The 72089-nt window shown below is 37.0% G+C and overlaps 5 protein-coding genes across 5 annotated transcripts; 2 read left to right on the top strand and 3 right to left on the bottom strand.

Annotated features, from left to right (window-relative positions):
* Positions 1-4059: 4059 nt before the first annotated feature.
* On the bottom strand, positions 4060-4797 carry LOC121990463 (RING-H2 finger protein ATL80-like). The gene has a single exon (XM_042544591.1). It carries the CDS (start codon positions 4751-4753, stop codon positions 4190-4192), a length of 564 nt encoding a protein of 187 aa, XP_042400525.1. The 5' UTR covers positions 4754-4797; the 3' UTR covers positions 4060-4189.
* Positions 4798-10678: 5881 nt separating this feature from the next.
* Positions 10679-11422, top strand: LOC121990464 (gibberellin-regulated protein 2-like). Its single transcript, XM_042544592.1, has 3 exons — positions 10679-10852; positions 10929-10986; positions 11102-11422. Exons 1-3 carry the CDS (start codon positions 10781-10783, stop codon positions 11284-11286), a joined length of 315 nt encoding a protein of 104 aa, XP_042400526.1. The 5' UTR covers positions 10679-10780; the 3' UTR covers positions 11287-11422.
* Positions 11423-23955: 12533 nt separating this feature from the next.
* On the bottom strand, positions 23956-31982 carry LOC121988386 (exocyst complex component EXO84A-like). The gene is made up of 7 exons (XM_042541772.1): positions 31724-31982; positions 31157-31254; positions 28992-30036; positions 27435-27908; positions 25881-26066; positions 25492-25625; positions 23956-24800 (listed from the first exon to the last, which is right to left on the bottom strand). The coding sequence occupies exons 1-7, from the start codon at positions 31826-31828 to the stop codon at positions 24158-24160; spliced, it is 2685 nt and encodes an 894-aa protein (XP_042397706.1). The 5' UTR covers positions 31829-31982; the 3' UTR covers positions 23956-24157.
* A 4500-nt stretch (positions 31983-36482) lies between these two features.
* On the bottom strand, positions 36483-37205 carry LOC121990465. Its single transcript, XM_042544593.1, has 2 exons — positions 36905-37205; positions 36483-36830 (listed from the first exon to the last, which is right to left on the bottom strand). Exons 1-2 carry the CDS (start codon positions 37162-37164, stop codon positions 36557-36559), a joined length of 534 nt encoding a protein of 177 aa, XP_042400527.1. The 5' UTR covers positions 37165-37205; the 3' UTR covers positions 36483-36556.
* A 17367-nt stretch (positions 37206-54572) lies between these two features.
* LOC121991277 (B3 domain-containing protein At1g05920-like) lies at positions 54573-55139 on the top strand. The gene has a single exon (XM_042545287.1). The coding sequence runs from the start codon at positions 54573-54575 to the stop codon at positions 55137-55139; it is 567 nt and encodes a 188-aa protein (XP_042401221.1).
* The last annotated feature ends 16950 nt before the right edge of the window (positions 55140-72089 follow it).

The following is a 72089-nucleotide window of genomic DNA, read 5'->3' on the forward strand; positions in this document are numbered from 1 at the left end:
AGGTTTAACATGTTTCCTCGATATCTATATACAAGTCGATAGTTCGGAGGAATTTTATTAATATATCATTGATGTATACCTCCATATTTCTGTCAATCTGTCGTCAGAACACCATGTTCATAAGTCTTTAATATGTGGTCTCAACATTCTTCAAATCGAACAACATGAACTTGTAACAGTAAGTCCCATCTATCATGATGAAGTTGATTTTTTCTTGGTCCTCCTTGGCGAGTGGGACTTGGTGATATCCTTGTTATGCGTCCAACATATATATCAACTCACATCCAGCTGTAAAGTCCACCACTTAGTCGATGCGCAGTAGAGGATAATAATCTTTTGGCCAGACTTTGTTCAGGTATCTGAAATCGACGCAGATCCGCCACTTGTTTCCTGATTTGGATACCAACACCATGTTGGTAAGCTAGGTCGAGAACTGTATTTCTCGAATATGTCCTGCCTCAAGCAGCTTCTCTACCTTTACTCAGATGATTTTATTTTGCTCTGAACTGAAGTCCCTTTTCTTTTATTTTACCGGTTGAGCGTCCAGTAGGACGTGCAATTGGTGTTGCATTATTGCTGGAGAAATGTCCGGGAGCTCGTATGTTACCCATGCAAAGACATCATAATTTTGTTGTAAGCAGGCAACCAACGTTGTTTTCTTCTCAGGGCTCAAATCGACAGTGATGAATGTGGTGGCCTCTGGTCGGCTAGGGTGGACTTAGACTTCCTTTTTTTCTTCATAAACCAAAGTGGGAAGTGCCTCCTGAATTACGTTGACCTCGAGTCGTTGAACCTTCCGAGCGGCTAGAGACTTGGCTCTGACCACTTCCACGTAGCATTTGTGTGCCACAAGCTGATCACCTTTAACTTCGGTGACTGAGTCATCTACCAAAAACTTGATCATTTGGAAGAATGTTGAGACGACGGCTCGAAACTCATTCAGCACTGGTCGACCAAGTATCACGTTGTAGGTCGAAGGCACGTCCACCACGATGAAATTTGTGCGGCGAGTCCTCATGAGCGGCTCCTCTCCAAGAGATATGGCCAACCGAACTTGATCGATCGATAGAACCTCGTTGCCAGTGAAACTGTATAATGGAATCATCATGGGTTGGAACTCACTTTTTTCTATTTGTAGTTGGTCAAACATCTTCTTGAATATAATGTTAACCTAGCTGTCTATGTCAACAAAAATTTGGTGAATATTATAGTTAGTGATTACTGTCTTAATGATTAAGACGTCATCATGAGGGATTTCTATTCCCTCCAAGTCTCGAGGACCGAAACTAATTTTTGGTCTGTGTACCTTCTCCTTGTTGCATCTGACTGCATGTAAATCTCCGCACGTGCGATTTCCTAGTTCGGTTGGAGTCACCGTCAGTCGGGCACCTGCTATCATTCTGATGTCTCCCTGAGCAGCATTACCACAATTCTCCTCCTTCCGGTCTGACCGACGTGTTGGCTGCTCTGTTGATGCCGAGCGACCCTTTCGTTATCTCTTTGCTAGAGATGTTGTTGGTTTCGTTCGGCCAATATGTTGTCTTGACCTTGGGCTCCTAGTCGGCGGTGATGTTAATGGGTTAGAGAGGATGATCGTTGACGATATCTTTAAGGGGTCGGTCGGCGGGGCCTCAGACTAAAATGGTAGCGGTCCTTTGTGTTGTGAGACGTCGAGTAGTGGTAGGAGCAGAACATTAGGGTCCACGATCGGGGCTCGATGGGTCTCGTCTGTTCAACTTCCAGATGCTGGACTACATACGATCGAGACACCTGATGTTGTTGTTGAGGGCCCGCTTGGGGCCCCTTTGGGGGCACATTGCTGTTGGTCGATCGGTGCTTATGAACAGCAACTGGCTCGGGGATAACTTCTTTCTTTCGAGCTGTCTGGGCCTCCTCCATGTTGATGCATTTTGTAACCCATCCGTGTAGATGATTGAAGTCCCTCGGAGGCTTCCTAATGTGGGATAGAAAGAAATCATTATCTATAAGTCCTTGTGAAAGACACTTACCAAAATTTCCTGAGTGGCTGACGGGATGTTCATGACCACTTGAATTGAATCTTTTGATGAAGGCCCGCAGTGTCTTCTTGGGTCCTTGTTTGAGTGAGAACAAATTTACAGTCGTCTTCTAAGAGTGGCGACTGCTGGTGAAGTGTTGGAGGAATGTCGCTCGAAAATCTTTGAAGCTACGGATGGATTCGATCGGCTGCCTTTTGAACCATCTTTGCGCTGAACCGGACAACATAGTGAGAAACACTTGGCATTTGACTCCATCGGTGTACTGGTGGAGTGGGGCCATGTTGTCAAACGTCAGTAAATGATTCTCGGGATCAGTCAATTCTTCATACTCCCCAATTGACAAGGGTCGAAAGTGAGCAGCATCTGGTCATTAGGATTTCTTGGGAAAATTGTAGATTTACCCGCTCAAGAGAATCATCGGTTTGGGGTGTTTTGCCCTTACGAACATCTCAAGAGGGTGCATTCTCAGAGGACAATCCTTGTGCCCTTTCTGCCCGTCCATGCTCTTCTGAAGGTGTTCTGAATAACGCTTTGTGGTATGAGATTGACACATTGGGCGCTGGTGGTAAGTTGGTCGGCGAAATAGGTGCCTAGTGGAAAGAGTCTGTTGGCTGGTGGTTCGACTGGCACCCAGCCCACATTGAGTGTGTTGGCCAGTAGTGGACAAGACTGGGTCGTTCAACGGTCGACTACTATTTCCTATTGTTGCACCATCTTTGCAGCTCGAGCATTTATGAGCATCTCTAACTCTTTGGGGTTAATGGCACTATAGTGAGTCGTCTAACGTCCTTCATCTTCATATCTCGAATGCAGGTGAGATTCTCATAGATTCCGCCAAATATGATCCTTTCCAAAATTGGTGAAGGCGGTGAGCTGAGAATGTGGCTCTGTGGTTGACTTGGTGAAGACTCCGCCCTGTCCTACAATACAAAAAATGTTAGTGTCGAGCCAGGGAATGGGTCCTCGGCGTTAGTCCTTCGACGCTCAAGTCAATGCTCAATTTTAGAGAAGAAAGTAGTGAGCTGTAGCAAATAACGTATGCAAATAAGAAGCATCACAATGCTCAGCGAGGGAATGATCCTGTAGATGGAGATCCTCTTTTATAGTGTCGATATTGCGTTGTGCATGTATCTCAAGGTATTAGCACATTTCTCAAAGGTTTCCTAAAAAAGGATAGACCATAAAATGCCCCTGACATCTTTCCTTAAACGAGCCCGTCAATCTCTATGACTTAACAGGCCGGAAGCTTCTAAAGGATGATTTACCGGCGAGATATTCTCTGTCCTTTCCGACACAAACTTCCAAAAGAGTATGATATGACAGGTAGTTGGGTCCCACTATAAGTTGACTGGCATCCGTTCGGCCGGTATACCGCCAGCTCGGCCATGCAGAATGTAGCTACCAACCTATTCTTCACTCGGCCTTCATGTTGTCGGAGAGGCGTGCTGTGTCTGATCGGCTCTTAGGTCCGATCAGCAAGGACAGTGGACCAGTTAAATTATAGTACTTAACTCCAAACTTCGTTTGTAAGTTGCGGAGGATGGTCGTTCGGACGATCTGGCCAGCACTTCACGTTTGACCGACACTGCGAGGTCGCTCGGCCAACGTTGCCTGGTTAGTAGTCTCCAGGTCTGTCTAACTATGCGACTTTGACCCTTTAACTTTTACCTCTACGTCAGTTGATTTTTGCTGCTTTGACCTATTTTTCAGAGGACACATCTTTATTATCGTACCATGGAGGTATAACTATCAATTATTTATATTTATTTCTTATCCTAACGAAATACCTAATTAATTAGATAATGATAGATATATTATAATAAAATAAGGGATCAATAGTTAACAAAAGCATACTCTCGTAGCAAAAAAAACGCCCACCCCTAACTGCTTAACAATTGACTATGAACTAACCTTATGAATTTATCTCGAAATATGATGAGCGTGTGGGTGAAACCTTCTACTTTTTCTGAATTCATCACTTATTAGTTATCACTAGCTAGATATACTGATCGTCTATTTATGAACAGAACTACCATTGTTTTTTTTTTTTTCAGTTCAGTCATTAATGATCACTAGATATACTGATCGTCTATTTTAAACAGGAATCTATAGATTTTGTTGCTCAATTTCTCCCTTTAAAGTATTTGGTCTTCTTTCAGTGACATGCTCGCTTACGGGACGCCGGGACTGTACTCGCCGGCGGAGCTCGGCTCGCCGTCGTCGCAGTCCCTATTTGAGGGGGGCACGACCAGGATCCGGCGGCAAGAGGGGCAGGACTGGTGAGACCCCAGCCACATGTCGACGCACACCGCGTGGAAGCCGTGGCCGCACTGCGGGAGCACCCTCACCCGGTCCCCGTCCATGAACTCCGCGAGGCAGATGGCGCAGAGCTCCGCCAGCTTCTTCGCGGCGGCGGCGCCGGCGGAGGAGGAAGAGCCGAACGAGAGCGTGGGCAGCGAGCGGAGGATGCTCTGCGTGATCCCGGGATTGACGGTCCCCGCCCCCGCCAACGGCGCTTGGACGAGCAGGGCGGAGGATTCGGGGGCGGCGACGGCGGGGGATGGCCGAAGGAGTGAGGCGAAGCGGGCGACGAGGGCGAGGCCGACGACGCAGACGAGGGCGCAGAGGAGGGAAGTGATGATCACGATCAGGTCGGTGTCGACGGCGACGGAAGCAGGCGGCTCTGCCGCGGTGAGGTCGCCGGTGTACTGGATAATCCTCAACGGAGATGTCATCGACAGATAAGAAGAAGAGAAGGAGAAAGGAGAGTTCAGTTTATTGGCTTGAAAGGAGGGGAATTGCGTAATTAATATAAGACGGTTGGTAGTGCTGTAGTGCAAATGCACTATTATTAAAGGTTAAAACAAAATGATAATCTTAAAATTATCAACTTGGGTTGGAAAGCTTGTAATGCTCCCTCTTTTGATGGACCAAATCAAGCTTGATTATTATAAGTTAAAGTAATAATATGCAGCCAAATGTGATAGATAGTTTCCCATTATATGTGTAATGGGCATTTTTCATGCAAGGGAATGGCTGGTTGATCAAGAATCGGACAAAAAAATGTATATTATGTGATTTCCTTTTCTCCATGACATAAATAAATAAAAGAAATAATGACTTTCAATTTTAAGTCTGAAATTTGTTTTTAAAATTTATTTTTAATTTCTCTTGCGTGGCATAATGTTTTATGTTTGATTTTTCTATCAGAGCAATCTATTCTATGATTTCAGAAGAAGAAGAAACAAAATATTAAAATGAAATCTTTCATTTTAAAACTTCTTTCATCTTGCATTTATATATAGCTTCTGATTGAGATTATCAGATGTGATGCATGGGTCCTCAGTCTCCAGCTATTCATGGTATTTGAATTTTCACTCAGAATAAAAGTGAAAAATTAGTTCAGCAAGATTTTATCATTGGATTAAAATATTATTAATTTTTCCACTGTCATTTTTTATCAAACATGTGTGGATGTATGCTGATAAAAGATAGGTAAATTGTTCCTTACCTTGAGACTACCCAAAGGTAGGCACTTGAAGATTTATATATTATTTTGAAACTTAATCTTACCAATTCATTGGGTTCTCTTTTTCCATTTTAAGAAAATCTTTTGTAGTTGTTATATCGTGCATTTTCTGATGAAAAATTTTAGCCTAAAACTTCATCTTTACTTCATTTATCTTTGTTTTTTCCTCCAGTAACAATAAATTGTCTTTCTTTTAACTACTTTAATTTCCAAGGTGGTGCCTTTTGTTTGCATGTTTCAAGGGTCCTTTCTGGCCCTGCCTTGTTTTAAAATTGTTGTTTGTTTTTGCATTTTCAATATTTTTTTATAAGATTGTAAATAAGCTAAATATCTATAAATAAATTTGATATTTGATTTAATAAAAATTTATTTATGTTCGTTTAATATAAATAAAATTAATTAAATGAAAAATAATTCATTTAACTAAATAAACAAACTAGAATATATATATATATATATATATTCAACTCGTTAACGTTTGTGAATAATGTTCATGAACATATTCGTAAAGAACATCCATGAATAATATTCATAAATAATATTTATGAATAATATCCATGAATAATATTATCAATAAAACTTTTATCAACTTATTAAATAAATAAAATAACTTTTAAAATAAATAAATAAATTTGTATTATCAAATCTAATAATTAATCAAATAAATTTAAAATATAAAAATTTTAAATAATGAAACAATCTTTAATTCAAACTTAATAACAACTAAACGAATTAAATTTAAATTAAGTTTAAACTAAGCTCAAATTTATAAAAAAAAATAAATTAAACTTGAATAATTATTTTAATGATTTAATTCATTTTACCTTAATTATTAAATAAATTTAAACATTGTAAAACTTGAAATGGCTCGATTGATTTACGACCCTAGCTAGCTTTTTTTTGAAACAGGTGAGGTGGGAGATTTATTTAAAAGTTGATTATTGAATGTGTATAAATTATATTTTAAGTTTATTTTAAAAATGAAATAGAGAAAAAAAGTGTTTATTTTTAAAATGACATTTTACTAAACCACATCAGGATTCAAAATTACCACTCCGCGTATGTAAACTTTAAAATTCCAAAAACACATTGGTTTTACCATTATACCCCTCATGTTTTATTTTTTTCTCTATTCATTAAAAAAAACTGTTCTCAACTACATTATCGAATTCAGATTAAAGACCATAGATATATTAAAAAAAAGTTTAAAAGCACATTAATTTTCATTTAAAATGATTTAAAATTTCCTAACTTCATCAGTCAATTTCTAACAAAAATAACTAATAGACATAGAGAATTTTAAACCATTTCAAATTAAAACCAATGTACTCTACTTAATGTATTTATGTCCTTATATTTAAATTTGACTATGTAAATTAAGAACTGTAGATTTTTAAATTTACAAAAACTTGATAAAAATTATTATAAATTTATTAGAGCATTCACAACTCATTTTCATTATAACACCCATCATCTCATTAAAAAAAAATATAAGGTTCATTGTCACATACTCATTATAATAACATATCTCTTTCACTCACGTTCCTTTTAATATTAACCTTCATTATTTATTATTTATTGGTCTCACACTCCACTCAATTATCTTAAAATTATATCCTATTAAATAAATATATTTTTAAAATATTTAAATTATTATTATTTTAATAATAATCGTACTTTTAAAAATTACTATTTTTTAAAAAATATATTAAAATTATTTTAATATATTTATTACTATTAAAAAAATGAAAATACGAGAGAGGGAAGAATGCTTAACATGTTCCCCGTCTCTCTCCTATGGAGAGGGTTGTTAAATGGATATTATAATACCCATTTAATATTTTATTATGGATGTCTTTATAAGTCTTAAGGGTGCGTTTGGTTCAGGGTTATTCTTGATAACCTTGGTTATCCATCCAAGGTTATCAACAAAAACCTTGTTTGATTTAGGTATTCGATGATTCCCAAGTAATGTTCCATGCCCGACACGTCAGCAAAAGGGTCATACAACTCGGAATCGGAAAACTTCAGAAAACTAAGGTTTTTCTTGATTCCGGGGTTAACGATTTTTTTTTACCAAAAATACCTTCCAATAAGAAAAAACATGAAAAACAAAGAGAAAAAATGTAAAAAATTATTAAAAAAATGTAAAAAAATAAAAAAAAAATGTTTTAAAAAATTTTAAATTTTATTTTTTTTTAAATAAATAATTTTAAAAAATTTAAAAAATATATTTTTTAAAAATAAAAAATAAAAATTTAAAAAATAAAAAATAAAAATTTAAAAAATGTTAAAAAAAATTTTTTAAAAAATAAATTTTTTAAAATTTTTAAAATAAAAAAAGTAAAAATAAAATAAATAAATAAAAATTAAAATTTAAAAAATGTAAAAAAATAAAAAATATAAATATAAATAATATAAAAATATAAAAACATTAAAAAATAAAAAAAAACACATAAAAAAGTAAAAAAAATATACCAGAAAAAGAAAAGTAAAAAAACATTAAAAAATAAATAATAATAATAATAATATTATGTATAGTTGGTTTTGTAACTGAGGGTAATACGGTAAAATATTAAACTAGGGTATTCATTAAAACCTTCAAACAAACAAGTTTTTGTTGCATTAACTAAGTTGAATCAAACAACATTTGGTTATGTTTTATTCCCTATAACCTTGGTTATGTGATTACCAGGTAATCACATAACCAAGGTTATACATGATGACTTGAACCAAACACACCCTAAGAGTTTTTCCTCTAAATGAGAGGCGTAACTAAAAGATATTGGGTTTTTGGGTTGGCCATCGTATGCGCTTTTCAATTTATCCTGATGGCTAGTGGGAAATATCCGTGGACCGAGTCGGTCACTCTTAGGGATAATCAATGAACTTAACTGGGATTATCGTTTCCTTATAAATCCTAGGAGAATGATAGTCACTAATCAATACCATCAATGAGTTCACATGACACCCTTGATTTGAAAAATATCAACATTTTAAAACTTTTAAATTTTTGAATGGTGTAGTAGTTCATTGTTCAATTTTGTTTGAAATTAACTCACGGATATAGAGAACTCTGAATCACTTCAAATTAAAATCAATGTACTCTTGAAAACCTCCTTAATTATCTAAATTCGACAACACAAATTAAGAGTAGTAAATTTTTGAACCGGTTGAGAAAAATTTGAGCATGAGAAGAAAAAATTTCAACGTTGAAAGAGAAGCGAGGGGTATAATGTTCATGAGGTGTGTGGGATAAGGTGGGTGCGACAACAAAAACTCTATCTTATCCCATATGCCTTGTGCACACCCAACATATTTTTTCAATTGTGCTTAATATTATAATTTAACCCTTAAATCCTAAAAATAAAATCTTATTGACACAACCTAATTTTTTTAAAAAAAAATCACCATTTTTTTACGTGAAGGTGTATATATATATTGATGCAGCGATAAGGAAGAGTTTACCTGGTACGAGTCAATTGTCATGGTGTAGGTCAAAATCAAGACGGTCAACATCGGAGTTTAAGCAAGGATCGGCGACATCAGAGCGGAAAGAGGTTCATAGGCTAATCGGAGGAATCGTTGTCCGATCGATCATCTGAGTAAACAAGTACAATTAGTCTGATTGGCCAAAGAATAAGCTACACGGGCCGAAATCTCAAGCCGATCTGGCCACCCATCCAACTTGGAGAATGACGTTGGCATTAAACTCTTAATGAAGCAATAAATTGATAAAAGAGGAAAAGATGGATAATTAATAAAGGAAAAAGAAAATCAAATAGTACATTTCATCTATCATTAAATAAGAAGAAGTCAAGATAAAGATATCCTATATCGGTAATCAATATCATTAAACAGGGAAAGATGGAGGGTCACTAGAAAAGGTATAAAATGGACACGCCGGGTATGAAGAAAAGCAAGAAAAATCTTTATCCTTAGTATTCACTTTTTTCCTCTCCTGTTTCTAATTTGAACGTCGGAGGATCAACGCCAAAGACCCCTTTCCTGATTTTAGTTTTGTTTTGCAAAGAGATCTTCATCCAGTCAACGGAACTACCAACTCTCCGATTTTCCAGCTTCGCTCTTTCGGACATAATCATATATAGTTTTAATATATTGCTCATTTTACACTGCACATCTTGTGAGGACCTAGTGTAATTGATTTATTTTATTTTTTTAAGCTTTGTATTATTTCAATCAGATAGTGTTTAAGATTTAGGGGTTGAGTTATAAGATTAAATATAAAAACAAAATTTTAAAAAAAAAATAGATGCACATAGATGTGCCGTGTAAAATGAACAGTATATATATATATATATATAAATTGAACACTCAGAATATCATTTTGACTGTGAGTTATATATATACAGTGGGGACATCCAGAATATAATTATTCCGAGTGCACCCAGCTATGAAAGTCGCCCGTACTGGACGTTCAAATTGGGCGTCCAGCATGTTTTTTTTCCTATATATATATATATATATATATATATATAATATATATATAACACCGAGTTTTAGTCACTTCACAATTCTTTTTTTTTTCACATCTCTTGCATCATATTTACCCTCTTGTCCCATCAAGGAATTCTCTTCAATAATTGGCGCTTGTGGAAGTTTTAAAAACACATCTAATTTTCATATTTCTCAAAGTAGTATTAATTTTAATTTTATCGCTCTCGTGAATCAGTATTAAATTTAAATAATAACATCACTAGCAGTGGATTTCAAATATCAACACCGAAATGATCCTGATTTAGGATTTGACCTGAAATCCTCTCCAGTTCCGGAAGCTCATGATACATTAATGGATTCATGGTCAATTATCGTAATCAAGGTTCCGAAGCCAGCTGCAGTTCTTGCAACTTGCAGTCCTCTTCTCCAGTCCCAACCTCCCGCTCGTCCTCCCACCTCCCTCTTCCTCACTGCCCAACAATAATGCTTGTGTACTGCCATGGCGCAGCGGGCAAGCACACACGCCCAGTCTGGCAGCGGGTGACTGCCCGAGGAAAGCAAGTTGAGCACAGCTGGTCACTTAGCTGGATCCTCCAATGCCACCTCGATCTACCTACCCTTGTCTCTCACTCCTTAAATTCCCTGCAGTTCCGGCCTTCCCCTCAATGCCCTGCCTCACTAACTCACTCTGCTCACTGCTCTCTATAACTTGACCTCCTCGCACTCGCACTCTCATCACTCAAGCACATCCCTTAGCAGCTCGAGTACTAGCTCCATGGCCCTCGCTAAGCTCTCGCAGTGCCTCGCTCTTCTCTTTCTTCTGCTCGCACTTCGTCATCTCGTTGAGGCATGCACGAACGAAAATTAATTTCGTTCATGAAAATTAATTACTGAATCTTTGTGTGGATTGATTTAATTCGTAGGCGGAGAGCACAGAGACGGCATCCCTGGCTGCGGCGCCATCTCCTGCGACTAAAATTGGTGAGTAGTACAGTGGAAATGTATATATTTGACCTCATTCAGTCCGCAATCATATCGATCAGTTCAGTTGGATGGTCACTGAGCAGAGCTAGTGTCTGTATGTATGTGGGTTTAGACTGTGGAGCAGCGTGCGCTGTGAGGTGCAGCAAGACGTGGAAGCAAAAGATGTGCAAGAAGGTGTGCAGGACCTGCTGCAGCAGGTGCAACTGCGTCCCGCCGGGCACTTCCGTGTACACGCGCCCCGCGTGCCCTTGCTACGCCACCATGACCACACACGGAGGCCGTCTCAAATGCCCATGATTTTGTTTAATTAGTTTCGAATTCTTAATGACTCACGTGGAGTCATCGGATAGTGGTAGAAGTCGAATTGTTATGGGTTTTTGTACGTTCGATGTTATATTTTTTTTCAATAATAAGGTGTCAATTTATTGCAGCACTTAGAGGTGACTTTTCAAATATTTATTCCTAATTCTAACGTCGTCTCAAAAGTCAAAATGATGCATGGTAAACCACTTGAAGGGTTGCATGAGCAAATTTAATATTTTATTCGATAAGAGTTTATTAAAATAAATAAATTTGAATATAATATTAAATTAGATATTTGAGAGGATTTAGGGAGGATTGAGGGGCATTTTCATCATTTTTGACTACTTAGGATTGGCACCGTTTATGTGAAGGAAAAGAAGACTTTCTTTGGCTGGGTTCGTCCGCCGCCACCACAGCCACGCGCCGATGTCACCTTCGCTCTTCGCTCCTCCTCGTAGACGCCGCCGCTTCTTCTCTCTTTTCCAAACAACCACGCTACCGCCTGCACCTCCTCTCACGCACGCCACCACGTGACGGCAGCCCCTCTTCCTCTCCTCTCGTCGACAGCTCCTCTCATCGACAACCCTATCGAGGAGCCCATGCGCCGCCTCTCTTCCACTCCACAGCCCCGGTAGCATCTCTAGCGGCCAGCGCTCTCTAGGACACCGGCTCCAGTGGCCGCCACCTCCAGCGCTCGTTGGCAGCCAAGCGTCATCTCCATCTTTTCCAGCATCTACAACTGTCTACCAGCGGTTTGTTGGAAATAGAAATTACAGGAAAAGAAAAAAAGAATTATAGAAGGAAAAATATGGAAGAGGAGAAATAATTCTATGTGAAAGAGGAATAGAAGAAAATAAAAAATTTAACTTGTTCATTCATGAAAAAGTACATATTTATAGGCTTATTGGATAAGCACTAATATGAGATAATCATGATATTTTTTTTTTAAATTCTATCTCCACGAACTCTTATCAAAATTATCAATTCATCAAGTTCTATCTCTATCCTATCTCTAGTCAAGACTTGTCACCTCACCATTCTATCTCCATAAAATTTTATCAACAACTTTTATCTAGAAATCAAGTTTAATTTCCAACACCCCCTCTTAAACTTGATTTTATGACTCCAAACAAATATCGCATTTTGATGAAGTCTTCAAATTTGAGTGGCTTGGTAAAAATATCAGCAACTTGATCTTGAGACTTTATGTATTCCATTTGCACCTCTTTTCTTGTAATACATTCTCTGATATAGTGAAAGCACGTATCAATGTGCTTGCTTCTATCATGGAAGACTGGATTTTTTGCTAGTGCTATTGTAGACTTGTTATCAACTCGAATCTTGGTTGCCTCTTCTTGTGGTAACCTTAACTCATTCAATAAATTTCTGAGCCAAACAACATGACAAACACATGAAGTTGCAGCCACATACTCCTCTTCACAAGTAGAAAGTGTGACAATAGGCTATTTCTTTGACATTCAAGTGAAAGCTGTATCTCCCATAAAGAATACAAATCCTGTAGTGCTCTTTCTATCATCTATCTCTCCACCCCAATCACTGTCGTTATATCCTTCAAGTTTGAAGTTGTTAGATGTTGAATAAAGTAGTCCAAAATTTATTGTACCTTTAATATAGCGCAAAATTCTCTTAGCGATCTTAAGGTGGGTAGTAGTTGGATCTTCCATGTAGCGACTAACAAGTCCAACAGCATAAAGAATATCAGGCCTTGTGCACGTCAAGTATCGTAAACTTCCAACTGAACTCTTAACAAATGTTGGATCAACTTTTTCTTCTTCATCATATGGCAAAAGGCGATTCGCTCGCCCCCAGCGCCTCCGCCAACCCGTCCCTAGGTCAACACGGAGGAGGTAAATCACGGGTGGCTACTAGCCATTAGTGCAAATGGCCAAGACATGGGGGAGGTTATGCTCAGTCATGCCGAGTTTCGACCCCAAGACCTCATATGGCAACACTTTTCTACTGGGGTATTTATAGACTTACTGTTATCCATCCTTAACTTCTTTAATATCTCTCTTACATAACCTGCTTGTGAGATGAAGCTTCCATCTTCCCTTTGGTTCACTTCAATGCCCAGATAGTATGCCATGAGCCCAATATCAATCATTTCAAACTCTTTAGTCATCGCTTCTTTAAATTCTCCAAACATACTTGGATTGCTTCCTGTGAAGATCAAGTCATCGACATATAAGCATACAATCAAAACATCTTTATCCTTACTCTGAATGTATAATGCATGTTCATAAGGACATTTGATGAAGCCTTTCTCTTGCATGTGCTTGTCTATTCGGCTATTCCATGCCCTTGGTGCTTGCTTTAGCCCATAGAGAGTCTTCTTCAATTTTAGAACTCTGTCTACTTGTCCTTTAACTTCATAACCTGATGATTGCTGAATATAGATTTCTTCTTCAAGAACTCCATTTAAAAAAATAGATTTTACATCCATTTGATGCATTTTCCACTTATTTTGAGCTGCTAAAGCAATGATTAGTTTGACAGTTTCTAATCGAGCAACGGGAGCGAATACCTCATCATAATCAATGCCAGATCTTTGACTGTAGCCTTTTACCACCAATCTTGCTTTATATCTTTCAACTTCTCCTTTGGTATTCTTCTTTATTTTGTACACCCACTTCACACCAATCGCCTTATGTCCTTTAGGAAGTGTCGTTAACTCCCATGTGTCATTCTTCTCTATCGCCTTGATTTCTTCATCCATTGCATCTTTCTACCTTTTGCTTTTTATAGCTTCTTGGAAATCTATAGGCTCGTAATCTGCAAAGAGACAAAATAGAGTAAGATTATCTTGATTTTCAGTTACCTCATAAATTTTCCATAAGCTTCTAAAGCGTGGTACTCTTTCACTTAAAGTTGATGCAGATAAATTCTCTTGAGTACTTGATGTTGGTGTTACTAGTGGAGTAGAGTAGGCTCCTCTCTTGTTTGCTCTACCCTTGGTTGCTCCACATTTTCTTCTTCAAAGTATGGGAAGAAGTTGTAATCTTTATTTTGAGATTCCCAATTCCATTCTTCTTTTTCATTAAATATGACATCTCGACTGATGATTGTCTTCCCAGTATCTGGATTGTATAACTTATACCCTTTTGAGTTAATATCATAGCCAATAAAAATATATTTCTTACTTTTATCATCCAATTTGCTTCTTGCTTCATCAGACACATGAACGTGTGCTATACTCCCAAAAACTCTTAGATGAGAAATTCCAGATTTCCTTCGCTCCATGCTTCTTGTGGTGTCTTGCCCCACACACTCCTAGTTGGTGATCGGTTGGATAAGTATACTGCACATGCAACCGATTTTGCCCAAAGTTCCTTTGGTAGCCTCTTGCTTTTGAGAATGCGCCTTGTCATGTCAAGGATGGTTCGATTCTTTCTTTTTGCCACTCCATTTTGTTGAGGGGATCTTGGAATTGTCAAGGGTCGTCGTATTCCGTTGGCTTCACAAAATTCTTGAAACTCCTTTGAGGTAAATTCTCCTCCTCGATCAGAACACATAACTTTGACCTCGAGACCGCTCTCCTTTTCTATGGTAGCTTTAAATTTCTTGAATATGTCGAAGGCCTCCGATTTTTGCTTCAAGAAGTATACCCAAGTTTTCCGAGAAAAATCATCTATGAAAAGAATGAAATAATTACTCTTACCAAGTGAACTTGGCTTTATCGGACCGCAAACATCTATATGTATAAGTTCAAGAGGCTTTTGAACTCTTGAACTTGACTCCTTTGGAAAACCTCTTCTAAATTGCTTCCCACGTAGACATGCTTCACATACTTGATCAGGATGTTTGATGTAAGGTAGTCCTCTCACCATATCCTTCTTTGAAAGCAGTTCTAGTCCTCCGAAATTCAGATGTCCAAATCGAAGATGTCATAGCCAAGTGATGTCTTTGTAACAAGCTTTGAGACAGTTGACGACATCATTTTGAATATTAAGTAAGAACATTCTATTTTTTGACATAGGCACCTTAGCAATTAAGCAACCAATATGATCTTTCAAGATGAGCATACCATCTTTTAGATGAATATCATACCCTTTTGCCAAAAGTTGTCCTAAGCTTAGGATATTGCTCTTCATATTTGGCACAAAGAAAACATTTGAGATAAATTCATGTTTTCCATTCTTTAAACGGATGAGAATGTTACCTTTGCCTTTTACCTCAATCTTTGATTCATCTCCGAAGGATACAGTACCACCAACTGATTCATCAAGCTCTACGAACATGTTTCTTTTGCCGCACATATGATTGCTTGCACCAGTGTCGAGATACCAAATTGTATCTTCTTTTCTTTCATTCTCTTTATACGCTAGCAGTAGGGTGTCATCTTCTTCTTTTCTTTCTTCCATATAATTTGCTCTTTCATATACTTTATTCTTGGGCAATCTATATTCTTTTGCATAATGCCCAAATTTGTCACAATTGTAGCACTTAACTTGAGATTTATCATACATCGAGTTTGTGTACCCTCTTCCACTCCCTCTTGTTGAATGTTCTCCTCTTTCATTGTTGTTGTTGGAAACTCATCCTTGCTCATTAGAATGGCCTCGTCCATATCCACGACCTCTTCCACGTTGACTTCTATTGTTACTGGAGCTTTCATCTTTCTTTGTCGGTTGAAGAGTCGTCTTTAGGAGTTGTTGAGTAATTTCTTCATTTATCTTCTTCTTTTCTTCATGGGCTTGTAATGAACCCAGGAGTTGCTCAATCGTCATGACTTGTAGATCCTTGGTCTCTTCGATGATGGTTGTAATGCTATCAAATTTTGAATCCAATGATCGAAGAATTTTCTCAATAATAGTTACTTCTTCTAGTTTCTCACCATTTCTCTTTAGTTGATTGGAAATGGTAGAGACTCTAGAAAAATAATCTGATACTAACTCACCTTCTTTCATACGAAGAGCATCAAATTGACTTCTTAATATCTGAACTCATACATTTTTTACCTTTTCTTCTCCTTGATATGAGACTTGGAGCTTTTCCCATGCTTGCTTGGCTGAAGTAGCACTTGAAATCTTCTCAAAACCATCCTCATCTAAAGTTTGATAAATGAGGAAGAGAGTCTTCTTGTCTCTCTTTCTTAAATCTCTCAGACTGTCTTTTTCAGTTAGAGATAACGTCGAGTCATCACGAGGCTCAACGTAGCCTTTTTCTATAACTTCCCAAACATCATGAGCTCCAAGAAGCGCCTTCATCTTGATACTCCAATTGTCATAATTACTCGCTTTGAGTACTGGAACTTGGAAGGGAACCATACCTCCATTAGCCATGGCTCTGATACCATGACTTTGTTGGAAACAGAAATTATGGGAGAAGAAAAAAAGAATTATAGAAGGAAAAATGTGGAAGAGGAGAAATAACTCTATATGGAAGAAGAGTAGAAGAAAATAGAAAACTCAACTTGTTCATTCATGAAAAAAAAGTACATATTTATAGGCTTATTGGATAAACACTAATATAAGATAATCATGATATATATTTTTTTTAAATTCTATCTCCACGAACTCTTATCAAAATTATCAATTTATCAAGTTCTATCTCTATCCTATCTCTAGTCAAGACTTGTCACCTCACCGTTCTATCTCCATAAAATTTTATCAACAACTTTTATCTAAAAATCAAGTTTAATTTCCAACACGGTCTCCTCTTCCCCGTCTGCTGCCACCTCCTCCTTTCGGCCTCGGACGCCACACTACCTCCTCGACTCCGACCAATAGCACCGGACAAATTTCTAATCTCCCCCTCTTCCTCGCTACCCTTGCGACCAACAGACGTCGTCCTCCGGGTCGTCCGCACTGTAGTATGCTTTCGACGTCAATCCGACATATGATCCACTACTGTGTTCTAGCCATCGAGCTATGTTTCGCCCTTTGCACCACTATTATGACTGTGAATCCGACCTGCTTGCTACTGTTATATTCCGGCCTGCGTGCCACTGCTATATTCTGCTTGTGTGACACCTTCCGGATCCATGACATATTTAGCTTTGTGTTGTCTCTTCCGGATCCAACTCCTCAACCGACTCACATTCATCTACTCTTCTGGGTCACGATGACTTGATCAACGTCATGACCAGCTCACTGGTCTACCAGAGGGCGTCCCCCTGGGTTAGGATACGTCATCGTACTCATTCTTTACTCATTTTATTATTCTACCATTATCTTGTTCCTTATATATTCGTGGGATCTGCTTCGAGTATCAGGGTATCAAGGACTGGACAACCCGGTCGTTGTTTGCATGTAGTGTTGACCATAGGCATTCAAATGATTCGGTCAACATAGAAGACAACTTATCACGTCCTCCCTCCTCTGGGTCATGGCAATTCGGTCAACATTCTAGTTACATCATCATTCCGGGCATTTCGTCTTTTTAACTTCCGGACATTATCAAATTTAGGTAGCGACCATTAGAGGCGATGTCCCGGAGAGCGGTGGCCGCCGGAGATGCTACCGGACTGTGGAGTGGAAGAGAGGCAGCACGTGGACTGCTCGATGGGGTTGTTGATGAGAGGAGCTGTCGACAAGAGGAGAGGGAGAGGGTGTTGTCGGCGCGTGGTGGTGTGTGTGAGATGAGGTGGAGGCAGTAGCGTGGTCATTGGGAGAAGAGAGAAGAAGAGGCGGCTGCGACGGTGAGGAGACGAAGGTGGCGTCGGTGTGCGTGGTTGTGGCGGCGGCGGATGAACCTAGCCAAAGAGAGCCCTCTTTTCCTTCACATGAACAGTATCCTCTTAAAGCCTTAAGCAATCAAATGACAAAAGTGCCCCTCTCTCCCTTCCTAATTCCTCTCAGGTCCCTAAGAGACATTAGTATCACAAGCTTCCCATTCAAGTTTAGTCAAAAGAGGGGCAAGTCTGACTGACTAAATAATCCATCGCAAAGGCTAAATCACTTCCGAGTACAGAGTCAGATCGCTGGGTTCATCATGTAATGTCAAGCTCATAGCTATGACGATGTCGATTGAGCAACGAAAGCAATGTCGAGCAAGTGACAGTAACAATGTCAATCGAACGACGATAGCGATGATGAGCGAGCGATAAAAAAAAGTATTGAACGAGTGTCGAATGAGACAAGTACTAACGAAACAATGAGCAAAGCAAGTGTTGACCGAATGGTGAACGCCTGGCAGAGCGGCGAGAAAAACAAGTGCCAAACAGGCAAATGCCGAGTGGGTGAATGCCGAGCTAGTGATTGGGTAAATGCTAAGCAGGCGACTGAACGGATGCGGAGAGGATGAAGAGCAAATGACTGACCCGATGCAGAGCAGGCAACCGAGAGAGTGTCACGTGGTGTTAAGCAGGCGACCGAGCAATTCCTAGATAAGGTAGAGTAAATGATTGACCCAATGCTAAATGAATGTGGATCCCATGAATCGAGCGAGCACGGAGCTCGTGAGATCGAAGGCGGATGGGAGTGGAAATCATGAGTTGAGCAAGCATGAGCCTGAGAACTGAGCGAGAGCATAGCCCGTGAAATCGAAGGCGCACTAGAGCAAAAGCCATGAACCGAGCGGGTGCGGAGCCCAAGAACTGAGCAAGAGCATAGTCCATGAAATCGAAGGCGCACGGGAGCGGAGTCTGTGAGCTGAGCAGGTGTGAGCCCGAGAATTGAGCGGGATCGCAACCCTTTGCGATGGAATGCACACTAGAATGAAAGTCGTGAGTTGAGTGGGTGCGGAGCTCGAGAACTGAGTGGGAGCATAGCCCGTGAAATCAAAGGCGAACAAGAGCAAAACCCTTGAGTTGAGCGGGCGTGGAACGTGAGAACTGAGTGAGAGCATAGTCCATAAAATCAAAGGCATACGGGAGCAAAACCCATAAGCTGAACTCGCGTGGAACCCGAGAGATTGAAGGATATGAAGCTCATGAGTCGAGTGGGTGTGAAGCCCGTGGGATACTCTGGTCTGAACTAGTAGAGATAACTCGACCCTGAACGGGAGAGGTTGAGCCATGAAGAGGACATACTGATAGAGATACTCTAGTCCCAGTGGCGATACTCTGGTCCAAAAATAGGTTTGCTTATAACTTGATGGGCTGCTCGGGAGTCTGGGGCATGGTACGAAAGCATTCTCGCTTATAACCAGTTGGCTACTCGGGAATCTAGGACATAGCACGAGAGCATGCTAACTTATAACCCGATTGGCTACTCAGGAATTTGGGACAGGCCCGGTCTGAAATTCAGGGGCTATAATTTTAATTCACGAGAGCATGCTCACTTATAATCCCATCGGTGGCTTGGGAGTCTAGGACAAGCTCGGTCTAAAACCCGGGGGCTATGATTTTGAGACGTGAGAGCATGCTCGCTTATAACCCGACTGGTGGCTCGGGAGTCTGGGATATACCTTGTCTGAAACCCGGGGGCTATAATTTTGAGGCGCGAGAGCATGCTCATTTATATTCCTGCCTATGGCTCGGGAGTCTAGGATAGACCCAGTCTGAAACCCAGGGCTATAATTTTCAGGCGCGAGAGCATGCTCACTTATAGCCGGGCCAGTAGCTCAGAAGTTTGGGATAGGCCCGGTTTGAACCCCTGGAGCTATAATTTTAAGGCACAAGAGCATGCTCGCTTATAACCTGACCGGTGGTTCGAGAGTTTGGGACATGCCCAGTCTGAAACTCGGGGTCTATAATTTTGAGGTGCGAGAGCATGCTCACTTATAACCCAACTGGTGGCTCGGGAGTCTGGGACAAGCCTGGTCTAAAATCCGAGGGCTATAATTTTGAAACACAAGAGCATGCTTGCTTGTAACCCGACCAATGGCTCGGGAGTCTGGGACAGACCCGGTCTGAAACCTGAGAGCTTATAATTTTAAGGCGTGAGATCATGCTTGCTTCTAACACGGTCAGTGGTTCGAGAGTCTGGGATAGACCCGGTCTGAAACTCAATCGCTTATAATTTTAAGGCGCGAGAGCATGTTCGCTTATAACATGACTGGTGGCTCGGGAGTTTGGGACAAGCCCGGTCGAAACTTAGGGGCTATAACAGATCCTGTGATTGGAAGAGGAAATATAATAGACAAACTAACCTGCTGATCGGCTAAGAATCCGACTAAGTCCCTTGACTCCCGAATATTCGTAGAGTGAGGGAATATAATAGGAAAATAGCATGTTGATCGGCTTAGGATTTGACTGGGGCCCTCGACTCATGAATACCCATGGAGTAAGGGCAAATATAATATGATCGCCGAAATCTTTCGGGACCATGATGATGGCAAAGAATTTTCCGACGTCATCCATCTCCACGTTCCAGATCAGGTAGAGTTTCTCACAAACGGTATCAAATTTGATCCCGTTTGGAAGCTGAGAAGACGAAATGGCCGAAATGATGATGTGGCTGGAATGTTGACCGAATTGTGATGACTCAGAGAGGGGAGGGTGTGATGAGTTATCTTCTATGTTGACCGAGTCGTTTGAAGGCCTCCAGTCAACACTACCTACAAATAGCGACCGGGTTGCCTAGATCCCTGGCACCCCGATGTTTTAGACAGATCCCACGAATATATAAGGAACAGGAAATAGTAGAATAATGAAATAAGTACGATGATGTACCTTGGTCTAGGTGGACGCCCTCTGATAGACGGTGAACTGGTCGCGACGCTGATCGAGTCGTTGTGACTCGGAAGAGTAGATGAATGTGAGCCGGCTGAGGAGCTGGGTCTGGAGGCAACGACATTGAGCCAAATGTGGCATGGGTCTTGAAGGCGGCATGTAGATGGAATACAACAGCAACACACAGGCCGGATAATACCAGTAGTTCACAATCATGATAGTGGTGCGAAGGTGAAACACAGCAGTGGATTAGATGCCAGATTGGTGTCAAAAGCATACTACAGTGCGAACGACCCGGAGGATGGCGTCGACTGACCGCGAGGGTAGCGAGGAAGAGGGGGAGATCGAAGATATGTCCGATGCCATTGGTTAAAGTCAAGGAGGCAGTGCGGCGTCCGAGGCCAAAAGGAGGTGGTGGCAGTAGACGGGAAAGAGGAGATCACCGATAGGTCGCTGTAGATGCTGGAAAAGATGGAGATGACTCTTGGCTGTCGATGGCCACTGGAGGCGGTGTCCCGGAGAGCGGTGGCCGCCGAAGATGGTACCGGGGCTGTGGAGCGGAAGAAAGGCGGTGGGTGGGCTGCTCGCTGGGGTTGTCGATGAGAGGAGTTGTCGACGAGAGGAGAGGGAGAGGGGGCTGCCAGCGTGTGACGGCGTGAGTGAGAGGAGGTGGAGGCGATAGCGTGGTCGTCGAGAGAAGAGAGAAGAAGAGGCGGCGACAGCAAGGAGGCGAAGGTGGCGTCGGTGTGCGTGGCTGTGGTGGCAGCCGACAAACCTAGCCAAAGAGAGCCCCCTTTTCCTTTACGTGAACAGTATCCACTTAAAGCCCTAAGTAGTCAAATGATGAAAATGCCCCATTTTTGTTCCTAATTCCTCTTAGGCCCCTAAGAGACAGCCGTATCAAAATCAAATAAATAAAATTAAATATATTTGTGTTTAATTAGTTATTATTGATGAATAAAATATTATAAACTATTTAAGATTAATGTTCCTAAATAAAATTTATGTGTGCCTGGGGCATAATGTAATGGTTAAGTTCTTCAACGGATCACCAAATCGAGTCTCAGTTACGGTGTATTGTAGAGAATTTTTTCTCTAATGAGAAGCGGACCTAAGAATGCTGGCCATCTGGATGAGTCTCTATGAGCCCTTTCCGATTTATCCTAGTGACCGATGGAAAATTTTCGTGAGACTGAGTCTATCACATTCAGGTAAGGGCCTAGGGGTGGCAATTCGAGTCTGATTCGGGTTGGTGAGTTTAGGTTGGCGAGTTAACGGGTTAGAACATCAAAATCCGAACTCGACCTGATTAATATTTCGAGTCAAATTGTTCGACCCCGAACCCAACCCGTTTATTTGTATTTGACCTGAACCCGACCTGAAATGACCCACAACCCGAATCCAACTCGAACCCTACTCGAAATGACTCATTTATAAAAACATGTTCATCTTAACCCGAATCCAACTCGAAAAGACTCATTTTATTAAAATATACTTATTTTAACCCGAATTCATCCATAATCCGACTCGAATCCGACCCAAAAATACTTATAAATGGATTTACAGGTTGTAATCAGGTCATTTCAAGTTGACTCGAACCCAACCCGTTTATTAATCGTGTCAATCAGGTCGTCCCGAACCCAACCCAAATCCAATATCGGGTTCGGGACCGTGTCAATCAGGTCGTCCCGAACCTGACAATAACATGATTTTTTTCGCATTCAGTTCAGGTCGTGTTTTTGTGTTGGGTTAGAAATTGTCACCCTGTAGGTAAGGGTGTCAAAGATAAACTCGACCCGAGTCGGTCCAAAAAATATCGAGTTCGGGTTGTAAATTTTTGGATTCGGATTGGAGATTTTTATGTCAGATTCAAGTTAACCCGAATTTAGGATTTAGTGGACTTTTGAGTGTTAAATCAAATTTTATTTTTAAAATTAAGGTGTTTTTATGATAAGGATAGTGTATTGAGATAAAAGTAAATAATTATAGGAAAAATTGTAAAAAAATATTTTTAATCGAATTAATCAAGTTAATCAGGTTGGTCGGGTTCGGGTTTAGGAGTTTCAGATTATATTCGAGTTCGATTAGGATTTTTTATAAAAAAAATTTTACCCAACCTACTCGAATTGACACCACTATCTCCAAAAATTAGTCTGTTCGAAAAGATAAATATCTAAATTACTAAAATATAAAAATAGAATTTATGTGTCATATTCATCAACAAAATTCTTATAAATTTAAAAATAAATAATTTTTTTTTAAATATTGAACTCATTAATCAACTAAATAGATTTAAAAATCTAAAAAATATAAACAATTAAACAAGCTTAGTTGAAAATTTTAATAACATCTAAATAAATTAAAAATATAAACAATTAAACAAGCTTAGTTGAAAATTTTACTAACATCTAAATAATTAAATTTAAATCAAGTTTAAGTTTTTTAAAAAGAAATCAAACTAAATTTAATAATAGTTTCAATGATTAAATTTATTATACATTCAACTTACCTTTGACTATGTTTAGAGCCCTAACCACTTATACGGCACCTCCAATGCAAGGATACCACTATGAGTTCACCTATAGAGGGGTCTTATGTTATGTAGAAGCCTCTTGTTTACCCTCTAAAGGAACTTAAATGCTGCTTCAAATCAGCAGTAAAAGATAAAAGTAAAACTTTGTTTATCCACAAATGCAAGAGGCGAAAACAAATCTAATCCACATGCACCTACATCACACCATGTGAATTGTTTGTTCAACAATTCATATATGCCCCTCAAGATGTAACACTACTATCCACCCAATATAATTACTTAAGTATTCACAAATTGGTCCTCTCAGGATGATTTAGTGATTAACACATGAAATATTACTACCATAAGATCTGGGGTTCGAATCTCGACAAAGTCGAGGTAATACCTCTCTTATGTGCTAGTCGCTATTCCAAAGATTAGTAGTCGTTCGTAATTTACCTCCTATGTGTTGACCCTAAGATGGGTTGACGGAAATGTTAGGAGGGAGTGTATTCACCTTGCCACAGTGAGTATCCACAAATTAGTATATATATAACTCATACACCTCACAAATAATCCCCTGCATATCCATCATGGTGCATAGTTGATAGCAAACAACACACACACACCATATTATTAGTTGTTGATCATCCATTAATATTGATGTTTTGATCAAAAATCACTCTCTCATACACACACACATGGCTAAATGTGAACTAGAATAAACATGCCTTGTTTACTTTTACCTCTAATATTTCAATGTTGCATTGATTGCATTATACTCGGCGGTATCGATCTATAACTTTCACATCGGTCGATTTTTCCTTCTTGGAATTTTTCTCGTACTCAATTGGTTCCTCAGCATCACTTAAGCCCTCTGAAGAAGAACAAGAAACATAATCAGCCTCAACGATAGGGCTACTGATGATGCCAGTTGGAAGCCTAGAATGATTCTTCTCCAGTTTAGCCTCGACCTCTCCCTCTCCCTCTCGAGTAGAAACTTGAAGAAACTTGGCATCGCCAGCAAAATTCTCCTTGGTGGCATCTTGTTGCTTCTGTGCCAGTACATCTATTGAACTAACATCCTCATCTGAACCGCCTTGAGGCCCTCGAATATCAGTTTCTCCCTCGCTCTTGCAAACTTTATCATCCTCAATGAAAGAAGCAACTGCATTCTGTCTTTCTATTACTTTTACAAAACGAATCATGCCACTGATATGACTCTTGCTTTCAGGTTCAATATGAACAGATGATGCAGAATCCACAGAGGTTCTTCTAACATCAACTAGGACAGGTGCTTCCATCCTCTGTGATCTTGGAGGTTCTGCCTTTAGTTGTGACTCTACTGGCTCAAGTTTTTTTAATTTTTCGATAGCAAGACTGGCGATCTCTTGAACCCAACTATCATCTGGCAGAACACTGCAAATGAAGATAAAATTTATTTAAACAAATATGCTGCATGGACACTTTAGCAAAAAATAACTCAACCTCTTATCCTCAGTTAAGTCAATAACTCGCCCTCTGCTTGCTGGTTTTATTTTTGGGGGGAATTACCGAAACACACCCTTTTTGAATCAAACCGAGACCATTTTTTTTAGAAACAAAATTGAAAGAAAATAGAAATTATATGTTTGGTTTGCTTTGGTTTAGAGGTCTAACCGAATTGGCCTTTATGCATTATAATTTTTTAATTTTATGAATCAATATTATTTTATAAAATTAATAAATATGACAAATTCAGTCATCTATAATTCATAATAAATCTAAATGGCAAATGCATATTTTCATTATTTAACCAAAGATAAATTTGACATTTTATTTATTTTTGTTTACAAAAATGAAACCAAAATCCAACTAAATTTTTTATGCTTTGGTCAACTCAAACCGATTTAGATAAGAAGCCAAACTAAATCAAAACTTTACTTCGGTTCATCATGATTTTGAACTGAATAAGGAACACTTCTAGATAAAAATGTAAGATATAACCTAGCCTAATGCATACCTTAGTCTTGCGTCTGCCTAATCATGCAATATTGCAATATAATATTTTTTTTTCTAAATTCTAAATCATATAGAAATTTTCAAACTAAGAGGAAAACTCAGCTCTTACCCATCCAGATCCCAAAAAGATGTATATGTCACATCTATTTCTTTCAATGTATTCATCGTTGTAGCTAAAAGATTGTCTGAAAGATATCCTCCATTTTTTGCAATTTCAAGAAGAAAATAAATATCCATGTGAACCTGTAGAAATTGAGCAATCAAAGTTTGTACACGAAAAACAGTAGTACCAACACTCTACATAATATTTGCATTTAAGAAATGTTCGTCTCTAACAATGTCACTAAATTCTTCAAATTTGGCAACAACCGACAACAGTCTCATAACAAGCATGAATACGTAAAATTAGTACTTAACAAATTTAAGTCTTGCTGCAACAGTAATAACACATGGTAGTCACTAAAAATGTTAAATTAGAGGGCAAAGATACGGTAATACCTGCTCAAGGAAGTTATACATTCTAATTTTTGATGAATCTTCTGTGATTTTCCATAAGCTTTGGTTACTGGAAAGACAAGTAGGCAATGCTTCCATTAACTTTATCAACAATTTCACTATGCCATGCTTGCCTTCAAAGATGGATCTGGAAATATTCTCTAATTTCCTCAACCAGTAGAATAATTCCTTGACATTCAAAAAACAACCATTAGAAGAAAGAGAATGATACAAGAAGGAATTTAAACTTGCATAGGAGAGAAATATCTTGGAACTAAACCACAAAACTTCATGTTTAATAAAAACGAAATTGAAACTTAATCATTACAGTAAATCAATAATATTAACGAAATAGCTTAAAATACAACAACTCTAGAACATTCATCCATTATTATATAGATGATTATGCAATATAGAATCAGTTAAAAAAAATAATCAAAACACAAAGGAGTTTTGCTCTAAATTTTAACACATAGTTTACTCATTCTTAATTAATGATAGAAAAGTCAGAAACCTTCATAGATGAAACTAAATAATCCTCTCTAATGTATTTTTATCAAATTGTGATGACATCCTTTAATCTCATCCTCTTGACCCATCATCATCCATAAGTAGGATATCAACCTTATGTTCATAGCCTCATACTGATCTTTGGAAGGAAGAAGGCTAACTTCCATTTGAGGTTCTTGCCATCATCTGATTGTACAATCTTCCTGCCAAACTAATCTTTACTCAACTTGCAGTACGATTTTTTACTGGTTTTCTTCATATCATGGGAAGTTGGTCATACATCTTGTGGCACATTTTGCAAGTTTAATAACTGCTAGATAGCCATATACAAGCTCTTGCAGATGAGTTGGACGTGGAATTAAAAAAAAAAAACTAATATAGGAAACTTTCCAATCTTTTGTGATGCACGAGTCACAACCCTTCTAGATGAGATAACAGGTCATTTTCTTTGTTAAGCATAACTACTTATCCAAAATGAATAAGTTCAAAACAGTAGTTGATCACCACCTGATTACCTCATATTTTTCCATGTAGACCCAAATTAGGGTGTGCAGTGAGATCCGTCAATTAAATTTGTATCTGTCAATTGACAATGTTTTGTCAAAAAATATACAACTCTCAGAATCATAAAAAGCAACTTCGTGGGGGTTTTTTTTTTTTGAAAAAAAAAGCAACTTCCAGGTTGGCTAATACAAATTTCGGTATGTTTTGAGGATTTAGAAAGGCATTAAGAAAAAAAGCACATGGATGGTTGCATTTTCTATCACATATTTAAAGACACCTTAAACAAGAAATAAACACTGACCCACAAAGATGCATTTTTTATAAAAGTTCTTTGGATGTTTTACTAGAATTATATACTTGCATTAAATAGCAATTCCTATATCTACTTCCTAATAAAGATAATCAGGAAGAAAGAACTTGCAATGTGAATTAAGAAAACACGATTACATCACACTATTAACGCATCTCATGGAACCATAAAATTTCATCAAAGATGTTAGTCAAAGCATAGGAATGATTCACTGAAAGTTGAAAATAACAAACCTGAAAAATAAAAGATGGAAACATAATTTCTTGTTTTGAGCCAGCAGTACTCTGGTAAGCATATTTAGCATTTGATTCCAAAATGGGCACTGATGCATTAACAAATTGGTGGCAGAAAGTACTTTGTAACCGATCTGCAGCTTCTTCAACAGAAAGCACCAAATTGTAAAGCTCCTGTGATGATCTATTAACCTGATCTGAATGAGAATGTGGAGGCTTTGTAATGCCAAAGATACCAGAGGTAATAATGGGTAAAAGTTTCACAATGGTTGCAGTGTTAACCAGAAGCAATAACTGCTGCTCTAGCTTTGAAGTCTCCATAATTCCTTGATAAAAAATTCCTAGACTAGTTTCTTTACTTTGAATAGCTTGTTCTAGGGAAATAATATACTCATTAATTAGGCCAGCAAGTCCTTGAGCAATCGAACATCCCATCTCAAAAGTAACCATTGAAGAGAAATCATTGACAATGTCCTGATTAAATACAATTAGAACTGATTAGCAATCACTATTTAGTGCAATTCATATTATCTAGATTACAGAGATTTTGCAGTTACTTCTGAATAGTTTGCAATTTTGTATATTGAAATCATTAATGACATGATTGCTATATGCAATGATTGTTAAGCGATGTCATCTGTATTATGATGTAACTCTAAATCTTCATCTAGATAAATTATATAGAATAGACTCGGGCATTGAGGCCTCACTTATACCTTTTTAATTATCTACTCTCAACATTTTCTTGTGATGGTATTCTAACCAATGTGGAATCCTCCACGAACAACTCATAATCAGCTTAAAAGTAGGATAATGGAAAGTAGTCATTTCATGCATAGTTTGCAATGTGCCAATCTATTAAACTATGGGCTTTAGTACTTGAAATCTTCATCTACCCCTTCAATACTCATGTCAAATACCAAAACTCCAACATTGACATATTGAGTGGACAGTCGATATTTCTATTAGTCATGTGTGAAAAAAAAAATAGAAAGAGCTATACTAGACACTTGGTTCCACACCCATGTCCAATACCCAAGTCCAATGTGGCAAAAGGCGATTCGCTCGCCCCCAGCACCCCCGCCAACCCGTCCCTAGGCCAACACAGAGGAGGTAAATCATGGATGGCTACTAGCCATTAGTGCAAATGGCCAAGACATGGGGGAGGTCATGCTCGGTCACGCCGAGTTTCGACCCCAAGACCTCATGTGGCAACACCCCATGCCTTAACCATCGCACCGCCCCGAGGGGACCCAATACCCAAGTCCAAGATAAATAGATTGGATGATTAATCACTAGTGATACCTCCCTTTCAAAAATGGATTCTATTGTATGTTTATCTTCAAGATTAATGAAGTAGCCCCTCTTTTACTAAAGTTTAGCAAAGCATATGATAAGGGAAATAGAGTGAGAGACAGAAAAGTAGATTTTAAAAAAAAAAACAACAACACAACTACAATAATAGGAAACCAATGAGAACAAAGAAGAACAAGCAAATTTAATGCTAGAAGATGCGCAGTTGTGTACAAATAGATCAGGTATATCCATTTATGAAACCTGTATTAATGGGACAAACTTTCTTCCACTGCAAGTTAGTAAACAATACTCCTCTTCAGCACCATTCTCTGCTGTAGATGGTGTTTCCTCAATCAGTTCTGACAGAAGAAACTTTTTGAGGACCCAAGTCTCATTTTCCACCAATATTCTGGAAACATCTCTATAATGATCCAAATGTTTGTCTAATAAGTCCTCCATACAAGGCCTCAAGTAATTCATCAAATCATGCACTAAGAATAGTCTTTGAGAACTCAACAAAGAGCAAAGTGAGATAGCATAATGTACAACTTCAACTGCCTGATGAAATTTGACAATTATTTCTGATTTGGATATAAAATATGCATAAACAATGTGACTAAATTCCTCAAGTTCTGTCCTAGCCCAATCCAAAAGCTCTAGGGAACAAGGATATGTTTCCCCATTCAAGAATATAGAACTTTTTGCTGCTTGAAAAATAATTGAGAACACAGCTTTTGCAACTTCATAGGGATAGAAGTGACCTAAAGATTCTTTTTGAGAAAATAATTCTTGTAGACGATGCTCAAGACGCAAATGATAAAACTTTAGCAGTAAAATGTTGGCCTGATAACCTTCACCAAGCCTTAAAAGACCAGATAGTGCCTTCTGTAACTCTGTATGAGTTACCCTGGGGTGTTTAGCCAATGCAATAAATTGTTTAGCTAACCTAGTCCTCCAATCTGATATTGCATTAAAGTATGATGTCATTGAGGGAAAGATATGTTCTTCCATCTTCATATTGTGTAAGGTCTTGGTCGTCTTTTCCAAAAGAATCAATGCATCATTCACTTTTTGCTCAGAGAGAAAAATATCCAATGCGTCCAAAGTATCATAAACTTGAAAGTCAAATTTTGTAGAGGAATATAGATCAAGATCTTCATCCTGCTTGTTGGTTTCTATTGTGTTGTCTGACAGTTTATCCAAATAAAGACATTTAAACAAATTTTGAACAAGATTCCTTTGGTTTGAAACATGTTCTTTCAACTCCTCGAGATCATAGTTAACTTGTGGCACTTCATCAAGTATCCTGGAAGAAAACAAAATCTTGACTAAGCACAAAAACATGTCTAATTTTATTTGGTAATTAAATGCAGAAAGACAATAATAATTTGATAACTATGAACTGATGTTGATAGTAAAGTTTTGAATAAATTGAAGGAACATGCCAGATTCTCAAATAAAGTCATTTCTAGGATGATTGTTGGATGAACACTCCAGCAATAGGAAGAATGAAGACTGAAAAACTTTATTTGGTATAGTTAGTTGATACTATGCGGACAATTAATATCACACCTGTGTAGTTACTCTCATTGTCAACTCCCCGAACCCTCGTATTCTTATATAGTCTCTTCATATAAAATTTTTGTCCTATGTCTGACCTCCACTTTGATTCAGCCCCACCAGTTTGGTATCGTTCAAGTTTACCCCAGCCCTAAGTTTGTTTCAAGAAACCAAGAATGTTGAGTGGAATACCTGATTTGGTGTCTTCTCTGCTACTATGTGATCAACACATCTCTATAATTGTTAGTGTCACAACCCACCTATGTGAGAACTATCATTAACCTGTTAACCATATACTCTTTGTACCCATGTAGGACACTAACACTACATATAGAAACTCGACATCCCAAGACCCAAAGTCCAACTCATAGTTGATAGTCCAAAATCACACCTAATCATTAGCATCTTGGGTTCAAGGATGGCTTGAATTTTCCACAACAAACACCACATAGGACAGTTTGACAAGATAAATAAACTAGAACCAGCTAAACCAACTAGCCTAGCAATACCCATAATCAGAAGAAAAATCCACTAATCTTGAAGTATGAATATCATCATTCACAAATTGAAGAAAACTCATAACATAATCTAATTACCACTATTAATTTGCAAACCTACTTAGAACAGCAAAAGTCAACATACATTTAGATCAATTCAGGAAGGGCACACAGCCATCCCATTTATTCCTTCCCTTCGGCATTGACACTTGGTCATTAACTATTTGTTTAAAAAAACACTAAACAGTAAGAGAAACCTTCATAAACTGAATGGTTGATGAAATATTCAAGCAGAAAAGTTTACCTTAATAACAAATGAAGCCTTCACAAAATGATAGTTTAGGTAAATATTTAAGCATGGAGATTTACCTGACAAATGCCGAATAACATGAATAAGCATTTTGACTAAAATCTTCCTCCGAGACCTTCTTTACTTCAAGGAGCTCTGAACACAAGCGTCTAATTCCCTGTAAAATATGATAGCTTAATACAGCTATGGTTGAACAATCCTAACAATAGAGTTATTAGGTAGTTCAAAACAGAATAAGTGTTCTATCACAACACAGTCATCATGTTAAACAGTGAATTTAAAATTTTCACATCAAATATTGTTGTTCAATAAAGGATGGATGTGTAGAATTATAATCGGCACAAAGCAGAAGTGTAGCACATTTAGACATTTCCTTCAATTCCATCTTCAGTAAGAGTCATCCTCTTAACCCATGGAATACTGACAACTCAGTCCCCAATATTCCTTACTAGAGCAAATTGGAAAGGCACATAACATCTCAAGAACAATCGGCATAGCTAAGGTTGAAATTTCTTATCACCTACCTGCTTGTTCGTCTTTGTCGATGGCAATTATACTCAATGTGGAAAGGTAGAACTGTGCCACGAGAAGAGCAAAGAGAAGAAGAAAAATTAGAAAGATGGTACCTTTTGGGTCATCGGCTGGACCTCCGACCAGTGCTCACGATCACCGTCGGAGCTCGAAGAGTCAAACGAGTCGTCGGTGAGAATCTCTGCATTACCATCGGCCATGGGAACACCGCAGGAGGAGGAAGGAGAGGAACGTGGCGATGACAATTAGAGGAGATGAGTATGGTTTGGAGCGTCTGGATGTCGTTTTCCGCCATGGCCGGTCGTGAAGCATCGCTAACCCCGCCTCGCGCACGACCTTTTGATTATTCTTCAGAGTCCTGGAGAAATCAATTTCTTATTTCTTATATTTTGGGGGTTTTCTAAAAATCATTACTGATTGGGTCATGTTATTTAAATTAATAAAATCTTATGTTAATTAATAATTATTTGACATAATAATGTATTTAGAGATTTTTTGTTTGTTTGTTAAAAGGCAAAAGCTAAAGTCCATATAACGATATTATTATTATTATAAAAATGTGTCCTTCACACGAGTAATAAGTGAGAGCATCCGTAATAGGATTCGGCTTAAATGCTCCCTTGTTTTCGACAGGAAATGGCTCCACTGTTTAGAAGAGTTGTTCCTTCCCTTTTTTTTTAAAAAAAAATAAAATAAATTTTAAAAAATATTTAGGTGAGGTAATGTAATTTATTTTTTAATTACTAATGTTATTAATTTATGAATTTAAATTTTAATTATACATAACGTGAAATATAATGAAAAAAATGTGGAATCTATAAAACAAAATAGTTTTAAAAAAAAATTACAGTTAAGAAATATGTAGAGATTTTTTACTTTTAACATAACGTTAATATGATATTGAAGAAGTTTTCGAAAATCTTCCATAACTATGAATACTCTAATATGTCTAATTCTATGGGAGCTCCTTCAGCTTCCAAGAAACTCCTCGTGGATGATATGACAAATAAAAGTTAAAAGCGCTCCTTCATATTTTCTTTAAATGAAAAATAAAATTATTGATGTGTCCTGTGGGGGCCACAAATAATCTCCCTTAGAGCATATGTAATGGGGAGCTCTTGATGTGATCGTGGTGGCCGCAGGGCTAGTTTGATTGTAGTGGCGGGGTTCAAAATTCGACAAAGGATTTTATCATTTCTATGAATTTTGCTCGTGTATTTGTCAATTTAGATCTCAATGGTATGGGACAGTCATATAGAAGCCACTAATGTGATGATACCACATTTTAATGGTGTGGAACAGTGGTAAGGAAACCCCCTCCCATATATTCACTTTTGCTTTCCACTGTGCCTCTACGGGCTGGATCAGCTCATTAGGTATATGTAGCTTACCACTAAAGTCATGGGGTCGAAGGTCGTCAGTTGCACTCGGGAATAAAACTCTGGTCTGCTGTGCCAAAAATTCTTTCGACCCCCAATCACCTATCCTGCCCAGCATTAACCGTGATTTACTCCCTCTGGAATCTTGTGGGGCCGGGGCCAGGGGGCCGCTAGGGTGACGGTTCCACCTTTTGTCACATTTGCTTTCCACTATACCTCCACGGGCTGGATCAGCTGGTTAGATGCCTGCAACTTGCCACTGAAGTAGTAGGGTCGAAGGTCGGCAGTTGCACTCGGAGATAAAATCCTGGTCTGCTGCGCCAAAAATTCCTTCGACCCCCAGTCACCTATCCTGCCCAGCATTAACCGTGATTTACTCCCTCTGGAATCTTATGGGGCCGGGGCCAGGGGGCCACTAGGGTGGCGGTTCCACCTTTTTACCACTTTTGCTTCCCACTACGCACTAACTTCTCCAGCTATCGTGATTTACCTCCTTCGTGAAGACCTTGGGCGTGGTGCGGCGGGGGCGCTGGGGGCGAGCGATATCACCTTTTGCCACTTTTGCTTAGAGAGTGACGGAGGTTCAGGGGTCGAGGGTCGCCAGTTGCACACGGGCGTAAAACCTCAGTCTGCTGTGCTTTAAATTCCACTCGACCCCCAGTCACCCCTCCTGCCCAGCTTAACCGTGAATTATCCCCTCTGGATATCTGTGAGGCCGGACCTAGGGGGCTGCTAAGGTGGCGGTTCCACCTTTGCAACTTTTGCTTAGAGAGTGCCCCCACGGGCTGAATTAGCTGGAAGGGTATCTGACGCTTGCAACGGAGGTTCAGGGGTCGAGGGTCGCCAGTTACACACGAGCGTAAAATCTTAGTCTGCTGCGCTTTAAATTTCACTGATCCCCAGTCACCTCTCCTGTCAGCTTAACCATGATTTACTCCCTCTGAATATCTTTGAGGTCGGATCCAAGGAACCGCTAACATGACAGTCTCATCTTTTGTAACTTTTGCTTAAGAGTGGCTCCCTGTTTAGAGACTGCTCTTTATTCTCTCTATTGTTTTTAATTATATATTGTTTGGAAAAAGTAAAAATAAGTAAAGAAGTTACAGTGAAATTGTCATTTTTTAAGAAAATTTGAGATCCATAGAGGATTATTAAAAAAAAAAATTATAGCGAAGAGATGAGTTGACATGACATTGATAGCAGTATGGAAATTCTAAAAAGAATTTCCATCATTGAAGGTATCTTTATCATATCCATAGTTGAAAATGCTAAGAGCTCTTAGCATGTATAATGAGAGCATCTCAGTTTAGATTCTCTGATCCATAAAATATGGATAAGAGAATGAGTCATTCTTAATTATTAGTGAAGAATAATGATTCCACGTGTAAAATAAATGAGGGTCATCACTCTCCACTAATGATGGAGAGTGATCCATCCTCTGATCCACGTTTGGTAATCAGAGGATCCGTGCTCGTGAGCACCTTGTCCGTAAAACGTAGATCAAAGGATGGATCATTCTTAATTATTGGTGGAGAATGATAATCTCACGTGTAAAATAAATAAGAATCATTACTCTCCACCAATGATAAAAAGTTGTTTATCTTTTGATCCGTATTTTACGAATCAAGGGATCCGTACTCGTGAGCACCTTGTGCTCCCATTTGGATGACATGTCAAATCCAACATGCTCACTTTCACAGTGGAATAGCGCTCCTTTTTTATTTTTTTTAATTTATACAAAAATTAAAATGGGGTTTATAGTTTGATAATGTTATTTTTTTTAAAAAAAAAATAAGTGGGATCCATTAAAACGTTTTTTTATATTGAAGAAATGAATGAGATTTTTTATGTGGACATTGACGTGATTTTGTAGGGAAAACCCCCCTATGGGAACTCCTACTATTAAGATGCCCTAAGAATACTCCTTAGCCAATAGGATTTCATAGGCTATCACAAGTTTGACCTTCAACAAGGATTTTACTCGACAAATCATTGTCTCTCCCTAAAGATAAAAGTGATACTAGGAAGAGGTAAATGACCAAGAGCTTGATAATTGAAGCCCTCCTATCCTTGTTTAAACTCTTGGAATCTTTCGAGCACTTAGGCACCTTAAGCGCAAAACAAGCTCTCAAATAGATACATTTTCATTGCCTCTTATTGACCAAAAACCCAAATGTGGCTATTTTGATGGCAATAGTTATATCATCAATTGATTGACCAGTCAACTAAATAAGCCTCCCATCCAATCGACTAAAAATTCATGTCAGTTGTTACTCGAATAAAAATATTTTATTCACTTAAAATCTACATCCAGTCGTGAACTAATCAATCACAAGGTGGTCTCACCTTCACTTGGTTTACGACCTTCATAAGTCTACGCAAAGTTCTAGAACTCAAGTTGGTTGATAAAACACTACATAGTTCTTCACTCAAGGGTTCTTGAACTGTCAAGTTTGTCGATCTCCTTGTCAAGTATAATGCAACAACCTAGTCTAAAGCAATGTCTTGATCAATTCGAGGCTCAACTCTTGAGTCCGTCAAACTCCTCATCAAACTCTAGTGCACTAACTTAATCCAATCCAACTTTAAGGCAATGAGCTCAACAAGCTCCACAAGCAACAATTGATTAAGCCTCTAACTACCAATTCAGAGTGACTTATGGAGCTTAACCATTAATCTAAATTCGCTTATGTAAACTTCTAAAACTTGTATATCAACTAACAACTTAGTGAATGTAAGTTTAGAGTGTTAGAATGGATAATTGTTAGTGGGAAATTAGTGGTGTATTTGTTTTAAAAAATAGTTTACAGCCATCCAAAAAATTATCAAATAATTATCAAATAAATCTTCTCCCAGAGACTATTAATACCAGTCGCTTCGCGCGTGCGCCGTGCGTGATAAAACCAGCCACGCTGGCGCCGTCTCCTCCTTTTGCTGTTGCTGCCGTTCCTTCCAATCTCGATTCGCCGTCTTCACTTCGATCCGGCGCCGATCCATCTTTCGCCGGAGAGAGAAGGGAAGGTGATACGCCTTGGAGGTTGCCTTCTCCTCGCTGCGCTCAATCCCTGCCGATGTCAGTCGCGTTGTGTCCGTTTCTCCCAGATCGTCGTCGTGGAGCAGCGGCAGGACATCGCCGAGGGCTTCCGCCTCCCTTTCTTCCGTTCCCTCGAGATCTACTTCCCTGAGTTGCGGCGTCGTCACTACTCCTTTGTTCGGTGTCGGGAGCGTCCATAGCGACTTCAACGGAATAAGGGCTCCCTCCTGCCTACTCTTTCCCACGGTCGCCAGCCCAAGAGGCAAGAGGGGTGTTCGTTACCATGGCAAAATAACAACAACCAATCAGTAACTGTTTTTTTCTCGTTATTACTATGAGAGTTACCTTTTCTTCTTCTTTTTTTTCGATTGCTTTTATTTTCTACTTCAAAACGAATAATTCGATATTTATCTGGTACACGGGCATGGAGATTTTATTAGAAACGCTAGTAATACTGAACAGAACATAACAGAATAGTATAGTATTGTTGCAGCGGAGGTGGCCCAGCATGCAGTTCACGGCCTCCCGATGGCGAAGCAAAGTTCGCCGCTGCGGCGGAAGGCCCAAAAGTCAATCTTGTCACCCTTCTTCGGCGCACTCCATGAGCGGAATAACTTGAGCTCGTCGCCCTTGATCACGGTGCCACCGCTTCCGTCCCATCGAGTCAGCAACAGGTAGAACACGAATCCGCACCGTGCGTACACTCGCACTGGCAGCCCTCCGTGCTCCCGCCCCGCAGCCTTCTTCGGCTTCTTCCTCTCTTCCTCTGCCTCCGTGCGGCTCCGCTTCCTAGTGTTGAAACATAGAGACATGAGAAGAATAGAAAGAAAGAATAGATTGCAATTCAAACATGACTTCATTACCTAAGGTGGACGATGTTGCCAACGAGGTTGGCCATGGCGCGCTCTTCCAGGGAGAGGAACCCGACGAGATTGGCCCTGACGGAGTCGGTGGGAAGGTAGAGGCGGTTCTGCTGCACCACGAGGTCAGAGCTCTCCACCCTCTTAGAGCCTATGAACCGCACGCCAATGGCTTCGTCGTCGTTGCCGGTGAACTGGCGCCTCGCCAAGGCGGCCACCCACTCCGGTACAGTGGGGGTCGCCTCGCCGTCGTTCGCCGGCATGATTAGCAGCTCCGAGGGAATTTGGCGAGCAACGGCTTTGTGTTTGGGGGTGGGGGGGGGTTTCAGCCCGGATCCTCGCGGGCTTTTATAGGGAGGGGGGGTTGCGCCTCGGGGGCTAGGTCGGATGTGTGGGAATTGACTAGAGGGTGCTGAGGAAAGGTGTGGCAGTGTGGGAGTGTTGGTGCCGGGACAAAGACAGGTTGACGTAAGCGGTGTGAGACGGAGGATTGCGATTCGTTTAAAACTTATGGACACAAATTGTCGTAGCAAATTGGAAAAAAAAGAATGATTAATTAGACTGAGTATTCTTTTTCCAATTGGATTCACTATCGTATGATTCTTTTTGTTAGACTTGGATTCTCTATTTAAATAATTAAAAATAATAATTTCTAGTTCAGTCATGAAGAAACTATCATTGTCAACATAAAGGAATTATCATTGTGAACTTCAAAAATATGATTTCCAATATCAAACAACATATAAAGTAACGATCACCGTTATTATTCCTAACAAAAAAAAAAAGTATCATGAGTGGATAAATCATCCTCTTTCTTATCTATTCCTCATTATTTATTGTTTTGATATTTGAGAGATTGTTGTTCCAACTCGTTGGAAAGTGAATGAAAAAAAAGGTGGATAAAGGATAGAGATTCCATGAAATTTTAGTCCCCAGTCTGTAGGTAATAACACATGACAGACACTAAAAGAAGTTAAATTAGAGGTCAAAACATGCTCAAGGAAATCATATATTACAATTATTGAGAAATCTTATGCGATTTTCCATAAGCTTTGGTTATTTGAAAGACAAATAGGCAATGCTTCCATTAACTTTATCAACAATCCAACTATGTGATGCTTGACTTCAAAGATGAATCTTGAAATATTCTCTAATTTACTCAACTGGTAGAATAATTCCTTGACATTCAAAAATTAATTATTAGAAGAAATAGAATGATTCAACAAGGAATTCAAGCTTGCATAGGAGAAAAATATCTTGAAACTAAACCACAAAACTTCATGTTTAATAAAAAAATGAAATTGACAATAAAATCAACAATATTAACGAAATAACTTAAAATACACCCAACTAACATTCATCCATTATTATATAGGTGATTATGTAATATATAGAATCAGATAAAAAAAGTAATCAAAAATTAAAACACAGAGGAGTTTTGCTTTAAATTTTAACAAATAATTTACTCATGCTTTTTACTGATAGTTTTACTATGCTCCATATATAATGAAACTAAATAATCCTCTTTAATGTATTTTTATCAAATTGTGACATTAATATCTTTTAACCCGATCCTCTTGACCCCTATGTTAGTGTCTCTATTCACGTTCAAAATTTTGTTTTCGAAAAAAATGTGACGGAAGTATAATAATTTAGAAAATTATTATAGCATACATCACACACATTCAAAAAATATATATAAACGTGTAGCCATAATCATAGAATAAAAGCTTTGTTTAGAAGTTATACTTATTAGATGATGTTTAACGGGAATAACATCAACTAGCAACCCTCACAAGGATTACTTCTATTTGTATTCACGCCGAGATACCTTCAAGTCGTGTCTCTACTTCTATTCGCAAAGTAATAAGTTGTATCTTTGCTTCGGTACTAACTAAAGGGAGGAGATGACACGATCTGCGAGAGAACCCCATGACTCAATTTGTGCCAAGCGGTTATTGCAACCCAACGACACAAATTGGAAGCACAATAACCTTCTTGGATGTTGTTTGATAGCAAAAAAGGGCACAACAACCTTCTTGGTTGTTGTCCGGTGGTACAACAAAGGCACAACTGCCTTCTTGGTTGGTGTCCGGCGGCAAGGAGACCGGTGGCAGTGGACAAGCGGCTGGGAGGATCGATAGCAGCAGGTCCGGCAATGACTAGGCAACAACGCAAAAAGTGCATCCCCTTTTTGGTTGGTCGACGATGATAAGAGAGGGAGAGGAGAAAAATCTAAAACTAAATTTTATCTCGTTCTCCCATGAAGATGTATTTATACACTTCCATTCAGGTTTGATATGTAAGATCAAATCCGTACCCAATAAGTCAACCTAATCCATTAGCAATAGGCTTGATTCAAAAAATCAAACCTATTTGGTTTAAAATTAAACTAATTTTGATTCATTACTAAACCAAACCAATTTTGATTCATAACTAAACTAAAATGGATCCAACTCGCCAATAGAATTGTCAATTTGGGTTGGGCCCGTCGGGTTGGCCCATATTACCAAATAATTTAAGCGGTTTGAGTTGAAATTTTATCAGCCTAAGCCCGCTATGGCCCGACCCGCCTAGGTCCCATGACCCGCGCGGGTCAACCCACAGTTGAGAAGTAGATGTAAGCTAAGTTTTATGTCAATTTATTATATTTTCTTTGTTATAATTTTAAAATAAAAATAGTATTTTTCATCAAATATGTGTACTTATTTGTGTCTATTTACATTTAAAATATCTATTTCGAGATATATTTGATTGATAAAATCTTTCCAAAGTAAAATATTGAAGATATAAAACTTTTTTATATATATATTTTTAAATTTGATGGGCCCGCGGGTTGACCCGCCTAATGCACAACCCGTCTTGGATTGGATTGGGTTGGAGATTTCCCAATCCACCAAGATGACGGGTCGCCCCACCTTGCCCTGCCTCACCAAATGGCTGGCCCGCCACGGGTGGACCCGCCCTGCCACGCGTTGGCCTGTCTGACGGCTCTACTCGCCAACAAGAGGCATAGCCCACTAATGTTTCCAGCCCGATAAATATTTTTCATATTTGTCCTTTGTTTGGTCCTACCAATTAATCTCTTTTAATCTGAGAATTTTATTCTCAAACTTATTTTACATCTTTCAGATATACTCGTAGTACGTGTGACTCAATAAGTTCTTGGTTATGTTGGTCATTTATCATTCATAATTAACTATTAATTATGAATAGATCATGAGTGACACTTAATAGTACACCATGACCCTCAATTGATCAAAAAATCATAGTTGATCCCAAAATAAATTTTGAACCCTTCAGCAGCTACAGTCATTTGTGTATCAATTCCTTTTAATCATCTTATATCACTTGGTTCAAGACATGGTCTATGTGTCAGTCTCCACTAAACTAACTACGTCACACCTAGTCCAAGTAATAGTTCCTTATCCTGTTGATTCAAATTACTCAAACACATGTCCAAGAAGATCATCCTCTTGACATGTTTGTTTTTTCCAAAGACTTACGAGTAATAATCATGATAAGAGACAAGGAATCCTGTTAAAGAGGGGTCAAAGTATGGAAGATCGGCTGGTGTGGAAGACAAAGATGAGTGAGGTATCCAAGGCGGTCGAGCGGACCGGGCATAGCTGAGTAAATCGAGTAAGGCCGAGCCAATACCACAAGTTTATGAGACATGTAAGCCAAGTATCCTCTACCCGAGTAAAATGACCATCCGACCACAGAAAGCTAAACATCAGTCTATTTCACCGACCGGGCTCTATTTTCAATCAGACGGGGATAATCGATGATGGTCAGGAAGCAAGGAAAGGGACGAGCTGACAAGCCTGAAGGACACTATCGAGCGGGGGTAGCCCGGTCGAGCAAACTCTGGTCGACCGCGCATAGTCCCACCAAATATCTCATCATATCTTTTTGGATTTTGTGCCGCTGACAACAAGGCATGTCGAGCAGGCAAATTGTAGTACTTTAGAAGCTTCCGGACTCACATCATAGGATTGCATGGCTGCTTAAGGAATGATATCAGGGATACTTTTTCGACTTGTCGTTTCGTATGACACCTAGGAAAATGTGTCTATGCTTTGAGATGCATGCACGGACTCTACAATGACACTATAAAAGGAGGTTCCCATCTACCGGTGGAGTATGTGCAACTTCATTTTCTACACACTCCTGCTACAATTCATCTTTTTTGCTTGTCAGAGATTGACTTAGCGTCGAGAGGGCCAACGCTAGGAACTCCTCCCGGTCCGACACTAACGCTTTTATCTTGTGGGGTCACGTGGAGTCTTCACCATGTCAACTTTGAAGTCACATTCTCAGTTCACCATCATCTCTGTTTTTGAACAAGATCAATCAATATTGGTTAACACATTAATATCATATTAGCAGTTATGAATCATAGTTAGTATAATATAGATAATTTATTTCTGATCAATATTAATCAACATTATTTCATAATAATTACGAGATTATAATTATTATCATTATATAATTATAGTAAATATGAATTTATAACTAGGGGTGTCAAAAATGAACCCGACCCGACGACCCAACCCGAGTCGACCCGAAAAAAATCAGGTTCGGGTTGGGCATTTTCGGGTTCGGGTCGGGTTCGGGTTGGAGGGTTGGAGGGTTAAATATTTTCGGGTTGGGTCGGGTCGGGTTCGGGTTGACCCGGGTTGACTTAAATATAGGGTTTTGTGGGGTTTTTTGGGGTTAAATCAAATTTTATTTTAAAAATTTAGATGTTTTTATGTATATTAATATCATGTTTGTATGATAATGATGGAGTATTGAGATAAAAGTGAAGAATTATAGGGAAAATATCCCAAAAAAGTCGTTTTGAATCGGATTTTCGGGTTATATGGGTCGGGTTCGGGTTGATCGGGTTGGTCGGGTTCGGGTTCGGGTTTAGGTGTTTTGGGTTGAAGTCGGGTTCGGGTCGGGTTCGGGTTGGGTTAAAAAAAATAAAAAAAAATCCAACCCGACCCAACCCGACCCGACCCACCCGAATTGACACCCCTATTTATAACTGCTATAATTACATAGTAAAAACCTCAAAAATAAGAATAATCTTTAAAAAATAAAATGCTCAAAGATGGGATGTGATATTTTTTTGATAACAAATAAAAAAGGATACTTCTTTAATGATACTAATAAAAAATGTTTTTTTACCAAATAAATATTTTATGCTGTTTTCTTACGTTATTTTGTAAAAAATATTTTCATGAATAGAAAATATGTCTTTTTTAAAATCAATTTGAGTGATATAGTCGCATACACTGAGTAAGATCAGTTGAGCCTGCCTCAGATTGCGTAGATTGATCAGATCAGCCAGCCTGATCACACCGATTGGTTCCTGATCAACCAACTTGCCAACCCACTTAGCCTAATTAGTTAATTTGCATGACCCGATCAAATAAATTTCAAAACGTTAGGTTAAGGTCTAGCTTCTTTTGTTAGCGTGATCTCTCATTTCTCGTATCTCGGGAGTCTTAAATTAAGAAGATGGCTCTACTGGGACAATCAACTACAGGAAAGGATAGTTCAGGACGGGTATCAACCTAACACAACAGCTGAAGTGTGTCAGGAATTTAGTGTTCGGATTCTCTGTAAAGCGTTCGGAATTTATTACATGAATAAGCTGGTCCCCGTCCCTTTGAGTGAAGGTTCAGAAGCGACAAAATAGAAAGGAGAAAAAACACCCAAAAACCTTTATCGTCGTTTTTTTTAATGCCCGAACCAAAAGATAAGAAGAAGAAAAAAGTTTCATACGCCTAGTTTTTTAATTCCAAAAAGGAAAAATCTGATGTTGACAACCATTAGTATTTCCTTTTCTTCTCTCCACCCTTTTCTCCACCTATCTCTTTTCTAGTTCGGCAAATTCTTGAAGGTCGCAGCTAAAGTTTCCGAATGTTCAAAAATGCACCTAGAGTTCCTCAATCCTGCTCCGTTTTGGATTTTCATCATAGGCCCTAGAGTTATTAATTTGGATTGGGGTTGTTAACTTAGCCTACTCCGTTAAATTAATTAAGTAGGTTGAGTTAAAATTTTATCAATCCAAGTCCATTGCAGACCACCTACCTAGGCCCGCGACCTGCGCGGGTCAACCCAGGTCAACCTACGACGGGCTTGGATTGATCCGCGAGTTGAGAAACACATATTCATGGACGTGAAGGAAACGATATTATTTAAGATATGAAAATTTTTCTAGTTAATTGTCTACTTGATCATGAGATTAAGATCAGAGATGATTGAATATTTTTCAAATTGAAGCATTAAAATTTAATAACTTTCAACTCCTATATAACCCACAATCTATTTATCTCACCCTTTACTATTTTAATCTTCCTAATTATCTCTCACAAATCATCAATCTCTTCATCAAATAATCTTTTTTTTTTTTTGTGAATTACTCTTAAATTACAATTTTTCATCCTCCTTTCAAATGTTGCATCTAAGGCCTATATTTAAAAATTAGCATCCCTACTTTTAACCTTGATTATGTCTTTTTTTTTCTTTTTCTTTATCCGCCTGTTACAACAGCCAATGGCCAAACAAATAGCGAAAGGATGAATAGTATTTTTGGTAAATTAATAAATGATTTCATAATTTAAAAAATAGAGTGCATAATTTAAATATTAACACATGTAATTCAAATTCACTTAATTCAATGAAATTAGTAATAGACGAAGATAGCATTTGAAATTAATACATACTGTCTGAAAGTATTAATGGATGGTACAGATTAACATAATTTTAATAACTTTAACAATTAGTTAATAGCAAAATTTATTTTTTAAACGAGTCTAATTAATATTAGATGACTTAACCCATAGCCATTGGATTAGACAAATTTTAAATTTTTTTATAGATAAAAAAAACATGGCAGAGAATAAATATACATAGTATATGATTATAAATTGATAAATTCATTATATTCATGATCAACCGAGGAAATAAAAAATAACAAATTTATTTCAACATTTAAAACGTAAATCGAAAAGAACTTTTAAGGATAAAATAAAATGAAATTTATTAAGGAGAAAATAATTCATCATCGTTTTTGGAATATATAAGAAAATTATTTTGCTAGAATTATTTTCTTATTGAAATAATTTTGACAAAATAAAATCAAACGAAACATAATGAATAATTTTTAATTAAAAACATATTTCCGGTCACTTTCTCCATTAATTAGGCATTAATTAATTAAGCTACCAAGGCGCTCCATGCGGACGAGGCGTTCCCTCTCAGAGGCGTGCGTAGAGAGAGGCTGCCAGATTAGATGACGGCAGAATATGCTGACGCGATCACTTTTGTTTTTTTATCTGCCACAACCCCGGGTCCCAGACTACTGGCTGTCAACTTTGAATTTTTTTTTTTTCTTTTGTTTTTTTTCGCTATCGGAGGCGATTTCGGGAGGCATATTTCTTTTCCTCGCCCAGACACCACGCACCCCTCCTCCTCCTCCTCCTCCTCTCTCTCTCTCTCTCTCTCTCTCTCTCTCTCTCTCCCGTTCAAATGACCTTTCTTTCCTTTTCTTTTTTGTTTAACTTAAGTTTATTTTTTAAATGAATTTTGTTTATTATTTTTTCATTAATACTTATATATTTTTTAATTTTATTTAATTTTATTTTTAATTAATTTTTCATTAATACTTATATATATATATTATTTTATTTAGTTGTATTTTTTATTAATTTTGTTTAATATTTTTTTCATTAATGCTTATATATATTTTTTAATTTTTTTTAATTTTTTTTTATTTTTATTTTTAATTAATTTTGTTTATTATTTTTTTACTTTATTTAAATTTTATTTAGTTTTATTTCTTTAATCAATTTTGTTTATTATTTTTTTATCAAATTTTTTAATTTTTTTATTTTATATAATTTTCAACATATGTCAGAATCTCTTTCTTCCTTTAAATTACATTCCTAATTTGATACTTAAATTACCCCCATCTAACTCTTGACACATGTCAGAATCTCTCACTTTTTTTAAATTACCATAGTCCAACCATTGACACATGTCAAAACACCCCGTCCTTAAATTACCCTCTTCAATATTTGACATATGTCAGAACCTCCTCTCCTTTTAAATTACCCCCCTTCCAACCCTTGACATATGTCAAAATCTCTCATCCCTTTAAATTGCCCCCTTCCAACCCTTGACACATGTCAAAATCTCTTATCACTTTAAATTACTCCACTTCCAACTCTTGACACATGTCAGAACTCCTCACTCTCTTTAAATTACACATTCTCCAATCCTTGGCACATGTCAAAACACCCCTCTCCCTTTAAATTACCCCTTCTAACTCTTAACATATGTTAGAATCTCCCCTTCCCTTAAATTACCCACCCTTCAACTCTTGACATATGTCAGAAACTCCCCTCCCCTTAAATTACCGACCCTTCAGCTCTTGACACATATCAGAATCTTCCCTCTCCTTAAATTACCCACCCTTCAACTCTTGACACATGTCAAAATCTCTCCCTTTAAATCCTCCTCTCATACTTTATTTTTAGTCACTCTTCAATCACACCTCCCTCCACTGTTATCTCCCTCTCAGCCTTTCCTTCTCTCTTTCTGAAACAAAGTTATCTTCTTAGCCATTACTTTTCGTAATTTGTAGAAGGAAACTATGGATAACTATTTGGGTTTATTTTCAGATAGTTGGTCAATTAAGAATGATGTTCCTAGCAGAGAGAGTATCTCCAACAACAGTCGCGATTATATAGTCGAATTTACCATAGATCAGGTTAGTTATTAGCGTTATTTTATGTATATTCGTTATTTATTTTATAAGTAGAGAAATTATATTAAGATTGGATAATGTCATACTTATACATCTTTATTATATTTTTTTATATAGATATTTAAAAGTAGAGAAGATATGATAAATTGGGTAAAGATAGTTAGTCTGAAGAACAGTATTGTAGTGGTTATTAAAAATTCTGCTAATTTAAAAGGTGACAAGCTACCAAAGTTCTATCTTAAGTGTGAAAGAGGTGGAAAGTACAAACTGTTAGGATGTATACTAAAAGTCTAGCTTTTGGTATAAACATTTATCTAGAAATAAGAATCACATTGGTCAAATGTCTACATTTATGATAAATGTAGTTGTTCAATTAATTTATATTGTAGATAACATGGTGTGTGGTGTCACACACAGAGGATCATGTTATCAGTACCTTATAAATTATAAACAGTAGCTCACGACCAAGATGGAAAGAACAAACCATTAGAAGGTCGTAGTGTAATTAGGTATTAGTTTATCTTAACTATATAATTACACTAGTACACTTAGAGTGTATTGAGTAGGACCATTAGAGGTCGTTTCTTTTTATACTGACTTTATAAAGGAACAAAGACCTCAATTATTATGGAAGTGTGTGCTCTTAATCCTAATATAATAATAAGCACATATATTTGATATTTATTTCTTTAATTTATCAATGGGTGAGATTTAGTTCGATAAATAAATAAGCTCGATAAGTTGGGAAATGATATCACTTATAGTGTGTGTTGTTGATTATAGAAGGAAACTGTGTCCTAGTAATCTAGGTTGAGAATGTCCCCAAGAGGAGCTCATAAGGATTGTCATGTTAAACCCTGCAGGTGGACTTAGTCCAACATGATGATGAAGTTGAGTGATACTACTCTTGGAGCTAGATATTAATTAAGTGTGTTGTCAGTAACTTACTTAATTAGTGGACATTTATTATCTTAAACACAGGGAGACTAACACACTCATAATAAGAAGGAGCCCAAAATGTAATTTGGGATTGGTACGGTAGTTCAATAATAGTTCTTTAGTGGAATGAATTATTATTGATGAAATTAAGTTGTGTGTTCGGGGCGAACACGGGATGCTTAATTTTATCGGAAGAACAAAACCAATTTCTCCTCTCGGTCCCTATCGTAGCCTCTTGTATATAGAGATTTATACCCACCACATACCCACCTTCTTACCCATCCAATGGGGCCGGCCAAGCTAGCTTGGAACCCAAGCTAGGGCCGGCCAAGACCAAGTGGATGAGTCAAGTTGGTGGCCGGCCAAAGCTTGGGTCCCAAGCTTAGGTGGCCGGCCACTAGAGTATTAAAAGGATTTTTATTAAAATTATTTCTTATGTGGATATCAAGGTTTTTAAAAGAGAGTTTAAAAATTAAAAATTTCCTTTTATAGCTTTCTACAAAAGATTAAGAGAAGAGATTAATCTCTTTCCTTATTTGTAGATTAAAAAGATGGTTTTAATTTTTGGTAAAAACTTTCCTTATTTGTAAATCATCTACATGTTTAAAAGAGAGTTTAAAATTTGAAATCTTTCCTTATTTGTTGATTAAAAGGTGGATTTTAAATTTTAAGAAAACTTTCCTTTTAAACCATGTTCATGATTTAAAAGAGAGTTTAAAAATTAAATATTATCTTTTATAAGTTTCTACAAAAGATTAAGAAAAGATTTGATATCTTTCCTTATTTGTAGATTAAAATAGATTTTAATTTTTAGAGATAACTTTCTTTTTATCCACATGTTTAAAAGAAAGATTTTAATTTATTAAATTTCCTTTTTATAAACCAATCATGAAGGGATAAAAATTATTAGAGAAATTTTATTTTAAAATTTCTGGAAACAAATTAGGAAGGTTTTAATTCTTGATTGAATTAAATTTCCTTTGCTTAGATTATTGTGGCCGGCCATGTTGATTAATAAAAGAGAAATTGATTTTATATCAATTAAATTTATTTTTCATGGCAAAGGAATTAAGGAAGTTTTTATTAAAATTTTCTTATTTGCCAAGACCAAGGATTATAAAAGAGGAGGTAGAGGTGCTTTCATGATAAGAACTCTATTCTATTTTTCTCCCTCTTTTTCTTCCTTGGTGTGGTCGGTCATCCTCTCATCCTCTCTTCTCTTTGATGGTCGAACATCATCCTTCTTGTGGAGATTCATATGGTGGTCGGATCAAGTTTAGAGAAGAAGAAGGAGAGAAAGAAAGCTTTGTTTCTAGCATCCCTTAGAGCATGGTGGTGGTGGCCGAACCTCTTCATCCTAGGAGAAGTTTTGATGGCCGAAACTTGCAAGGAAGAAGAAGGTGCTTGGTGGTTCTCATCTCGGAAGGTCGTTGCCCACACAACGTCCGAGGTTAGAAGAGGAATACGGTAGAAGACCTAGAGGTTTTTGTTTGCAAAAGAAAAGGTATACTAGTATTTAATTTCCGCATCATACTAGTTTTATTTCTTTGTAAAAATACCAAATACAAGAGGCATGCGATTCTAGTATTTCAAATTTATTTTCGATGTTGTGTTCTTTTGTTTTTTCTTTTCCTTGTGATTTGATTGTTCTTTTCGGTTGACCTAAAGTTATTTAAGGAAATTAAATATTAGCTTTCCTTAAAAGGCTTTGTCTAGGCGGTGGTGGTTGTTCCCATATCCAAGAAGGACATGTGCCTCGCCATGCAGTCCTGGAAGCCAATTTTGGAAATTAATATTTAATGAAATTAATAACCTAGGTGATTTGGATCGAAAGTGTTAAGTTCCGCAGGAGATCTAAGTCTAAACCTAAAAGAACAAATAAATTAAACTTTGGATCAAACGTGTTAAGTTCCGCAGGTGATCCAAGTTTAATTTAAAAGAACACATGGTAGCTAGGAAAAGGTTCAGACCTTTGTACAAAATTTTTGTACAGTGGAACCATTAGGCTTTCCGAGTAGCAACCAACACAAACCGCTACGATATCTAGTTGATGGACAATCCTTAAAAAGAAATACCGGGACTAAAAAATGTGAATGCCCATTTGAGCTGCGAGGTATACCTGTTAGAGTGTATACTAAAAGCCTAGCTTTTGGTATAAACATTTATCTAGAAATAAGAATCACATTGGTCAAATGTCTACATTTATAATAAATGTAGTTGTTCAATTAATTTATATTGTAGATAACATGGTGTGTGGTGTCACACACAGAGGATCATGTTATCAGTACCTTATAAATTATAAACAGTAACTCACGACCATAATGGAAAGGAACAAACCATTGGAAGGTCGTAGTGTAATTAGGTATTAGTTTATCTTAACTATATAATTACACTAGTACACTTAGAGTGTATTGAGTAGGACCATTTGATGTCGTTTCTTTTATACTGACTTTATAAAGAAACAAAGACCTCAGTTATTATGGAAGTGTGTGCTCTTAATCCTAATATAATAACAAGCACATATATTTGATATTTATTTCTTTAATTTATCAATGGGTGAGATTTAGTTCGATGAATCAATAAGCTCGATAAGTTGGGAAATGATATCACTTATAGTGTGTATTGTTGATTATAGAAGGAAACTGTGTCCTAGTGATCTAGGTTGAGAATGTCCTCAAGAGGAGCTCATAAGGATTGTCATGTTAAACCCTGCAGGTGGACTTAGTCCGATATGACGATAAGGTTGAGTGGTACTACTCTTGGACTAAGATATTAATTAAATGAGTTGTCAGTAACTCGCTTAATTAGTGGACATTTGACATCTTAAACACAGGGAGACTAACACACTCATAATAAGAAGGAGCCCAAAATATAATTTGGGATTGGTGCGGTAGTTCAATAATAGTTCTTTAGTGGAATGAATTATTATTGATGGAATTATGTTGTGTGTTCGGGGCGAACACGGGAAGCTTAATTTCATCGGGAGACCAAAACCAATTCCTCCTCTCGGTCCCTATCGTAGCCTCTTGTATATAGAGATTTATACCCACCACATACCCACCTTCTTACCCAACCAATAGGGGCCGGCCGAGCTAAGCTTGAAGCTCGAACTTAGGGCCGGCCAAGCCTAAAGGTTGGCCTTAAGGTGGCCGACCAATAGCTTGGAGCCCAAGTTTAGGTGGCCGGCCACATCATATTAAAAAGGATTTTTTTATTAAAATTATTTCTTATGTGGATATCATAGTTTTAAAAGAGAGTTTAAAAATTAAATCTTTCCTTTTAAAGCTTTCTACAAAAGATTAAGAAAAAATTTGAAATCTTTCCTTATTTGTAGATTGAAAGGAGATTTTATTTTTAAGAAAAACTTTCCTTTTTGACCATGATAATAATTTAAAAGAGAAGTTTAAAAATTAAATATTCTCTTTTATTAGTTTCTACAAAAGATTTGATATCTTTCCTTATTTGTAGATTGAAAAGAGATTTTAATTTTTAGAGATAACTTTCCTTTTGGAAATTATCCACATGTTTAGAAGAAGAATTTTAATTTATAAAATTTACTTTTTATTAACCAATCATGAAGGGATAAAAAATATTGGAGAAATTTTTATAAATTTCTAGAAACAAATTAGGAAGTTTTAATTCTTGTGTGAATTAAATTTTCCTTGTTTTGGGGAATTAGAAGTGGCCGGCCATTATTATTAAAAGAAGAAAATTGTTTTTTAATTAAAATAATTTTTCTTTTTTATGACAAAAGAATTAAGGAATTTTTTATTAAAATTTCCTTATTTGTCAAGACCAAGGATTATAAAAGAGGGGGTAGAGGTGCCTTCACGGGTGATCAACTCTATTATTCTTCTCCTCTCTTTTCCTCCTTGGTGGCCGGCCCTAGCTTCTTCCTCTTCTCTTCTTCTTATGGCCGGCGGCAACCTCTCTTGGAGCTCTTGATGGTGGTCGGTTCTAGCTAGGAGAAGAAGGAGAGAAAGGTGGTTTTGTTTCTTGCATCCCTTGGAGCTTGGTGGTGGTGGCCGGACCTCTACTTCTCTTGGAGAATTGTGGTGGGCGAAACTTGCAAGGAAGAAGAAGGTGCTTGGTGGTTCTCATCTCGGAAGATCGTTGCCCACACAACGTCCGAGGTTAGAAGAGGAATCTGAGAAGATCAAGAGGACTTTTAGAAGGTATAACTAGTAATTTTTCCTTTCCGCATCATGCTAGTTATTTATGGAAATAATACCAAATACAAGAGGCTTACGATTCTAGTATTTCGAATATGTTTTTCGAAGTTGTGTTCTTTTATTTTTCTTTTCCTTGTGATTTGATTGTTCTTTTTGGTTGACCTAAAGTTATTTTAGGAAATTAAATATTAGCTTTCCATAAAAGGTTTTGTCTAGTCGGTGGTGGTTGTTCCCATATCCAAGAAGGTCATGTGCCTCGCCACGTCAGTACTGGGAACCAATTATGGAAATTAATATTTAATGGAATTAATAACTTAGGTGATTTGGATCAAACGTGTTAAGTTCCGCAGGAGATCCAAGTCTAAACCTTAAATAACAAATAGATTAAGTTTTGGATCAAACGTGTTAAGTTCCGCAGGCGATCCAAAATTTAATTTAAAAGAACACATGGTAGCTAGGAAAAGGTTCAGACCTTTGTAGAAAATTTTTGTACAGTGGAACCTCTAGGTTTTCCGAGTAGCAACCAACAATACCGATACCTCCAGATAGTGTGATGTGGGGTTTAAGGGTTGTCTGTGGTTTTCATAATTATCAATTAGCAGAATATATTGATGGTCATGAGTACCCGAGTAGGTTAAAACCAAAAGAGAAAGAATTTGTGCTCGACATGGCCAACAACACCACACCTCGTGAAATTCTTAGTATTTTGAAGGAAAGAGATTCGTCAAACACTACGGGGATCGATCAAAAGCATTTACAATGCTATTTTCACAAATAAATTCGCTAAACGGGGTGGCCTAAATTCTATTCAGTATGTCTTGGACCAATTAATCAAGAAAGAATACCTCCATAATTACCGTACAAATCCAGACACCAACGAAATCATAGATATTCTTTAGGTTCATCCAAAAAGTCTAAAGCTGTCTGTCAACTTTTCGTCTGTGTTGATCATTGATGTCACATATAAGACCAATGAGTATCAGATACCACTATTGGAGATTGTGGGTATCACATCCACAATGCGAACTTACTCACTTATGTTCGCATATCTTAGTAATGAGATGACAGAGTAACTGACATGGGCATTAGGTACCTTAAAAAAGTGGATGGTTGAAAAGAAGACATCATTGTCATTGGTGTTTGTTTCAGATCAGGATTTGGCGCTTATTAATGCCATTGAAAATATGTTTTCCCAATGCACGTCACATCCTTTGTATTTGGTATATAAACTAGTGTGTAATGAAGAAATATGCTCCTATGCTTAGTCTGGAGTGGCAACATTTTTATGCATCATGACACTCACTCATTAATTCATCGACACAATTGTCCTACCAACAGAAGTGAGATGTCATGCTCAAGGAGTATCAACGATTCGAGGGTGTTCTAAATTACCTTTGGGATACATGGTTATACCCTTACAAAAAGCGGTTTGTTTCAGCATGGGTTGATACATGTGTGCACCTCGGGAGTAATTCAAATCAAATGTATAGTCACTTTATACCTTTATTATTTAAATTTTGTTCATTATTATACTATTTCAATTTTGTTTAGTATTAAAACACAATGCATTTTTTTATTACAGGGCAGAGTCTGCACATGCGAGACTGAAGTTATATTTGGGAGATACTATGTTATCCCTACAGACATCTTTTGAAAAAATACATAAGATGTTGAGAATTCAGTTTGGGGATATTAAGAAGTCGTTCGAGAGATCTCTCAACATTCCACACCATCAATATTTACATGATGACATTTTCAGTCAAAGAAGGTGTCGGATTTCATTAGAGGCAATGGAGGTGATTTCTGGTCAGCTGAAATGCATTGAGGAAGCATCTCACCAGCTAGTCGACAGATGCAACTGTTCTATCAAAATTGTATACGGATTGCCATGAGAGCATGATCTTGCACATTACCGTTACTTTTCCATTCCAATTCCGCTTCAGAGTATCAACGCTCATTAGAGGAGATTGTCGATGCACATACATCAGTTTAATGACGAGGGAGCACAACCTAATAGGACATCCCATGCTGTTGAGATATTAGATGGGATGGATCCACATATACGAGAACATATGATAGATAAGTTTTTTTATATGATAGATCCATCTCAAAGTATAGTTCGAGCTCATTCATACAACACAGAACATAGAGGTCGACCTAAGGGTAGAGATGAACAAAGTGGACGTCGCATACCTTCTTTTATAGATGCATCCACTTTAGAATCTAGGTTCTCTCAACCAACTGCAAAATCTCGAGGGAGAGGAAGATGTGGAAGGGGGTCGAAGGTTTGCAATACTCAAACGACCCATGATCACTCTTCAGTTTCACCCATCCATGATACTTATATTGAGAAATTATATGTACCTCTGCAGCGTTATATTTCTCACACTGTTGATGTTCAACCTGATTGTCATTGTGGATTCAGGGCAATAGCTGCACTAATTAGGTTTGGTGAAAAGGTTGGTTTCAAGTACGATTCGAGCTTATAGAAGAGATTCAACAAAATAAGGATCTATATGATCAACTTTATCCAGATCGAAATTTGATAATCAATCTATTATTCTCATTGAATTGATTCGAGCCGTGAGCACCAGAAATGTATTTGATGGACTCTATGCCTTTAGGAATTGTCATCACATCAAGGTACAATCTTGTATTGTATACATTTGGTGAGAATGTTGTGAGTTGTTTTACTCACTTGCCATTAAAAACTCCTCCAGTTCCAAACCAAGAGCGTCGAGAAATAGCTACTGCTCATGTTGGCAATCACTTCGTACAAATTTTCTTACATCCTCATTACCTTGTACCACCCAGTCCAACGTGGTGGTGGTAACATTCATCGTATGAAGCTAAAAGATGAGTCACTTGTTATAGGACACGTGTTCATTTATGATACGAAGTAATAGGTACACCACCACCAAACGCGTTGGGAGCAGAATTTGGAGACAATATTGATTAAAATTTATATTTTTATATATTTTCGTGTTTTTTTGTATTATTGCATGTACCCTTCATTTGAAAAAAAATATTTGTTCCTAAGTTATGCATGTGCTCACTATTAATTGTTAGTATTTTTGTTAGTTTTAAATATATAATTTTTATTTTGATCCATATTTTTATACTTTTTAAAATTTTTACAAATAAAAACTCCTAAAATTAATAACTAAAAATAAACAAAAGATTATAAATATATAAAAAAAGTATTAAAAAAAAATAAAATTGATAAAAAAAATTGATAAAAAAACTTATTAAAAAAATAAAATCAATAAAAAAACAAATCTTAAAAAAATAATAAATTGAAAAATACAAGTATTATGAAAAAATAATAAATAAAATTAATTAAAAAATAAAAATAAATAAAATTTATATAAAATAAAAAAATAAAGTATTGATAAAAAAAATAAAAAACAAAATTGATTAAAAAATAAAACTAAAAATTAAATAAAATTGAAAAAATATTGTATTGATAAAAAATAATAAATTGAGTTAATTTAAAAATAAAACTAAATTAAAACTAAATAAAATAAAAAATATACAAGTATGGGAGCTATTTTTAAATAAAATTAATTAAAAAAATAAAATTAAATGAAAAATAAATAAAATTAAAAAAATAAAGAGAAGAGGGTAGAATCGTCATTTGAAACGGAGAGAGAGAGGAGGTGGAGGGTTGTCTGCTTAGAGGGGGACACGCTCACTTTTTCTATTTTTATATGCTATGACTTGAACCACATTAAAATATTCAAATTCCACAGCAAAGGACAAATTCACAAAGCTATAAATACCATTATAGCACATGGACAAATCCACAGAACTCGTTGGCTATATTCTTCATAAGTCAACCCAAAAGCTGCTCGACGTCACCATGGCGGCGAAACGGAAGTCTTCCGACGACGACGGCGAGGCCACCCCCGCTATACCGAAGTGGGTGGACACCTTGGCGAGGCGGCAGTTCACCGGGAACGACGACGAAGCCATTGGCGTGTGGTTCGTTGCCTCGAAGAGGGTGGAGAACTCCGACCTCGTCACGCAACAGAACCGCCTCTACCTTCCCACCGAATTCGTCAAGGCCAATCTCGTCGGCCTCCTCTCCCTGGAGGAGCGCGCCATGGCCAACCTCGTCGGCGACATGCCGAAGGCTGCGGGTCGGGAGCACGGAGGGCTGCGAGTGCGGGTGTACGCACGGTGCGGATTCGTGTCCTACCTGTGGCTGACTCGATGGGACGGAAGTGGTGGCACCGTGATCAAGGGCAGCGAGCTCAAGTTGTTCCGCTCATGGAGTGCGCTGAAGAAGGGTGACAAGATTGACTTTTGGGCCTTCCGCAGCGGCGGCGAACTTTGCTTCGCCATCGGGAGGCCGTGAATTGCTGGGCCACCTGCTACAATACTCCTCTGTTATGTTATGTTCTCTGTTCTGGTCTGTTCTGTTCTTTATTATACACACTGTTTTTAGGATCTAAATCGTTAGTAACAATTATTACCTGTTGGTAATTCTGATGTATACTAGTGAAGTAGGGTTTGAAGTAACAATATGAATGGGTAAGGTGAACAAAAGTTTGGGGACGGGATTGTATCTGCACTTAGTTGCTATAGTATCCCTCTTTCTCTTACATATGAGGGAAGCTTTCCCCCTAATTAGTCATTTGCAGATTTTCCCCCTAATTAGTCATTTGCAGATAATTGTGCCGAGATTAATTCCAGTCGAGTCATAAAGAATTGAATCCTCCTCTATCTAATTAATTAGCTAAATCTGCTCAGATTGCAGGAAAAAACAATGGGTTGATTCGAGAAATAATGCATCTTGTGACTCTACTGAGGACAAAGCAGGTTTGGTGTACTATGGGGAATTAGAATGTAAAAAACTTATCTACCACTCCCAGACTTGTATACTTCAATGCTCTATTCATCTTTTGCAGGATGCCATTCCTGAAAGTAAATTAAGATTATTGATGATTCTATCCTGAAAAGTTTGAAGGGGACAAAGGGATCAAGTTGATGCAGGTTGGTAGAGTTTTATTAAACTTGGTATAAATACATTTATACCACTGCTCGGTTGCTGTCTTTTCTTTTTTAGAGGAAAGGAAGGTAATTAAAGGTGATGCAATGATAAAGACGGTCCACTAAGTACGGGTCAAACGACGGAGGTAGTTCACGTGGAGGTCAAAGTCAAGAAGATCAACAGTAAAGGACCGAACGCTGAGAGGCTAAGCGGATCTCTCCAGCAGTGGCCGATCATGCATGTATTTGCCCGATCGGCAAAGGACTGGTCCAAGTGAAGCGCCCGTTCAACCGAGATCATCAGACGGTCGTCACAAAAGCTGAAATGTGCGTATGACCCTTTAATAAAAGTTATGTTTAAATTCTTAATTTTGACTTTTCTCTCTTCCTTTGACATAAATAAAAAATAATACTAAGTAAAGAGAAGATTATTTTACATGTAAAGATATAAAATATTTATTCTATTTAACTTTAAGGTCCCTTTGAAAGGTAGCACTTAAAAATTTAGCTAATTTTTAAGCATTTGAATGTGAGTCTTAAAAAAATTTAGCTAAACTTAGCTTTTGAAAATAAGTGTTTTGAAACACATTTAGTTAATTTAGAAATGCTTCAAAAGAAGTTCATAAGAATAAAGGTTTTGAACAATACTTAGTTAAAAATACTCTGCTTAAAAAAAAATTGATTAAAGTTTAGTTTAAAAATTTGATAAAAATTAAGTTAAGCACTTAGCCTCTTTTTTTTTTCCTTTTTAATTAAAGACTTAGCTAAACTTAAGCTTTGAAAATACTTAGTTTTCTCAACAAAGGCTTAGATAAATTTTGAAAATAATTGTTTTCTCAAGTAATTAGCTTTTATAATAAAATTTGATAAAAACTTAATTAAATACCTAGCTTAAAAAACTTTTGATAAAAATACTTTAGTTTTAAAAATATTTTCTTGTAAAAATACTTAGCTAAATAAATAATTTCTTTAAAAAAATACTTAAAAATATTTTAGCAAATACTTAGGGGGCGTTTGGTTTGTGTTTTCCACGCTATTTTCTGTTTTCATTTTCTGAGAAAATGAACAACGCGTTTGGTTTGCATTTTCCACGTTCATTTTTAAGAAAATGAGAGAGTGTTTTCTAAGAAAATGAAAAACGCAGAAAAGTCATTTTCTGAAAAACAAAAAAACGCGCGTTTTTCAGAAAATGGAAATGAAAATGGGGCAAACCAAACGCACCCTTAGTTTCTGTCTTTTCAAAAAATATTTTATTTTTTCTTTTCAAAAATAGTTTTTAAAAAAAAGTAAACTTCTTCTTTCAAAAATATTTTGAACTTTTGAAAAGTTGAACTTTGAAAAACAAATAAAAATTAATGTCTTAAACTTCTTTGCACTCCCCCTTAATTAATGCCAAAAATTTTTTTTAGAGCCTTAAAGTCCAAACATGTAAATCAAAAACATAAAAGATATTATTTATTTTCCTGATTTTTCATCTCAACCTTTCTAAGTTATCAAACATATAAAACTTAAGAGTTTGTGTGAGATGGAGATAAGTTAATTTTGAAGTTGATTTGATCTATGATGATATTGAAGAATATTAAAAAATTTAAGTTTGGATTCAAATTTCAAAAAGTATTGACTTTTGAAAAGTATTTAAGTTTTAATTTTAGATTTCAAAAATACTGAATTTGAGATTTAAAATATAAGTTTGAAATTTAAATTTTAAAATATGAGTTTAATTAGATTTAAATATTTGACAATAATTAAAATTTTAAAGATTTTGAATATATAAAAATTAACTAAGTTTGAAATTATAAACTCATATATTAATTTTGATTTGAAAAATAATTATCATTTTAAAATAATTAAGATTTTGAAAATCTAAGAATTAATAATTTGGAAATTAATTATGATTTGAAAATAATTAACATTATGATTAAAAGTTTGAAATTAATTAAGATTAACATTTTGAAATTAATTAACATTATGATTAAAAATTTAAAATTAATTAAGATTAATATTTTGAAATTAATTATGATGGAAAGTAATTATGATTTTGAAATTAAATTTTTTATAATTAATTAGATTTTAATTGAGTTAGATTTAATTTAATTAATTCAGGTTTGGTTAACTACTTTAAACCTAGGTCCATCTCACTATTTTCTAGATTTTCAATCAAGGAACTTTAATAGTTTTGTGAGATGGTTAATTTTATCTTCAATTTAGATTACAATCTAAGGATTGATTTACATTTGAGTTAGACTAAGGTTTTACAATCAATCAATTAAATATTCATTTCAATGATTGGCTTCCAGGCTATGGCGAGGCACTAGGCCTTCTTGGATATAGGATCATCCACCACTTCTAAACAAAGCCTTTCAAATAAATTGGATATTTAATTTCCTTTCTGAAACCCCTAGGTCTAACTAGTCAAGTGTAAATCAAGCCTAGATCCTTATCTATCCTAGTCTAAGCATGCATAATGAAAGCAGTAAGACAAGCATCAAACAAATCTATTTATTAATAAAAATGATTTTTCTATTAGCTCCCCCTGGATCATAGCCTCAATAGGGTCTATCAAGGTAATGAATTTGATCTTTGGGGACCCAATATTGACCAAGTCCAACTTGATTAATCAAGTTTGACTTGGGGACCCATGCTCGGACTAATTTTCTATTTGTTCTATTTACAAGTGATAAATAAGATTTGTATTTTTGTTTAACCTTAAATCCAAGTCCAGTTCGGTTGTATACGACCCTTTGTTTTCCAAGAATCAGATCAAGGTTCTTGGAACCCAAAGTGAACCGTTCCAATGAGTTCTTGAGTTCTTTGACTTGAGTTTTCAAATTGGAATGTTCTTCCTAAACTTACTCAGTTAAAAAACTTAGGTTAGTCTCCTACTTAAGGATTATTATCTCCTTTTGGAATGACTTGATCCGGACGTTGAATTTGGCCAATTTCTTTAATAAATAAGACTAGGATTCTTAAAATTATTTTCAAAAATGATTGTTTTTAACTTCTAGGATAAAACTTTTATATTTTAAAAAATTTCCTATTTTTTGAATTTTAAAATTAGTTTTAGTCTTAGATTAGGTCAATCCCTTAGAAAACATATTCCTATAGGGCTAGAGTTTGAGCATCTCACCAACACATTAGGACTACCTCGTTTGTGATTGTTGAACATAGAAAGGGGTGAGATGCATAGGCAGATTGCCTGGACTTAAGATGCTTATTTCAGTGTATCGATATAAGTCTGAGCGTTAAATACAAAACACATATCAATCAGGTTAAGTTATTCAGTTTAGTCAAACACTAAATAATTACAGTTGACTTAACCTGACTAACCAAGTGAAAGTTGTTATCCTTATTTTTAGACAATAAGGATTAACTGACTTAACTGCCTAAATAGTAAGTAACTAATTGGTTAGACAATTTTTGTTATGTTAGGTTCAAGGGGAGAATTAACTGTTTTAATACTTATTTTGAAATTAGTTTTTAAAAAATAATATTTTCCTTAAAAAATATTTACTAACTAAGTTTTTTTAATTGAAATTTAACTTGTTTTTTAAAATTAGGATTTGAAAATTAGATTTTACAAACTTTTAGAAATTGGACTTTCCAAAGTTAGTTTTGAAAATTGGATCTTACTTAGTTTTGAAAATTAGATTTTACAAACTTTTAAAAATTAGATTTTCTAAAGTTAAAATTGAAAATTGGATTTCACTTAGTTTTGAAAATTGAATTTTACAAACTTAAGTTTGAAAATTGAGTTACTAACTTTTAGAAATTGAAGTTTATATTTAAAAATTACTCTAAAGTTTACAAAGTTATCTTTCTAAATTATCTTTCTAAACTTAACTATTTTGAAAAAAAAATTTTAAGGCAAAATTTTCAAAGTTTTTCTATATTAGACTCTCCCAAGTCGATCTGACCTTAATTTAAATTTTCTATTGCATTGTCTTTAACTTCTTTAATCACTTATTTTTATATGTGTTCTGTGTTATTTTTGATGAATGTCAAAGGAGGAGAGTTAGGTGGTTTAAGTTAGTTAAAACAAAGGTGGTTTAAATTAGTTAAAACAATGAAATACCAAACATAAAACAAGACTAACTTAAAAACCTTATAATTTCTTGTTTTACTTGCATATTTTTTCACTAACTTAACCCAAGTTGTCATTGCATCAAAAAGGGGGAAATTGTTAGTGTAGTTAGCACTAACGATCTAACTCAAGTTTTGATGAATGACAAAGTAGGTTAAGTTAGTTTCATATTGATCTAATACTTTAACGAAGTGTGCAGGAGAAGTCCAGCTAGGTCAACAGGTTGACCTGATAGCTGGCAGGAAGCCCAGACTGATCGACGGGCTGACCGGATGTTTGACACGAAGTCCATCTAAGTCAACAGATTCACCTGATAACTGGCACGAAGCCTAGACTGGTCGATGGGCTGACTGGATGTCTGGCACGAAGTCCAGCTAGGACGACGGGTTGACCTGATAATTGGCACGAAGTCCAGACGGGTCGAAGGACTGACTGGATGTCTGGCAGGTAGGTTAAGGTAAGTCACTGGAGGGGAGTGACTATAAGGACGTGTTCCCGGGAAGGGAACATTTGGCGTCGATCCAACTTAGTTCCATTTCGAAAATCTAAGTTGAGATCGTGATTAGATTCCGGTCTCAAGGAGACGAAATCCAATTACTGCTTTTATTACTATTATAACTATACTATGCTAACACTTTATTTTGCAGGGTAGTTTTGCATTTTACCTCGGACTATTTTTTTTTTCAAGATGTTGAAAAACAAGGTCCAAGCACCCAAAATGCAAAGTTTATCCTCTCGTCGCTTCGCCACGTGGAGCTTCATGGTTGGCTGGATTACATCACACTCCAGGCGTCCGGAACCTCCTATATACGGAGGATGCACTCTGGAGCAAAGAACAACTAAGAACAAGATCTTCCAACACTTGCTCTTCTATGTTGTGCTCCTGCGACGATGTGAGGCTTCTCTGACAAGTGTTGTTTTTCTTTTCCTTATTATTGTCAGTATTGTTTATTTATTAGCATTCCAGTAATTTAAACTGTGTAATCATCTTTTTGAATTGCTAGTGAATTGCTCAACGAAAGCACTCAACGAGTGCGGACCTTGGAGTAGGAGTCGACAAAGGTTCTGAACCAAGTAAAACGACTCCTGTTAGCATTGATCATCTTATTCTTCCGCTGTGCACTCGACTAGAGTTTTTACGATATTTTTTAATCGCTATTCACCCCTCTTTAGCGAATTCATCGATCCAATAAGGTCTTGGAATAGGAGTTGCCGAAGGCTCCGAACTAAGTAAAACCATCTGAATTTTTTTTTTGTTCTTTTAAGTTTGATATTTCTACTGTAATTTTATTTTAAGTTTTTAAAATTACTCTAGTTTCAAAGAACACGTGATTCCCCCCCTCCTTCTCACGTGCTTGCGATCCAACATAAAGGACAATTATGTCTTTTTATTTTTTTTTTTTACCATTTTTCAATAATAAACTGAAGAGGGGAAAAACTATATTGAATTAACCATTATATCTTTCGGTAAAAACCCTCATAAAATTCATACATGCACTTACATAAACAGTAAAAAGCAGCAACTCTAAAAACGATAACCAACCAAAAACTCATTCCACTATCTTCATTAAACCAAGGAAAAGCTAAAATTCTAAATTGACGATGGAACAAAGTTCATCATTAAAAATCTACTTCTTATCATCAAATGTGACATACAATGAAGTAGGAGTGATTCATTAATTTAGAATTATGAATGTTTATAGTTTGTTAAGAATGGTAGAATGAATTTTTAACTGATTATTTTTTTTTTCAGAGTTGTTTATATTTATATGTATAAATTTTGTAAGATTTTTATCGGGATATAATAGTTAATTAAATAAGTTTTTCTCTTTTTATTATTATTATTATTATTATTATTATTATTATTATTATTAAAATGATAATAAAGATAAAAGCATAATTGTAGCATGTTATTCTTTAAAATACGAGGTAAAAATGCTACCCTTTTTACCCAGGTATTTAAGGTAAATGCCTCTCCTCCCTGCGCTCAATTCCTGCCGATGCCAGTCGCGTTGTGTCCGTTTCTCCCAGATCGTCGTGGAGCTGTGGCAGGACAGCGCCGAGGGATTCCGCCTCCTTTTCTTCCGCTCCCTTGAGACCTTCTTCCCTGAGTTGCGGCGTCGTCGCTACTCCTTTCCTCGGCGTCAGGAGCGTCCATAGCGATTTCAACGGAACAAGGGTTCCCTCCCTGAAGCTGCCTACTCTATCCCACATTCGTCGGCCTAAGAGGGGAGTCGTTACCATGGTAAAATAACAACAACAGAAAAAAGTTTTGTCTTTGCTTCTGTTGTCTTTGTAAACTTTTCCCCCATATCGTAGAGACCTTCCCTGATTACTATGAGAGTCAAGTTCAAAATCCTCCCTTTTTTTTCGATTTCGTTTCTTTTCTACTTCAAAACGATCATTATCTGGTACACGGACATGAGATTTTATTAGATACGTTAGTTGATTGTTTGAGACATTAATTTCTTTTTGAGAATCGGTGGAAATATAATAGTTATTGTAGCTCTTTGTCATTTCATGGAAAAAAAAACGTCTATCATTAGCAGCATTGGTTGATTTTATTTGTTATGAATCATTCATAATGTTTTACTCTTGATTTCACTTTTTAACAGGTCATTCCTTTCTTGAGAGGAACAGCATGGGAGCAACCGCCTCCCAATCTAGCTTCTTACTTGTATAAAAATCGAATTGTTTATTTGGGCATGTGTCTTGTTCCAGCAGTGACAGAGTTAATGATGGCAGAGTTCCTATATCTTCAATATGAGGATGCTAAGAAGCCAATATACCTATACATTAATTCTACCGGTACAACGAAATGAAAGTGAGTAGATAAGCCATTCCTGAAGGATTATAGTAATTTACCATAATATCATGCTGCATTATTGGGTATTTTTATGCATTGAAAATGTGTGTATAACTTGTCCATTCATCATCTGTTGCTAATTCATCCATTCAGTTTAAGTGGATACATGACATTGATTGCTTTGGTAGCTCTGTGCATGCTATTTTTGTCATATAAAACTGCTTTGTTGTTGTTGTTGTTGTGGTGGTGGTGGTGGTGGTGGTGGTGGTGGTGGTTGAAGAACTTGTTTTATTATTATCTTTGGATGTTTCATATTTGTGTTGAAATATATATGAGCTAATGGCTTTTAAAATCTACAATTTGGTTTACCTAATGTTTTGTGCCCAAGCATCTGGATCCGGTTGGGAATACAATCAAAATCTAATATTAGAAAGATATGGAAAAGATCATGAGTTTAAAAGAGAGGAAGTTATCTCCATTGGTACTGACTCTTTTAGGTAGAGTTTCAAAATATATCCATAAGGACTTAGATCCAAAGTTGACAATATCATACCATTGTGGATATATGTGAATTATTTTAGTCCCAACAAATGGTATCAGAGTCATGATCCAGATCGAATGCCAGCGGGGAGACCCGAAGCAGACCAAAAGTGACCAGATACTAGCAGGGAGGCTCGAAACAGATCAAGAGCGATCGGATATTTACAAGGAGATTCAGAGCAGGTCTAGAGTGACCGGATGTTTATAAGAAGGCCCGAAGCAAGTCAAGAGTGATTGGATGCTTGCGGGGAGATCCGAAGCAGATCAAGAGTGATCGGATGCGGTCTTTCATTTAAGGGTAAGATTGTTGAGAATACAATCAAAGTCCCACATTCAAAAGACATGAAAAATGGCATGGGTTTAAAGAAGATGAAGATATCTCCATTGATATGAGATCTTTTGAATATATTCCAAAAATAAATCCATAAGTGCTTACTCCCAAAATGGACAATCCCATATGATTGTGAAAATATGTGATTTTTTTTGTGATCCTAACAAATCCATTCACAATTAATGGACTGCAATATCCTTTCGACTGTGTTTTCCCTTTACTAGGTAACAGCAATGATGCCCTCCAATTCATTTCTGAGTAGTAGTATAACTCTCGCGAGTGGCATCTGCCAAATCTCTAGTTGAAGCATTGATGAATGGCGTTATACTTCTCTAAGTTGGAATGAGATTGCGTGCCATGTAGACTAAAATATCACGAGTGCTTCTTCCCTGTGACTTGGATTACATTTGAATTACTTCATTTCATAATAGTTTTCAGTTCATTGTTTTTCATTTGTTAATTTTGGTCTTGATTTGGAAGTGTAATGTCTATTTTGCTTAGTGTCTCTTTTAACAGAAATAATCTGTATCGAATGGCATTTCTAGCATCTCTATGTTATTTCTCACTACTAGATATGGTTTGAAAGATTTGTTTTCCCCCCCCCCCAAAGTTAGGTTCCATCCTCTCATTTCTTAGATATTATTGAGGAGATGATATTTATTGATTTAAATGTATCAAGAACCTAAAATTTGGTGGGAACTTGTAAACTTCCATTTAGTAGTAAGAAAAATAACTATAATCATTTTTTGGGGGCAATGAGACTTAATAGCTTTCATTGTCTTAGTTAAGTATAGAATTAAAAGTCATCTTAGAATTTAATTTAAATTGGAAACAGCCATGTGGGTATTTTATTGAGTTGTTTAGGTTTTAGAAATTTGTATGATCAAATGGAACTAGCGTAATTCTCTGCACTAGAATACATTTGAGCAATTGACTTATCATGATCAGACTAGTTTTGCTGGGATGAACCCTCTAGAATTTGTTTTGGTCAGTATTTATTGATCTGTATTATCAAAGACTACTGTATCTAAATAGTATATAGTATACCATCTAGGGGTGTCAATTCGGGTGGGTCGGGTCGGGTTGGGTCGGGTTGAGTTTTTTTTTTTTTTTAACCCAACCCGAACCCGACCCGAACCCGAGTTCAACCCAAAACACCTAAACCCGAACCCGAACCCGATCAACCCGAACCCGACCCATATAACCCGAAAATCCGATTCAAAACGACTTTTTTGGGTTATTTTCCCTATAATTCTTCACTTTTATCTCAATACTTCATCATTATCATGCAAATATACATAAAAACATCTAAATTTTTAAAATAAAATTTGATTTAACCCCAAAAAAACCCACAAAACCTTATATTTAAGTCAACCCGGGTCAACCCGGGTCAACCCGAACCCGACCCAACCCAACCCGAAATTTTTTTACTCTCCAACCCTCCAACCCGAACCCGACCCGAACCCGAAAATGCCCAACCCGAACCTGATTTTTTTTCGGGTCGACTCGGGTTGGGTCGTCGGGTCGAGTTCATTTTTGACACCCCTAATACCATCAATGAATTTCTTGTAAAAATCATAAATATTTGTGAATCTAGGTTATGTTGCTTCATGTTTTTGTTCCAGAATTTGATCATTTAGGAGCTTCCTGCTGTTCCTTTGGCACCTATATATGATTCTTTGTTTTTTTTTCTGAACATTGCATTGCAGAGATTTTTCTCTGAATAAACCTTATTATGTTCCTCTAGGGTGGAGAAAAGTTGGGTTCTGAAACAGAGGCCTTTGCAATTTATGATGTCATGACATTTATTCCTTTGCTCATTCTATGATAGTTTTTGTATTTGTTTTGTTTCTAATCTGCTGGCCACTTGTCAAAAGCGTGGGATGCTATGAGGTGCCACTGTCCTTTGTATAGAAAATATGTTCTAAATGCATGATAAACGAATTAATTAAATGCGGTAAAAATTTACAGCGATCTCCTGCAGATCTGCAATCGGCAGTGGCGAAAATTCGCTGTCGGAAGAGCGATCACAAGATCGGAAAGCCCTCCGCAATTCCACAAACCAAATCCCGCCGCCTTGAATGTTCTCCTCTTACTCTCGTTGCACACTCGCAATTTCACACACTCTGAGCCTTGGACGGACCCCCTTTAAATAGGGAAATACACTAGGGGCATAATGGACTTTTCCATTATGAGTAGTGGGGAACATGGCCACATTCCCCACTATCCCCATTTCCAACATCTCCCATTCGTCCAAGGTAAGTCACTAAGACTAGTTCATTCAGGTAAGTCACAAAGACTTAATAAGTCACATAGACTATTAGAGAGTTTGGTCACATAGACCATATGAGAACATCCAATCAATACTTAGAGAAAATGGTTCATACGACAGCAAGCACATTGAGCAATAGTTGCTAAGAAGATTATTACACTTGACTTAGCCGCTCTTTGAGCAATCAATGCTAATAAAGTTGTTACACTTTACTTAGCTACTCAAATAAATTAGAGACACACTCTTTATGGCACTTAGCCACTTTCCTGGTGGCACATAGCCTTTATCCAGGATCCATCCAATCTTCAAATGACACACAGCCATTATCTTGAAGATATCCATGTCTTGCTATTTACCCAGATTAAATATTTTTTTTTTCATTTACATCGATATGAACATCTCTAATCCCTTATAATGACCATTATGTCATGAGCATGTTCCATATCCAATATTCACATTCATTTCTGTACATAACAGAAATGGGTCGACCAGTGAATAACAACAAAAGATGTAAATATATTTAATCTTCCTTTTTAGGTAGAATCAATTCATTTCAATCAGTCGCTTTCCTAGTTATGCTCCATAGACCGAATCATCCATAGCCATATGATACACACTAAAGTAGCATACACTGATTAAAACTTCAAGTAAACAGCTAAATAGTCACTAAAACAAAAATTGAGATTAACATATAATCTCAAAGGTCTCACATAGTAGAAAAACAGGGATTCTTTCTCCTACTACCTTTATTATCGCAATAGCACATGTGGTATGAATCACATGCTACGATGTTATTCTCTTTACTAAAAAGAGCGCATGTTGTCTTCAAATTTAACATCGTACAGATTTTGATCTAGACAAACCTAACGTCTAATCCTGAATTCAACATATGAATTCTAATCGGGCTTTCAACAGGTTCAGTAAATGGTGGGTTCATTTACTTCGATCATTATTTACACATAAATGATCTCATCTTGACACAATTATCAAGGCGACCTCAACTTATGAATCTGTCTCTAATTTCATAATTTCAGCTACGTAAGCTGTTTCATAAGTAACGGTCTTACCTCTATTTGTACTTAACAAACAGAGATGATTGTCCATGTGAGTGGACCAATCTCCACCTGCTAACATGTTCACCGAGATCTTACATGAATGTAACAAATACAACATATACACTGAATAAATTATGACAAATTACACAATCATAACACAAAGTTTGATTGTTATTTCAATATTGTTACATTCTACGAAGTCCCAAAGACTTTACATGTTCTTTAAATGACTCTTTAGTGATTGGCTTAGTAAAAGGATCTGCAAGCATAACACGTGTAGGGACATACTCAAGAATGACTTTTCTTTTAGCCACAATATCCCTTACAAAATTATATTTAATTTCTATATGCTTGCTTTTGCTATGATATTTGGGATCCTTGGAAAAACTATTGACTTATCACGGTGAGCGATTCTTGGACTCCCACTATCGTCAAGAATTTTCGGATGCTTGAAACCTTCTCAACTCGCTTCTTGCACACTTGAACATGCCACATATTCAGCTTCCATAGTCGACAAAGCTACACAAGCTTGTTTCTTCTTGTTAGAGATGGCGCCACCATTCGACAAGAATGCATAGCCCGATGTGGATTTTCTATCATCCGGTCTTCACCAATCTGCATCTGAATAACCTTTCGGACTCATATCGATCCTTGAAAATAGAGACAATAATCATTGTCACCTTGGATATCTGAATATCCTTTTCCGCCTTCGGTGTCTCGGTCTGGGTTTGGAAGCGGTGACCAAGCCCACAACATAGCTGATATCGGGACGTGTACACAACATAGTGTACATCAAACTACCAATAGCACTGACATATGGTTTTTTATTCATCTCAGCTATTTCCTCTGGAGTTTTAGGACACATACTCTTGCTCAACACAGTACCTTTCACAATAGTTGTATGTTCTATGTTGCAATTAGACATGCTGAAATGATGTAACATCTTATTTATATAAGACTCTTGTGACAGACCCAAAAGTCTTTTAGGACGATCTCTTATGATCTTCACTCCTAAGATGTATTCAGCTTCTCCCATATCTGTTGTATCAAATTGTGATGACAGCCACTTCTTGACTTCATTCACATATCCTATGTCATTTCCAGCTATCAGCATATCATCAACATATAATGATAAAATGACATACTTTCCTTTTTCCAGTTTCAGGAAAACAAAATGATCATCATTGATCATCTCAAAACCATAAGATAAAATGACTTCGTTAAATCTTATGTTCCATTGTCTTGACGCTTGCTTTAGCCCATATATAGACTTTCTAAGTCTACATACTTTTTTCTCTTGGCCTTCAGCAATGAAACTTTCTGGTTGAACCATATAGATTTCTTCGTCAAGATCACCGTTAAGGAAAGCGATTTTTACATCCATTTGATGTAATTCTAAGTCATAATGTGCCACAAACGCCAAAATAACTCTTATTGATACAAATTTCACTACGGGAGAAAATGTCTCTTCAAAGTCAATACCCTCCATTTGGGTATATCCTTTTGCAACTAAACGAGCTTTGTATCTGTTAATCGATCCATCTGCTTTCCTCTTTATTTTGAGAATCCACTTATTCTCAATAGCCCTTCGCCCCGGAGGAAGATCGACTAAGTCCCAAACATGATTTTGAATCATGGACTCCATCTCTTCAACCATTGCAGCTTTCCATTTTTCTCTAACTCTACATCCCAATGCTTCCTCAATGGATTGAGGCTCGTCGTCATCAATTGGAAGTGTAACCAATGCCTCATTCTCAATATCAAACCTCTTCTTAGGTTTGATCTTACGAACACTTCTCCGTAAGTTGGGCTGTTGAGAAGTCAACTCATGACTCGGCATATCACTCCCACTCGGTTGACTAGACTCAGGTATCCCTTTTGACACCTCTCTTGTTGATAATATCTCATCCTCCTCAAATAGAGGAACATTTTTATCAACATCACCTCTGATTGGGAACTATGTTTCGAGAAAAGTCGCATCTCTCGAGTCTATTTTAGAGATGGTTCTATCTAGTTGCTCACCTATAAAAACATAACCTTTGAAGGTCTCATGATATCTTATAAAGATACATTTCTTACCTCTAGGCTCTAGTTTTCCATACTTGTGAGAACTATCATGAAAATAAGCAGCTGACCCCCAGGATCTCAGATTACTCAAATCTGGTTTTCTGTCTGTCCAACGTTCATATGGGGTAGATGAAACTGACTTTGAAGGCACTTTGTTAAGTATATAGGCTGCAGTTAATAATGCATCTCCCCAATAGGAGATTGGCAAATTAGCTTGCGCCATCATAGACCTAACCATTTCAAGAAGAGTCCTATTTCTTCTTTCAGCTACCCCATTTTGCTGTGGAGTTCCAGGGATTGTCAGCTGTCTAATAATCCCTCTATCATTACATATTGTCTTGAACATATCAGACAAATACTCCCCACCACGATCAGTGCGTAAAGTCTTAACTTTACGTTCCGTTTGATTCTCAACTTCGTTCATATAACGAATGAAGCAATCTAATGCTTCAGATTTGTGAGAAATCAAATACACATGACCGAACCTAGAGAAATCATCAATAAATGTAATGAAATAGGAAGCTCCATGTCTAGCCTTCACATTCATTGGACCACAAATGTCCGAATGAATTAACTGCAATGTCGATTCAGATCGAATAGGCTTACCAAATGATTTCCTAGTTGTTTTTCCAGCAAGACAATGCTCACATATAGACAATTGAATCTTAGCTCGAGTGTCCAATAGACCCTCTTTAGCTAATCGATTCATACGTTCTTGTCCTATGTGTCCTAATCTAGCATGCCAAACCTCATCAATTATATCTGCATCACTAGTTAAAGCAATGTTTGAAAAATAACCATCAATAGCATAATTGATATCTGGTTCTACATCAAGAACCATAAAACCATTTGTTAAAAAACTATATCCGATTGACACTGAGTCAATCTTAAGTTCAACAGACCGACTGTAAAATTAATACAATACCCTAAATCAAGAAGACACGTAATGGAAACAAGATTTCGTCGAATTTCAGGAGCATACAGGACATCATGTCGAAATAAAACTCTACCACCACGTAGGTTGAGTTTGCAAGTGTCGACTCCTTTGACTTCAACTCTTGTATTATTTCCCACATAGATCCACTTGTTGCCAGCTGGTACCCGACGGTACTCAACAAATGTAACTCGTTACCGAGCTACATGGTTGGTTGCTCCCGAATCTATAATCCACAAAGGATAAGAATCAGCTAACAACACTGAACTAGCAACAAAATGCTCTTGAAAAGAAGACACACGTGAATTTACCTTTTTCGGCTCAGTGCACTCTCGAGCAAAGTGGCCCTTTTTGCCACAGTTAAAACAAGTCAACTTGTTTTTAGGTTTCTTTCCAGTCTTCTTGACTATCTTCTTGATTGGGCCTTGTCCCACAACAGCAGCTTCCCTCTTCTTTCCCTTCCCTTTCTTGAACCATTTCTTTTTCTTGGATCCATATGATCCAGCAGAACCTACAGCCACAAAAGCTTGTCCAGAAATCCTCACGGATTCAACTCTCTCCGCCTCCAATTCTACATGGCGTGAGACGTCAGTGAAAGTCTTGATACTCTCACTGTGAGTTAAGGTCTGCTTCATGGTCTCCCAAGAATCTGGAAGTGAACGTATAACTGCTTGAACCTGTTGTTCATCAGTCAACTCATGACCAGTAGTTTTAAGCTCCCGAATCATGTTCGACATCTCCCTGAGGTGTTGAACCATTGATACATTCGGACGCTTTTTGTAGCTGTCAAACTTGATTGTCAGCTGTTGAAGCTTGCTCAGACTTACTCCACTATATTTTTCTTTAATGGCTACCCAGACTTCATGAGCCGTAAGATATGACTCATACTCAAAAGCTAGGTCGTCTACCATTGAACTAATCAATATACCCTTTGCAGTGGAGTCCTTTTTCTTCCATGCCTTATAGGCATCAAGATCTCGTCTGTGTTGTGCAGTGGGACCATCTACAGGTACTTCCATAACCTAATTTACAGCCTCTAGAACTTCTTGTTCCTCAAGTACATATTGTATCTTGAGGTGCCAGATCTTGTAGTTATCCCCATTAAGTTTTTCACCTTTGTTGAGTTCAGCTATTATGTTTTTGGTTGTCATAATCTATCATAAATAAACACATTATTTAGTATTCAATGTAAATCATATGTATGCAATTTATGATTGACTTAATATTACTTTGAATTGGTTTACAAAATCAAGTGACAACTATGTTTTCACTCATCATCCGTATGACCAATCAAATTAATATTAATCAATTCTATTACATACATCCCAACAAATGAACTAATCATTTATCATATCATGAATTCTTTAATTAAATGAACTAATCATTTAATTCATCATGAACTAATCATGCATCATGTCAAGCAAACAACATAAATAAATGAACATATCATTAATATAAAATTATGCTGCAAATTGTTAACATATAACTAACTAACATGAATGAAATGGAGTAACTATTGTTCATACAAAATGATAATAAAAATAACAGAACTCTAATAAACTAGATAGGCAACTACCACTCCCACTAGGACAGACACTAGTGCAGTGGCCAAAATAATCCCTCTCAGCCTGGACTCATTTGGGGTAATCACAGGCAGGACAGCTTCAAGGTTCTCTTTTGGATCCACAATTGGATCCTCTTCTGGTTCCTCCTCGATCATTTCTGGGTCCTCTTCGAACTCTTCCGGATCCTCTTCAGTCATATGATGAAGCAGCTCCTCACATAATACAGAATATGTGACGCGTCCTTGATGACGCCCCCAAATATAGTCTGCTATCATCCTAGGATTTTCTAGCAATGATTGCATCAAAGCCCAAATCCTATAACTGTCCAGGACTGGAAACTCTTCTCGCTCAAGTTTCCAAAACAGATCATCAAGCCGTCAAATGTGTCCGTCGACTCCATAAGCAGAGTTATACTTTATCTCCTGAATCTCATCCCTGAGCTGATTTCGTCGCACTTCGCGACGAGTCAATATGGTAATCGTCCGTGTCATCTGAAAAATTAAAAATAAATAAGTCAGTACAAAACTGACTAACCAGTACATAACCGGCTTATTTCAATTTATACAGGCATAGTACCAACATAATAAATCAAGAAAAACAAATCTTCTCGATTTTCAGGAGTTAAGTCGACAATTAGAACTAATCTAATTGGTCAGATCCATTG

Source organism: Zingiber officinale, chromosome 6B (genome assembly GCF_018446385.1).
Source record: "Zingiber officinale cultivar Zhangliang chromosome 6B, Zo_v1.1, whole genome shotgun sequence".
Classification (NCBI taxonomy): Eukaryota; Viridiplantae; Streptophyta; class Magnoliopsida; order Zingiberales; family Zingiberaceae; genus Zingiber; species Zingiber officinale.

Bases quoted from the DNA above. Each gene is read 5' to 3' on its own strand.
- LOC121991277 (XM_042545287.1), top strand. From the start codon at position 54,573: ATGGACAAATCCACAGAACTCGTTGGCTATATTCTTCATAAGTCAACC.
- LOC121990465 (XM_042544593.1), bottom strand. From the start codon at position 37,164: ATGCCGGCGAACGACGGCGAGGCGACCCCCACTGTACCGGAGTGGGTG. The intron at 36,831-36,904 runs GTAATGAAGTCA...TTTCAACACTAG, and splicing joins GGCAACATCGTCCACCTTAG to GAAGCGGAGCCGCACGGAGG.
- LOC121988386 (XM_042541772.1), bottom strand. From the start codon at position 31,828: ATGGCCGATGGTAATGCAGAGATTCTCACCGACGACTCGTTTGACTCT. The intron at 27,909-28,991 runs GTTTCATAAATG...GTATTTAATCAG, and splicing joins AGTTTGTCCCATTAATACAG to GACATTGTCAATGATTTCTC. The intron at 24,801-25,491 runs GTAAGAGCTGAG...CTTCATTTGCAG, and splicing joins TCTTTTTGGGATCTGGATGG to TGTTCTGCCAGATGATAGTT.
- LOC121990464 (XM_042544592.1), top strand. From the start codon at position 10,781: ATGGCCCTCGCTAAGCTCTCGCAGTGCCTCGCTCTTCTCTTTCTTCTG. The intron at 10,853-10,928 runs GCATGCACGAAC...TTTAATTCGTAG, and splicing joins CACTTCGTCATCTCGTTGAG to GCGGAGAGCACAGAGACGGC. The intron at 10,987-11,101 runs GTGAGTAGTACA...ATGTGGGTTTAG, and splicing joins ATCTCCTGCGACTAAAATTG to ACTGTGGAGCAGCGTGCGCT.
- LOC121990463 (XM_042544591.1), bottom strand. From the start codon at position 4,753: ATGACATCTCCGTTGAGGATTATCCAGTACACCGGCGACCTCACCGCG.